Consider the following 70938-nt stretch of genomic DNA (forward strand, 5'->3'; position numbering starts at 1 on the left):
AGGAACAGAAGTAGAAGGTTCTTTGGATTTGCCAATCATGGAAGTCGAATCTGTCCTATCTCTGAGAACAGCCCAAACATCTTCTTCCTCAAAGTCTCCATCTCTCAAGGACCTCCACAGACCACTGCTCTGCCTGTATAAACCATATCTACCATTTTCCATTGATGATTTGCCTATAACACCCAAAAATCAAAACCAAAAAAACATCTCAAGGTGGCTTCTTTACAAATGGGTCTTCTCCATTTTCTACAAATTGTTTTACATAAAAAAAATTATAAATTGAAAGAGAAAAATAGAGAGATTCAAAGATTAATTTAATGGATAACCTGCATAGAAATAATTGAATAAAGCAATTCAAATATAGGGGAAACTAGTTGAGGAAAACTAGAATCTACCTCTGAATGGATGAAGAGCCACCAAAATCAGAACTTGCCTCAGATTCTGCAAGGATATCTGCAACATGGGAAAGGAAAGTAAGTTCAAGGAAAACAGTTTAAGTGGGTGTATTATTATTCCTAGTTCTCTCTATTTTTCTCTTTCTTGGTTGTTTCTTCTATATGCAAATTCTTAGTGACTTACCTCAATATGTTTGAAATGGTCTCAATAATATTAGATTTTATGGAAAACCAAAGACCCACAGGAATACAAGGGTAGTATGCAAAGCCTTAAAAGAGACAGAGAATAAGACAGGCTGACATTTTGTCTTTTTAGAGATCTCCCAAGTTGAGCCTTCATCTATTGAGTATTTCACTTATTACGGTCTCTTGGTAAGCCTAACTTTTCGAAAGAAGGAAAGGGCAGTGAACAAGATCCTCTGTGTTTTTTTTACTGACTTCCCTTATAAATCTTACCAAGAGAATCTATTGGGATCTTCATGCAGAAAAATCCAACTTTCAATCAGAATTCAGAACAGACCAAAAGAAAAAATAAGAAGAAAATCAAATGCTGAAAGAAAAAGGAAAGAAAGATGTGAACAACTCAGGTCAAGTGAGTAGAGTTGATGCCTTTCTCTAAGTACATTTGAGAATAGAACTATCAACTATAAACTATGGGAGATTCATCTGTATCCCATTTTATAATCACTTGCAAATAGTAAACGTGTCTTAATAAAATAATGACATTAAAATCATTTGACAGTTTCTTCCAAGATTTGGTTTGCAAATTTTCCCCTCTTCTATATATTTTAAGCCTACTTGTGACTGCCATTTGCATGTGCAATTAGGAAATAAAGTACTTAAAAATTATGTGTTAAAAGTTAATTTTCCCATTGAAAGAGAGTAGAAGGGATTAAGTTCTTTTTTTCTTTTTGTGTGTGTGTGAGAGAGAGAGAGTACTAAGTATTTTTAACACTCAAGGGGAGAGGAAAAAAGATTTTAAAGAAATTTACAGTGATATATATAAAAAATGACCGAACTCTTGAATGGCCTCTTTTTTTGGGCTAAGTTTACAACTAGACCAACATTATATCTATATATTAATGTGAAATGTCTACTTAGGATAATCTTAAGGTCATGTAATTTATTAAAGAAAACCGCTACTAGATTAAATCGGGACAAAGCAGAATGATGACATACCCACCTTAATATTCACAGCACATACATTGGTTACTGTCAGGTCAAATTTGCAACACAAAAGGATAATGATAAAAATAAGAGAGAAAAGAAGAATGCATTGCACTCACTTGAAAATGATACTTTTGAATATTTGCATGTAAAGCATACAATAAAAATATAATACTCCCATCTCTCCCATGAAAACAATGTAGACGAGTTAATGGTAATGTGATATAATAGCATTTGGCCCTATTACGGGGATTAGAGATTCAGAATTCAAATTCCCTCGATATAGTAAAAAATAAAAATGGAGATTTTAAAAAAAATATATAGAAAAAATATAGAAAAGTTAAACTTCTGGTGTGAAAATTTTGTGGATTTTAGGTCATTTCAATCATGACAAAATTACAAGGAAGAAGAAAAATAAGTTCTTTGGGCGAAGACAAATTTGCTTATTGAAAGGGAATTCTACTTTGGAAGTTCCTGTTGTCCAGCACATGTGTCCCACATGCAACAATTGGGAAGCCGTCATTCAACGTATTCGACCATCAAATTGCAAATGCTAAGACAAAACAAAAACACCAAATCAACTTTAGCATGACAAACCAATCAGATTTTTGTTCAAGCTGTCAAAGTATCTCTTAATTATAATTTTTCATTGACAAGATAGGCAAGATTCAGTCTATTGAGGCTGAAATAGAGCCATTTCAGGCATGGCTTTTGGCTTAGAGAGGCGGCTGTTGAAGCATGCAGTGGGGTCATTGTGCTGTGGTACTGTTTAGCCGACACTTATGAATGATGCACACGTTTGCTTATGCGCACCACATGCTATAACTCATTTATATTCATTAGTACCTATAGTAGGGTCTGAAACTCTGAAAAACAATTTTTTTTTCAGAATGTAATCTTTCACCTTTTGACTCATGAGCATTGTACAAGTGATGTGAAGCAGAAAGATACTCAAAACAAAATAGCAAATATTAAGCACGGTAGGACGCCACCTATATAAAAGAAAAAAAGACAAGCAGATTTGTAGACTAAGTTCATATGAATCATATACCATTATGATTGAGATGTTAGTATGTGAGTAAAAATGGGGAGTGAGTGTGAACAACTGTAGTACATGGCATATTGAAAGTAAGCCCCTTTGCTTCACTTATAGTACATGGAATATTGAATTTGAATTTTAGATTGTCAAATTTAGTCATTTTATAATGAATGAGTAATGAACACTGATAAGATGGGCTAGATTCATGTCGATGACGCTGAATCCTTTAGTTGTGTAGTGCTTTAGAGAGGCGGCCGATCCATAAAGTATATTATTATATATGGCTGATACCGTGAAGCACAGTTACCACTATGCGCAACTCTTGCCAAAGCTCATTTCTATTCGTTCATAGTGTTAGTGGGTCTAGAGAACAGCTTGTTTCTAATGTAACTGTGAACTTCTGAATCACCATTGAACTACAGAAATATGAAATCCAATCATACCGAGATAAGACATAAAATAGAATTCTATGACACAAATGGGATCTGTGCTAAGCGCTGAGCCAAATTTTTTTTTTTCCAGAAACATATCAAATCACTTAGTATATAACAAGCCAATGAGTAAATATAATATGGGAGGTCGGTGAGATAAACTCTAACCAAAAAAAAAGTATAAAATTCAATTACGTAACATTCACTAATTGGCTTGTTACACGACTGATTTTGAATGGCTCCCAACCTCTCACAAGGGATAAATTCTCCTTTATGCTGAGTGCTGCCTCTTACACAGAAATAAAGCCAGTTGGCTTTATTGTTTTAAGGGGAAGTGTAGAATTCTTTGTTGAGTGACCACAATATTATATTGAATCTTCTGGGACTACATTTTTTTTGTTACCATTCCTAAAAGTGACCATTTTTAGGATTGAGGTTTCCCCTGACATCCAAAGAAGCCCAGTTTTCCTTTGAGTTCCTCACATCAGCTCAAATTATAAACCAATCCCCACGAGAGAAAATTTACAAAAGGAAATTCACAAGCAAAGCATATTACTTTACAATCATGGAAATGGAAGCTTTGAAACCTCCATTGAAGGACAACCAACATCCAAAAATTCATCAACGATTTTTATCACAAGATCCATATCTCTAAAAGAAAACATTAAACATAGACAGGAATGATACTCCACAGTGCTTATTAATGGACCCAGTGAATTATTATAAACAAACCCAAAAAAATGCTAACTTGATATTCAGATACTGAATAATCATGCAAAAATGATTTATCTTTGCGGAAGATAGATAGCCTAATTTACCAAAAGATCGTCCTAAGCCGGTCTTCTGAAACGGGTCATTTACGCAGCCCCCCACCCCCTCCTCTTCTTGGCTATACAGAGGTAGTGATCCACAATTTAGCTTCCAATACTCCAGATGCATAGGAAAGGAATGCCTATCAAGAATCACCTCAACAAAAATTCAAATTACAAACTTCAATTGAGAATTCCCTTTTGGGATTGTATATATTAAGGAAAACAAAAATACTTTGCATTCTATTGAGAGAATTGAAGAGATATTATTGTGTTGTACTCTTGTGCTGTTTGGAATATTCAGATGATGTGTTGTTCCTCTCAGCTGTCTCAATTGGAATATTCTCCTTCCTATTGTAATCGCCTCTCCCATATATAAGTAACGAATTGTCTGAGGAGTCGTATTTAAAATTTTCCAGCTCCTCCTTTTCTGTATAAACTATAAATATCATCATTCCTTCTCGTTCTTTAACAAATTCCACCAACATGCATCCTTGGTGTGATGATCATCTCACAAGTATAAATGCTTGTAGGGTGTTGGAGAGGCAAAAACCAGGGTTCAAGTCTCTGTAAGGAATTAACCCGAATTCCCAACTTGTGAGAATAATAATAAAAAAAAAAAAAAACACATGCCAAAGAAAAACAATCACACGCACAAAACAATATTTACGTAGTTCGACAATTTACTTACGTTCACGGAGTTGCAGGGATTTCACTATTATCAGGAAAAAAAGAAATACAAAATCCGGCTACAGTTTTTCCTCACTCTCGAAAACACAGCAACCACACCAAACCCTAATCACTAAATTGTGTTTTCTACACAAAATGGGCCAAAAAAATTTTCCTGAGGGCCAAGCCTCTGCTCCATGGACTAACCCTTAGAAAATCTCATTAAAAACCACGCAACATTATTCAGGTCGTCAAACCGAATCAAACAAAACTAGACTCCACAAAGCCCGATAGTCTCCATGAGGGAGACTTACACATATATACATTTAAATTAGATTACAGTAGAAATTCTATCTTGTATCAATAAAAAAAAAATTCCAATAACAAACTCATAACAGCTATAGACAATGCATTAATCATTCACTTATAAGAAAAGGAGCGAAGTAATACAAAGCAGAGAAGGTAACAAAATGCTGGAACAACAATGTTAACATATTTGACTCAATTCCACATTCTAGTTGTGGAAGCAGATAAGAACTCAGTTTATCTTTACAAGAGAAATCATTTACTTAACTAATGATTTGGTGTAACTAGCACATCAAGTTACAATACTCTTAAAAAAAAGAATTATGGGATAAACAAAGTACACGATATGACAAATCAAGATCAATCAAGCTGTCTTAGTGCCTCAGCTCCTGCTACAATCTCCAATAACTCGCCAGTAATTTTTGCTTGTCTCTCCCGATTGTAAGCAATTGAAAGATTCTTCTTCAACTCCACTGCATTATCTGTGGCATTGCTCATGGCATTCATCCTTGCTGCGAGCTCACTTGCCAGTGATTCCTGCAATGCCCTCAAAATCTGACTATTCAAATAAAGAGGCATCATGGCATCAAGAATCTGAACTGGGTCCTGCTCAAATTGCATAAGCGGTGAAAACTCCTCCCTCTTTGCCTTCACACTATCCCTCTCCACAACCAATTTTCCCTCCTTAGTCGTCAACCTAAAGAACTCATCCTCCATGGCATCAACACAATTCCCATTCACATCACGAACTACTCCTTTCGGAGACAATGGAAGCAATGTATGAATCACAGGATTACTCTTAACCAGCGACACAAATTTAGAATACACAAGCTCAACCTTATCAACCTCCTCGCTAACAAATAGCGAAAACACATCATCAGCAATTGCTTGAGCTTCTTTCACTGTAGGAAAACTCCACCCTTCAATAAACCTATCAACCGGAACATTATCCCTCCGCTTAAAATACAAATTACCCTTTTTTCCAACACTAATCACAGTGTAATCCAATCCAAGACTCTTCAATTCAACAATCCGGGCCTCAGCCTTTTTGATAATTAAATTGTTGAATCCACCACAGAGACCTCGATCACCAGTGATAACCACAACGGCAACTTTCTTGACAGGCCTAACATTTGTCAAAGGAACATCTATATCCTCTGATTGAAGCTGCTCATTGATACTGTATAACATTTCTACAAGGGTCTCCGAGAAGGGTCGGCCATTGATGACCGCCTCTTGAGCTCGTCGAACCTTTGCAGCCGCCACGAGCTTCATAGCTTCAGTAATTTTCTGGGTATTTTTAATAGTAGTAATTCGCTCTCGAATTTCACGGATACCACAATAAATTTGGGTTGTTTGTGAAGACTGAGGTAAACTAAATGAGAGTGAGATATGGGGCAAAACGAGAAATGGGTTTTGGTGGAATTGAGAAGAAAGTGAAGAAATGCTAGAAATTGAAGGTTTTGCAGAGACCCACATAGTTATATTTGAGAAAGCAACAGTCTTTTGTGAGTTATATTAATAAAGATTTGATTTTGTGAGTCACTGCAAAACCTGCTATTGGGAGGGTTTTAGCAAAACGAAAGTGAATCCATGTTAGAAATTGAAGGTTTTGCAGAGACCCACATAGTTATATTGAAGAACTCAACAGCTTTTGATGGGCTATATTAATAAAAATTGGACTTTGTGGGTTACTGCAACAACCAGTTGTTGGTGCAAAAGAAAGTTGTGGGGGGAATAGTGAGGGTTTTAGCAACTTAGCTTGAAGTACTATGAGATAGATAGATTATTGAGCTTTGAAGTTTCAAAAGAGTGTGATTTGTTAGGAAAATTTGAAGGGGCTTACCAGAATGTAGACTGTGGAGGACTGGTCGCGTAATCTCCCCGGCAAAGCTGATCCACAGTCTGTGTCTGTACGTACCAGTCAATGAGAGGGGCTGTAAGAAGAGTTTGGTTGCGGAGAGGATCTAGGGAGAAGGGTAATTCTAGTGCCACACCCTATCCCACAACTATTTGCATATCTTTCACATGTGGCAAGCCACCTCATCACCTTGGCCCACCAACATTCCACAACACTCCTTTAGTTATTTCAAATATAACTACCACCGCAACTTTAGTCGTTTTCTTCTTCTTCCTCCAAAACCCATATGTGAAAAAGCTTTGAGCCCCCAAAATAAATTGTAGCGGCTGGAACTATGGTGGTGCGAAAATGGAAAACTCACTCGGAAAACACCATCTCATGCTAGAAAATAAAAACCCAGCCTTGAGAAACATTACCTCTCCGTCAAAAAACCAAAACCCACTGCTCCTTGAATCCGCGAAAAGCCTCGTTCGTCTCAGATTTGCAATTGCTGGAGTACTGGCACGGTGGCTCGTAAACGGAAATCCCACGCCAGAAAACACCATCCCAAATTGGAAAATGAAAACCCATCCTTGTAAAACATTAATCCATTGTTGAAAACAAAAACCCATTGCTTAATGAACTTACAAATTTTGTTTGTGTTTTGTACGGCACCGAGATCCCAGGCCCACACAGGCCCTGGGCCCAGTCCCATACAGGCCCTGGGCCCAATCCCACGCAGGCCCCGGGCCGAGGCCCATACCAGCCTTGGGCAAAGGTCCAGCAGAAAGGTCCGGTTGTCCTGCGCCCTTCTTGGAGCTTCCTTCATGTACGAACAAGCGTAGGGTATTGAATTCCGAGAGGTGATCGGACAAACGTTCCCGGTCAAATATACGAACTGTTCCCGGGAAATTGTGATATTCCCAGGGAACTGAGTTGCCGAACATAGTCGGTCAAGATGGAGCCAAGTTCCAAGATCGTAAATGCTGCACCGCCCTTTCACCTAAACATCCACTTCAATCAGATAATATTGGACCTCCAGTAGCACTAACGGTGGCTGTAATCATAATCTCCCCACTAACCTTAGCTATAAATAGAAGAAAGTTGGGAGAAGAAGTGGTTCAGAAAAATTGAGAGAAAACAGTCAAGGAGAGAGTATCAACTGAGTGTTACTTTGAGTCTCTCTGCCGAGAACGACCCATTGTAGGAAATCCTTAAGCCCACTACAAATAAATTGTGAGCCCAAGTGACCTAAGGTCCAGAAGTCTTGTACTTGGTTCTTACAATTGGCGCCCACCGTGGGGCTCTCCTACGAAGCTGTGGTTTGAGTGAGACTCAAGCAAGGGAGATGTCTGAGGAGCGTTCAGGGGGGCACGTTCCGAGCAATTCCGCAGGATCTTCTCGGGGATCGACGTGGAGGGAGAGAAGGCAGAAACGGCTGGAGGATAGGGAGCATCCAAGAGGAGAGGAAAGGTCCGGATTGGGAGAAGGATCGGCCCAGACACACCGGACAATTTCAAGCGTCTCAGCACATCGGCAATATGATGATAGAGACCGGGAGCTGGAGCGGTTACGCAGATTGGTAATGGACTTGGAGCTGGAAGCAAGGGGTCGACGCCACGAAAGGAACCACAACCCCCAACCCAGGAGAAACCGTGGCGAGGAGGGTTCCAGCCGATCTGTTACGCAACAATACCGAGACCAATCACGCTCTCAAGAGTCACATCGACACTCCCGGGAGACGCGTCGTAGACGGGACCGTTCCCGATCGCATGGATATGATAACCAAGGGTCAGAGTCGCCAGAGGAGCGGCGGCACCACAACGCCGCAATGGACGCCATGAGCAGAGCCTTGCGGATGGCAGCCCGGTCTCCATTCTCTGATGAGATTGAACGGGCACCCATGCCGAGCAGATTCACGCGTCCACCATTCAATTCCTATGAGGGGAGGACAGACCCCGTGGAGCATATCAGTCATTACATCCATATGATGTCTTTGCATGCGCACAACGATGCATTGATGTGTAAAGTATTCCCCTCTAGTCTCGGCTCTACCGCACTGAGATGGTTCAATGGGTTGCAGAAAGGTTCTATACACAGCTTCGCCGAGCTAATTCAGGAATTCGGCAGCAGGTTCGTAACATGCAGCCAAGTGCAACAGCCGGTCGACGCATTGCTTTCCATGAAAATGAGGGTCGGGGAAACCCTTCGGAGTTATACCAGCCGATACTGGGAACTCTACAACGAGATTGGTGGGGGAAACGAGAAAATTGCGGCTAGCACCTTCAGGATGGGGCTCCCCGAAGATTCTGAATTGCGGGAGTCGCTGACAAGAAGACCCCCGGAGGATATGAGGCAACTGATGAGACACATAGAGGAGTACAAACGCCTGGAGGATGACCGGCTGCAAAGCAGGGGGAAAGCTCCTTTTACGGGGAGATCTCGGCAAAGCATCTTGCCGCCAAAGCCAAAAAGGGACTTCAGAATGCAGGAACCAGAGGTGCAGATCGAAAGGGTTAATGTGTTGTTTAAAGAGCCCGTGCATAAAATCTTGGAACAGATAAGGAACGAGCCATTCTTCAGATGGCCGAACAAAATGGGGGGCGACCCATCTCGGAGGAACCAAAACCTATACTGCACCTATCACAGAGACAAGGGGCACACCACCGAGCAGTGTAGGGTATTGAAAGATCATCTCGGACAGTTAATGAAGGCAGGGCACCTGAAAGAGTTTGTAGCAGATTCCACTGACCGGGAGCCCGGGCAGGGCGCCCAACAGAAAAGGAACCCCCTTCCACCACCCCTGGGGGTAATCGACGTCATTCATGCCGCACCGAGAAGAGCAGCAGCGGCAAAAAGGGTAATGGCAGTGGCTTGCGCGGAGGGAGAATCATCCAAGAAGAAAAAGAAAGTTGGACGGCTGGACATCTCGTTCAGAGAAGATGATTTGGAAGGAACGATCCAACCTCACGACGACGCTTTGGTGGTGACAGCTCGGATAGGCGGATTCTTGGTGAAGAGGGTGATGATTGATCAAGGTAGCGGGGCTGACGTCATGTACCCGGACCTCTTCGAAGGGCTCGGGTTAAAGACCCAGGATTTGGCGAAGTATGACACGCCATTGGTCTCGTTTGACGGGAGAGTTGTGATTCCCGAGGGGCAAATCTCTCTCCCAGTGGACATGGAAGGCAAGGAAGTTATAGTTACATTCATAGTAGTCCGATCATTCGCACCTTACACCGCAATCCTGGGGAGGCCGTGGATTCACGCCATGGGGGCTGTTCCGTCCACCTTTCACGTGAAAGTAAAATTTCCTACTGAGTATGGAGTTGCAGAGGTAAGGGGGAATCAACAGGTGGTGAAGCAATGCCTCGTAGCCGCGGTCCGGTGGGAAAAGGAACAGCTCGGTCAAGCTGAGCACACCGAGAAAGAGACTGCATAGCAATTACAGAAACCCCGGGAAACTGGGGCGGACGTTGCCAAGGAGGTGCTGAAGGTAAGAATTCTCCCAGATAGTGACAAATATTTCCAGATAGGTACAAGCATGAATGACCGGGAAAGGGTAGAGATGTTGTTGTTCCTGTTGCAGAACATAGATGTCTTCGCATGGAACCCGTATGAAGTGCCCGGCGTAGACCCCGAGTTCATTGTTCACAAACTCAACGTGGACCCATCATTTCCCCCGAAGAAGCAGAAGCCGAGAAGAGCATCAAAGGAACACGTCGATGCAGTAAACCTGGAGGTCCAGCGACTGAAGGAAGCCGGGGTCATAAAAGAAATATTCTTCCCGAGATGGCTAGCAAACACTGTCGTAGTGAAGAAGAAGAGCGGTAAATGGAGAGTTTGTGTGGACTTCACAGATTTGAACAGAGCGTGTCCCAAGGACCCATTCCCGATGCCCAAGATTGATCAGCTAGTAGATGCCACGTACGGGCACCCGAGAATGAGCTTCCTGGACGCCTTCCAAGGCTACCACCAGATTGCCTTGGCGCCCGAGGACCGAGAAAAGACAGCATTTATATCCCCGAACGCAAACTATCACTACGAGGTCATGCCGTTTGGATTGAAGAATGCCGGGGCCACCTACCAGCGTATGATGACAAGGATGTTCCGAGAAAAAATTGGATGCACGGTTGAAGTTTATATCGACGACATGGTGGTAAAAAGCAGAAAAGAGTCGCTGCATACTGAAGACCTTCGGGGAGTATTCGAGATACTACGACGACACAAGCTGCGCCTGAATGTCGAAAAGTGCACTTTCGGAGTGGGGGCTGGCAAGTTCCTGGGTTATCTAACCTCCACTCGGGGAATAGAGGCTAACCCCGACCAAATAGAGGCCGTCAATCGCCTCAAACCACCGAGCAATCCTAAGGAGGTGCAAGTGCTCACTGGGATGTTGGCCGCCCTGAACCGATTCATCTCCAAGTTTGCCGATCGCTGCCGGCCATTCTATCAACTTCTGAAGAAGTGGAAGGGGTTTCAATGGGACGAGAGCTGCGATGAAGCTTTTCGAGAACTAAAGGAATATTTGGCAAAGGCGCCGAGGTTGACGGCCCCGGAGCCCGGGGAGGATCTGTTTATGTACCTTGCAGTCACCGATCATGCCGTAAGTGCTGTGTTACTAAGGGACCGGGGAGTGCAAATGCCGGTGTATTACGTGAGCAAAACCTTGGTCGATGTCGAGACAAGGTACCTGCCTCTTGAAAAGTTGGTTTTGGCCCTGGTGCACGCCACGAGGAAGTTACCACACTACTTCCAGGCACACACAGTGTTCGTCCTCACCGAGTATCCATTGCAATCACTGTTGAAGAGATCCGACTTCACAGGACGGATTGCTAAATGGGGGACTCGGTTGGGATCGTTTGACATAAGATACCGACCTAGAAGCTCGGTGAAGGGACAGGTTCTCGCTGATTTCATCGCGGAATTTACACCCAAAAATGAAGGCAAGGTAATCTGTAGTGCGGAGATTCGCCCGTGGAGGTTATTTGTGGACGGCGCATCAAATGCTATGGGGGCCGGGGCTGGTATTGTCATAATCACCCCTGAAGGTATGCGACTGGAACACTCCTTCAGATTGGGGTTCAAAGCCTCGAACAACGAAGCCGAATATGAAGCCCTACTGGCCGGGTTGAGGGCAGTATTGCATCTGGGCGCAAAGGACATGGAGATCTACTCGGACTCTCGGCTGGTTGTTTATCAGATCACTGGGGACTTCGAGGCTCGGGACCCCCGAATGAAAGCTTATCTAAGTACGGCAAAGCAAATTATCGGTCAGTTTGGAACGGTAAAGATATCCCAGGTAGCCCGGTCACAAAACAAGCATGCTGACTCTCTTGCCACGTTAGCCTCATCGGCTACCGAGGACACGCCGAGGCTTATCATGATAGAACTTATAAGGGAGCCAAGCATCTGTGTGAAGACTGCTCTCGACCAGGTCGGAGTAGAGGTTGCGCAGGTGGCGGTAGCCGGACCATGCTGGATGAACCCGATCATAGACTTTCTTTCCGAAGATAAAGTTCCAGAAGATGAGGCCGAGGCCAACAAGATTTGGCGAATGGCTCCCAGGTACTGGTTGTCTTCGGACCGAAAGTTGTACAGAAGGTCCTTCGCGGGCCCTTACCTCTTGTGCCTGCATCCTGAAAGAGTCAAGGAGCTTCTGACCGAGCTGCATGAAGGAGTGTGCGGCGGGCATGCTGGGGGACGATCTTTAGCACACAGAGCAATGACGCAGGGGTTTTGGTGGCCACAGATGCAGAAGGATGCCGCCGAATACGTTCGGAGTTGCGAACAATGTCAGAAGCACGCCCCAATGATCCATCAGCCGACAGGACATCTAAATCCTGTCAGCAGCCCGTGGCCATTTGCACAATGGGGGCTTGACATCCTCGGGCCATTCCCCCGAGCAACGGGGAATCGCCGATTTTTACTGGTGGCTGTAGATTACTTCACAAAGTGGGCTGAAGCTGAAGCCTTGGCCAATATCCGGGATACTGACGTGAAAAAATTTGTGTGGAAAAACATAGTTACAAGGTTTGGGGTGCCGAATTCGCTAGTGACAGACAATGGGCTACAGTTCGACAGCAACGCTTTTCGGACCTTTTGCAGCAAGCTCGGCATCAAGAACAAGTATTCAACCCCGGCATACCCCCAAAGCAACGACCAAGCTGAAGCAGTAAACAAGACTATTTTGAACGAGCTCAAGAGAAGGTTGGATGGAGCGAAAGGAAGATGGGCAGAAGAACTACCCAGTGTTTTATGGGCCTACCGCACGACCCCCAGGAGATCCACGGGGGAAACCCCGTTTTCTCTGGCATACGGAGCAGAAGCAGTGATACCAACCGAGGTGAGCTTATGCAGTGCACGGGTCGCCGGGTTTGACCCCGTACAGAACGCTGACCTGATGATGGAGCATTTGGATTGGCTAGAAGAATGCAGGGAGGCCGCGACCGTACGTCTTGCCGAGTATCAGCAGAAGCTGGCCCAAAGGTACAACCGAAATGTAAAGGCCAGGGAATTCAGTGCCAGGGAATTAGTGTTAAGAAGGGTAGTGGGGAACATGCGGGACATGGCAGCAGGGAAGCTTGCTCAGAGTTGGGAGGGACCATACAGAGTCACAGCCATCGCAGGTGCAGGGGCCTACTACTTGGAAGACCTGGACGAGAGATCGCTCCCCCGACTATGGAACGCCAACAACCTGAAGAAATTCTACGCATAATCGTCGATGTAAGCCAGAACTTGTATTCTATTAAGATTAAGAGCATGATGAACTTTTTTTTTTTTTTTTGTCTATGCTGTTTTTGACTCTGTAACCGCACACCAAGAGAATTGCCAATAAATCTCTAAGGACAGAAACCTGACCCTCGGCTCGATCAATATCGCCGAGCAGGTGAAAACCTTACAAATAAATCCTAAGGACAGAAACCTGACCCTCGGCTCGATCAATATCGCCGAGCAGGTGAAAACCTTACAAATAAATCTTAAGGACAGAAACCTGACCCTCGGCTCGATCAATATCGCCGAGCAGGTGAAAACCTTACAAATAAATCTTAAGGGCAGAAACCTGACCCTCGGCTCGATCAATATCGCCGAGCAGGTGAAAACCTTACAAATAAATCTTAAGGGCAGAAACCTAACCCTCGGCTCGACCAAAATCGCCGAGCAGGTGAGAACCTTACAAGTAAATCTATAAGGACAGAAACTTGATTCTCGGTTAAAATCAAATATCCGAACAAGTGGAAACTTTGCAAACAAATACTCAAAGGACGAAAACACAATTCTCGGTTAAACCAAAACCTGATAAAAACCTAACCCTTTTACAAATACTAAGTCCAATAGCGCTCTCAAATTACCCACAGCGCCGCACAACAGGTTTTCGGGGGTACCATTCTATTAAGCGGCCATAGCACTGGTATAATTCAAGCAAAACACAAACAGATATAAATTCATTCAACAAATTGAAACGGAAAAAGAAAACGAACTACTAATTAAACAAATAAAGGCAATCGTTTAGCCACCACACCCCGGTGACATGGGCAAATAAAACCGATAAGTTAAAGCAATTGTTCAATCACCACATCCCGGTGACATGGGCAAATAAAACCAATAAGTTAAAGCAATTGTTCAATCACCACATCCCGGTGACGTGGGCAAATAAAACCAATAAGTAAAAGCAATTGTTCAATCACCACATCCCGGTGACATAGGCAAATAAAAATAAAATAAAAATAAGCTAATAAGTATAAGTAAAATCAGCTGGGAGGTTGGGTCGGCGGTGGCACTTCCTGCTGGACGGTCAGGGGAAAAGGCTGGCCCTCACCGAGAAGCTCCTGCACAGTAGGTATGCTCGTGGCCTCCATTTCCTCGGGCTCGGCGTGAGAATCGATTTGCTCAACCAACTCCCTCATACTGGCCGTCTCCTCCTCGTCAAAAGCAGCCGGGGCGTCCTGGACGGCAGGTACAGGGTTCGGAAATGGAATCTGGCCGGGGTCTCTCAGCGGCGAATCTTCAGGAACTCCCATTGCCTGAAGAGCGGCAAACCACCCGGCCTCGAAACCCATATTCCGAGCCCGAGCCACCACCGACTCTGCGGAATTCTCGGCGTCGGCAAAACCTACGTCATACCACTTTTGTTCCGCGGCCGCCAAGCCTGCCCTGAGATCGGCTATCTCCTCGGCATTGGAAGTGTTAAGGCTGATGGCTTCGGCTAGTTTGACTTCCATCTCATTTTGCTTGGTTAGGAGCTCTGCATTCCTTTTTTCGGCCAATGCCCGGAACTTCTCCGCAGCAGCAGCCTTCTTCTCAGCAGCCTCAGCAATCTTCAGCTTTTCCTTAGCCGTTTTCACTGCTGACTCCCGCGCCCCCTTCTCGCGCTCGTTTTCCTCATCAAGCTCCCGTGCCCGGGCAGCCACAATGTAAGCCAGTTGAGCGGCCTAGCAAGCACGGAGGTTAGCAAAGAAACAAAAGGAAATCTATATGGAGTAGATAGACAAAAGAATTACCGCAATGGCGTGCCACTCTAACCGGCGCCCCACAGACTCCTCGGACCCATCCTCGAAAGCATGCACGTCCTCGGGAAGTTGGAGAGTTTCAGCCAAAGTTTGGGCAATACGGCCGCCCTCGCCCTTATCCCACATCCGAACAGAGGCGGTTGAGGGCAATGGCTTGCCGTCCAAAAGGAACTTTGGCTCCCACACTGGAGCCACTTGGGAGGAGGACGCGCCCCCCGTGCCAGCTTCGGTTGGCGGCTCGCGGATAACGATTCCACCTGTTGGTCGGGGAGGAGTCTAGACTGCGGCATCCCCCGGGCCCGTGGAAGGTTGCTCGGTTACTTTCTGCTTCTTACGGGCCCGTCCGGACTGCGGAGGGGGAGGAGGCTGAGACGCTTGACCCCGACCCTGAGTAGGCGGGGGCTGGTTGGGCGGCCGGGCACCAGGCACGAACCGGTCGAGGGTCATGACTCTCCTTGCCACCATTCTTGCACCGGGTTGGATCGCTTCAGCTAGCAAGGCAGCCGCTTCTATCACTTGCTGTTGAGGCTCGGCGGGTGGATTCTCGGGATGGGGCTGCTCTTGGGCTTGGTCCCCTTGCTGTATGGCTTCGTGAGCTCTCTCTCTAAGGCGCTGAGATACCCGTTCCGCGGAATCGTCTCGCAGGGGAACTAGTTCGTCCGCGGCAGTGAACCGCCGACCAAATTCCCTCGCTTCCCCGGTTGTAAGCTTCGGCGGCAAAAAATTCACGTACCGGACGTCTATGTATGATAGCAGGGGGCTGTCAACTATCAGCGCCTGCTTGAAGGGCTGCCAAGTAGAATAAACCGGCTCCACTCCGAGGATCAGGTGTGAGGCCCGGAGTTGCCCGTCCCAATGCACATAGATCTCGGAACGGAGGACGAAGTTTAAATCCCTGGTGTGGACGGCTCTGAGGTCCTGAACAAACACTTTGCCGTCTGCAAAAGAACAGGTGACGCATTAGCCTTTAACAATAAAATTTTTTTTTTACTCCAATAAGAAGAAAAGAAGAGGCGGTGGAAAACAATTATATGAAGGGGATGGTACGAACCCACTTCACGCCGTGTAAGGGGGCAAGGGATCTCCCCGGCAAACCAATTGCCGCGCACCCTGACGAACTCCCCGGCGGAGTTCCTGTTCGAATCGGGTAGGCACGATATCAGCCGTACCCGAGCATCTCTTGTCTTTAAGTAATAATTGGTGGATTTGCTCCCACAGAGGCTGTACATTTGGTTAATATCATGGTGGTCTAACTGTAAGTTAAAGGTGTGGTTCAACTTGCTGACACAACTAACTACCCGGTAAAAATTGGGGGGAAGCTGGTCGGGGCACAGCCCATAGTAAGTTAGTGTGCTTATCAAGAGGGGATCTACGGGGAACCTAACCCCACCTTCTAAAATGGACATCAAAGGAAAGAAGGCTGTACCCTGCCCTCGGTGGAGTTCCATATCACTCTCATGGCAGTAAGCCACGTCCACGTCATTGGGAATACTAAATTTACTCCTAAAGGTGGCCAAAGCAGCCGGGGATTCTAGAAGGTAAGAGTAACCCATCTATAAAGCCTAAAACTACAAAAGTGAACTCAAAGAAACAAAGCTGAAGGAACAGGAAGGGGAAGAAAGACTTACTTTGGGTTCTAAGGAGGAAAAGAACACTGAGCAAGCAAGCGCACAGAAATGTGGTCGGCAGAGAGTAAGCACTAAAGATCAAAGGCGAAGGAAAAATGGAATGGTGTTCAGAGAGGGACTATTTATAAAGCCAAAAAAAAGTGGGGGGAGAAGAAACGTTTATTCAAGCAATAAATGGGCACAATTTACGAGCGACCCAGCGACTGCCAAACGTAACCGATTTGCGCGCCGCTTCGGTCCACGAACTGTCAGGCAATAATGACGACTGCGTCTGGCGCCGCGAGACGGCGCGTCTTTTGAGAATATTAGTAAAAAGTAACAGTCATAAGTCCCAGACAAGAAGGTTCCCGAGGTCAAGAGGCCCAAACAGCTTCTTGATTCTTCTCGGTGACCGAGTATGAATCAAGGGGGGGCTATTGTACGGCACCGAGATCCCAGGCCCACACAGGCCCTGGGCCCAGTCCCATACAGGCCCTGGACCCAATCCCACGCAGGCCCCGGGCCGAGGCCCATACCAGCCTTGGGCAAAGGTCCAGCAGAAAGGTCCGGTTGTCCTGCGCCCTTCTTGGAGCTTCCTTCATGTACGAACAAGCGTAGGGTATTGAATTCCGAGAGGTGATCGGACAAACGTTCCCGGTCAAATATACGAACTGTTCCCGGGAAATTGTGATATTCCCAGGGAACTGAGTTGCCGAACATAGTCGGTCAAGATGGAGCCAAGTTCCAAGATCGTAAATGCTGCACCGCCCTTTCACCTAAACATCCACTTCAATCAGATAATATTGGACCTCCAGTAGCACTAACGGTGGCTGTAATCATAATCTCCCCACTAACCTTAGCTATAAATAGAAGAAAGTTGGGAGAAGAAGTGGTTCAGAAAAATTGAGAGAAAACAGTCAAGGAGAGAGTATCAACTGAGTGTTACTTTGAGTCTCTCTGCCGAGAACGACCCATTGTAGGAAATCCTTAAGCCCACTACAAATAAATTGTGAGCCCAAGTGACCTAAGGTCCAGAAGTCTTGTACTTGGTTCTTACATGTTTAAATTCCATCCAATGGACTTAAAAATCTTGTTTGTGTTTTAAATTCCATCCAAGTAAAGGAATAACTTCAATTAAGCTAATGTTTTAGCAACTTCTGGGCAGATTAGTGCTGCTCTTTTTTTGCTAAATGATTGATTTTGATTGTGTGCACACTTTGCGAATATCACGGGCTTTTCCTTTCTTTTTGTCAATGTTCTGGGTCAACCTAGATTTTCTGAGTTGAGCTTAAAAGAGCGTTTGTAACTCTCATTTTAAACTATTAAAACAAAACAGCTTATACAAATGCACCCTTAATTTAATTATAACTAGTATTTTTTTTTTAATTTACATATTATGAAAGAAATTCGGATCTGTTTGGATGTTCAAAAAAACAGAGGAAAAGAGAAAAACCCTCTGTTTCCTCATTCCTGTATGTTTTTGAAAGCCAGACAGGGCATAAAATACAAGCAAAATAAGAGAAGAGAAATGGGTTTTTGGGTTACCTGGTAATAGTGTTAGAAAAGCCATCAACAACGAGAGCAGAGAGAAGCTTCGGGGCTGTTTGGATAAGAAAATTTCATCACTCAATTTCCGTCACTCAATTTCCATCACTCAATTTTTTACACCCGTTTGGCATCATCACCCAATTTCCATCACTCAATATTTTTCACACTATTTGTGGGTCTATACCTGTCAACCGGTGCAACTTTTTCTTTTCTTTTTTGTTTTTGGTTTCAGTACCCAAACTCACTTAAGCTAAAAAAAATAAAAATAAAAATAAAAAAACTGAACTGAAGACCAAACTAGTGAAAGAAGAAAAAAGTAAAAAAGAACTGAAGACCGAACCAGTGAAAAAAAAAAAAAAAAAACCGAACAGCCAACCCAGGAGAAGGAAAAAAAAGTCAAAAGTGGTCAAAAGGTGTGGCTAGTACTATTTGTGGGTCCCCTATATGTGTTTAATTACAATATTGCCCTTGAGTTATGAGTTATGGAAACGGAAAACAGCCAAAATGTGTTTTCAGTTTCCATAACTCATAACTCAAAAATCAGAGAATTGAGTGATGGAAACAAAGTTATGGAAACAGAGTTATCGTTTGCCAAACAACCTTTTTGCTATGGGTCCCACCATTTTTGAGTTATGAGTTATGGAAACTGAGAATTGAGTTATGAAATTTGCCAATCCAAACAGCCCCTTAGCGTTGGAGAAAGAGTGAGCCATTTTAATTCAAAATTTCTTTTTTTTTTTTTTAAGACAAAAGAGATTAAATTCTACGCCGCCGCAGAGATATTTTTTTCCTTTTCTTCGGAGAGGAGAAATTTTCTATCGAAGGAAAGAAACCTTCCACAGCAGCGAAAAACTCTTTTCCTTTTGGGAATTGGCTCTCTCAAACTTGGATGGAATTTAAAACACAAACAAGATTTTTAAGTCCATTGGATGGAATTTAAACACAAACAAAATTTGTAAGTTCATTAAACAATGGGTTTTTGTTTTCAGCAATGGATTAATGTTTTACAAGGATGGGTTTTCATTTTCCGATTTGGGATGGTGTTTTCTAGCGTGGGATTTCCGTTTACGAGCCACCGTGCCAGTACTCCAGCAACTGCAAATCTGAGACGAACGCTGCTTTTCGCGAATTCAAGGAGCAGTGGGTTTTGGTTTTTCGGTGGAGAGGTAATGTTTCTCAAGGCTGGGTTTTTATTTTCTAGCATGGGATGGTGTTTTCCAGAGTGAGTTTTCCATTTTCGCACCACCGTAGTTCCAGCCGCTGCAATTTATTTTGGGGGCTCAAAGCTTTTTCACATATGGGTTTTGGGAGGAAGAAGAAGAAAAGGAGTAAAGTTGCGGTGGTAGTTAAATTTGACATAACTAAAGAAGTGTTGCGGTATGTTGGTGGGCCCAAGGTGATGAGGTGGTCTGCCACGTGTGAAAGTTGTGCAAATAGTTGTGGGATGGGGTGTGGCATCAGAATTTCCCCTAGGGAGAAAGGATCCGAAAAGTAGCATACTAACAAAATTTGCTAGGGTCAGACATAAACGGCCGAAATGGGAAATTAACCATGATTTTCAAACATTATAATTAGTAGGTCATGTTTTCAAACTATATTTTTTATTAGTATCTCGAGTCTAAGAGGCTCAATTTTGGACTATAAATCGAGTCTTTGAGGGTCGGTTTTCATGTTCTGATCAGGTTTGAGTTGGCACTTTTTCCACGTGGCGTCTACCTGTAAATCGAGTCTTACCAAAAAAAATTTAAGTCTTAAGTCTCTCATCTTGCCATTCCCACAAATACCCAAAACAAAACAAAAAAAAAAAAAAAAAAAAAAAAAAAAAAAAAAACATCCTAGAGAGACCTGGGTCTCGCGTGGCCTAGGTCATGCTGCTGCAATCGGGGTCGCGCGAACAAAGACCCAAACCAAGAAATAGAGACCCAAACCCAGAAATAGAGATCCAAACCCAAAAACGAAGACCCAAACATGTTTGGCACCAGATTAGAGCTGTTGGCATGGAACAATAGTAGTGGTGGTGATGTGAAGCTTGAAAATCCCTAGCCAAATGTCTCCATGGCATTGATTTGAGAAGAGAGTGGAAGATGGTAGAGGAAAAAATGGGTTTCGGCCATGAAAGAATTTGCAGTTAGTTGTTATGGATGACATCAACGAGGACATTCTATTATTATTTTTATTAGGAGTTCTACCCACGTTAACTTTAAGGACTTTTCTTACAACACTGAAAAATTGCTCTTATAAATCGAGTCTCTAAGACTCGATTTCCAGATGGTCGCCACGTGGAAAAAATGTCAAACATGATCAGATCATGGAAATCGAGTCTTTGAGACTCAATTTATAGACCCTAAATCGAGTTTCTTAGACTCGAGATACTAGTAAAAAATATAGTTTGAAAACGTGGACTACTAATTATAATGTTTGGCAAATGGTGCTAATTTCCTATTTTGGCTTATATAAACGGCAAACCGTTTTAATAACTCAACTTAGAAAGGGTAATTTTTTGGAATTTTGCTCAAACTACCTAATTTTACTTAAAAAGTAAAAAGGTTTACAAAAGAAAACATGACTTTGACTTTGATCGGTATACTTCTTTAGGTAATGTACTTCGTGACAAGCTTGTCAACACTTAAAAAAATAGTGTACCATGCCGCACTCTTAACGTGATGGTTACTTTACAAATATAAAATTCATGTGAGATGAGGGATAAGAACTCGAATTCAAGTCTTCAAATTTTATATGTACATAGCTTTACTCAAAACCAAATGCAATTATTTCTTATACTAATTAATGATTTAATTGGTGAGCTTTCCAAGTGTTGAGGCCCATTTTTGACAAATGGTACAATGGCAGAAGAAGCCCAATAATAAGAAAAATGAGAGAAAATGAGATTAATAAAAGGTAATAAACCTAATGGGCTAAAGTGATAGGAATGGCAGCCAACAAGTCCATAGGATCAATAAGAGGTAAAGACAATGTAAATGGGCTAAGAAGTCCAAGGAAAGAGGTAATAAACATAATGGGTCAACGTGGCAGGAATGGTAGTCAACAAGCCTATGAGATCCAAGGACGGAGCCAGGACTTGAAGTTAGGGGGGGCAAAAGTATAAACAAAAAAAAATAAAAAATTTGAAACTCTAAATAAATATTCATTTTATAAACCATCAACAAAGAAAAATACACAAAATTATTGTTTTTTAAGATATTACGATGCAATTATTTATGAAAATAAGACATTAAATTTTCCTCAACATTAGTAGTTGGTAATGTTGCACCACTATTATTAGCTTCTAAACCATTTGAAATTTTTTTTTTTAAAAAAAAAAAATCAAATATGGTAGTGGACTTTTTCATAATTTACAAATAAAATATAATTGGAAATTATCATGTTATTATATGGTCAATAATCTATAATCATTTCACACAATAAACAAATACCATGCACACAAGTAGTCAAAAAATAACCAACAAATTTTAAAGTGGAAAATAATCTCTTTAATTATTTACCTGAAAAAAAAAAATCTTTCAAATTTTTTAAAAGACACTAATAGACAACAACACTACCAAACAAAACTACAAATCTACACTAAAGTGCACAGAACTGTCCGAACATCACATGGGCATTGTGTTGTTTTACATAGTTCATAATTGTTAATCACTAGACTAGAGACAAGACACCACCTGACCACCATACCACCATTTATATATATATATATATATATATATATATATATATATATATATATATATATAACTTTGGCCTTATTAAAGATTGAAAGAGAAAGATCAAAGATGGAGTCAAGTTAGAGTCTACCTCTCTCTCTCTTTGACTCTTTTTTTTTTTTCTAGTCTCTTCTTCTATTTTCGGATGTGGTGGAGTCTCTCAGCTCTGCTTCTCTTTCAATTTTCTTCACAACACTGTCAACACATATGATTAAATCGAAGTTAATCAACCAACTAACCAAGCATTAGAGATTTAGATATGAGAGGGGGATAAAATGTTACTAGGTTTGGGGCCTTTGGGCGGTGCTAATTGCTACGGTGGACTAGTGGTGGCCGGTGGTGTCAGGCATGGTGCACTGTTCTGCCTTTGCTTCTACTACATTGCTGTTCTGCTGTAGTGTTGCTGCCCAAGTCCTCAATTTTGAGGTCTTCCCTCTTCTGCCGTAAGTTAGGTTTTAGGTTTTCTTTTCTTTTTTTTTTTTGGTAGTGGCTTAGAAATCCCTTGTTTTTTCCCTTTTATTATATGTGTGTCTTGCTTTAAGTTGGCTTAGAAATCCCCTTCTAGTTAGAATTCACTTTGAGGTTTTTTTAGCTTTTAAAAATATCAATAATATTGTTAAGGGGGAAAAGAGCAATTTTATTGAAACAAATTGCTAAAAAACATAGATTATATATATTTTAAAAAAATTTGGGCCCCCCCCCCCCCTCCCTAATGAGATCAATAAAAGGTAAAGACAATGTAAACGGGCCAAGAAAGCCAAAGGAAAGAGGGAATAAACCCAATGGGCCAACATGGAAGGAATGGCAGCCAACAAGCCCATGGGATTAATCAGAGATAAAGGCAATGCAAATGGGCTATGGAAGCCCAAGAATGGAAGTAGTAAACCCAATGGGCCAATGTGGCAAAAATGACAACCAACAGGCCCATAAGTATGGCAAGAAAAGGAATAGCAAAAAGTAGAAGTCCAATGGGCTAGATGGGCAAGAGCTTCTACCCAAGCAATGCCTAGCCCATGGGGAACAAAGGGAGGCTGCAATGCCCAGCCCACACATCTCCCGTGCTGTAGAGGATAGACATGAACCCAATCCCCATAGCAGAACAAGACAATGTAAGAATGATAGGAATGACATGGAAATAAATGAAGACAAACCAGAGGGTAGTGGAACGTATACAAAGGTCAAGGCACCGCCTACTTGTACCCAGCCAATACTTGAGAGATGAGCCATTTGTCAGGGGATTCAAAGGGTGTGGTTTAGCGATAGGGAGAAAGGAGATATATTTTGAGGTTCCTGCCGAGGCTTCTTTTGGGAGAAATGCCTTGCTGGGATGGCATTTCGCCCAAAAAATGTAAGCACAGCTAGGGCCATTTGATGCATGCCATAGGGGTAAGTGTAGTGAGAGCCTCTAGTCCTTATCCATTGAAAGTAAGGCCAAAATGGAGGAGAAGGGAGAAACAAAACAAAGAATTTTGTTTGGGAATAAAGAGTGATGCAGCAAGCACACTCTAAGCAGAGGTAGTGGTCAGGTAGCTAATGGGTTAGTGGGCAAGTTTGAGAGATGCCCATAAGATACCAAAAAGGGTTGGTGAAACCCTAGAGAGGGAGAAATCCCTTAAAATTGAGAGGTATAAAAAGGATGAAAGGTAGCCAAGAAAAAGGAGAGAGAAAGAAGAGGAAGAAGAGGAGGAGAAAAAAAGAAATAAGAGAGAGAAATTGAAGACCAAAAAACTAAAAAGAAAACTAAGTGGTAAAACAAAGAGAGAAGGAAGAGAGAACACATGGCAGAAATAAGGGCATACATCAGTAGACCATTTTTTCTCTCCCTCATGACATTCCCATTCTCTGAAACTTTGTGAAATTGAAATCCATGACCATTTAGGCCATTTCTCCAACACGGTTAACTTCAACGGCAACGGTTGTGACGAGGTTATCTATATTGGGGTTCGGTTCCCTTTTTGGATCCAGTCTTGCTAAGCAATCTTTAGCTTCTTTAACATCTCTATTGTTATTCTTTCTCTTTGTGTTACAATGTTTCATGTTAATAACCATCCTGCCGTGATATCTTTTACTTTTTTTTTGTTGTATTAGTTATTTTATCTATGGTATTAATTAGTCTCTATTAGTTACTCTAAAGTAACTCCTTTTTATTTTATTTGCTGTATTAGCTGTTCTGTTGTACTAGTTATCTTGTTGGTGGTATTAGTTATTTTCTGCTGGATTCGCTATTTTGCTATAATCCTTTCATTCAAAATATTTTATTATAAGAGTCATTCTACTGAAGTGACCTTTGTAGTGCAAGAAAGTTATACCATCTCAACCATATCTACTATATTCAGCCTACCATACCATCACTTGGTTGTCTCAACGTTGGGCATGCTTGGCTTGCGCACAAGCTGGCATGTGGTGTAACTCACAAAAGGCTAGTCCCGACTCCCTTACCCATCAACCCACAGGCCTTGGAGTGGCCAACGAGCCCAGACCCATCAACGCAGAAAGGCCCCCACACCAAGTATATATATTCAAAGAATATACACAATTATATTCAATGTAAACAATTTTTCAATAAATATACAAAATTTTGTACATTTAACATAAATAATTTATAAGTATGTACACAATTTTATATATTTTGCGTACACAAATTACTAAGTGGAAGATTTGTACCTTCAACATTCAAACCTTGAATTGAGTATGTTTATTTGTTTATTGGTGATCAGTGTAAAATAAGCTCAATTAAACAAAAAATGTTTACAGTTTCTTAAATGTGAAAAACGTTTTGTGGAATGTTGCACACTAAACAAATCACTGCCAATAAAATTCACACCACAAAAGCTCTCTTGATAGTAACTTCTCTCTTTGCCCTGATTCTTTCCTCGTATCGACAGTTGAACTACATTAGCTTTTTTCCAATTAACCCTTTTTAAAATTAGTCACTTTAAGTTAGTAAATTTTTGTATAGATTCAAAATTTGGATTTATTTCCCCACTTGAGGGTTGCTAATGACTTCAAAGTTAAAACAATAAAAAAGTAATTAAAAACATGTTTTTCTATTCGGGTTATGTTTTGTGTATTAAAGTTTTATCTACACTATATACAATATGATTCCCTTCTTTGCATTGGATTTTTATATGGTTCAAAAATACCCCTAAACCTTACGTTGAACAGGGAAAAACTTGAGGACAACCCGGTAAAATTATACCTCAAACTCCACTTGAAATGCCTACAAAATAGAACACTCTCCTACTAATCCATGTCTTCAAAACAAACTTATCCAAGTTTTCTCAAAAAAAAAAACCTCATCACACGCGTGAAGCTTATGTAATAAGATTAGTATTTATATAATGATTTGAAATTACAAAATATATTATTAATTTTTCTTAATAATTCAAATAACAGTAAATGTTTTCTGACAGATTTTTAAAGTTGCAACCAAAACACAAGGAACAAATCAATTTTCCAGAAATATAAATCATTTTCCAAGAAAAAATAAAATAAAGATGTTTGGCATTGAAGTAACCGGAGCTTAAGCCCAGAAAATTCAATTATTATTTTTTATTCTTTTGAAAAAAAAAAGGTTGAAACAAATAGTTAAGTTCTTGATAAATTAAGGATTTTATTTTTTAATAAAAAAATACATCCTCAAGCTTTAATGTGATTATTGAACAATTAATCTCGTCAACAACCTTGTAATTATGCTTCAATTAATACCTCCTAGTATTTTTAATAGAAAGGTCTAAGGTTCAAATTTTTATCTTCTATTATACTATTAAATTATCAACAACAAAAACTAATTAACCCCCTAAATTTGAAGTTTATGATGAATCTAATATTGTATTAATATCTTCTTGTTAAAATCTAATAGATTTAATCAAGTGATGCAAATGTTTTTTATTTTTTATATATAAAATTGCCGAGGTTATGCGTTATAATTGGCTTAAATAAAGATGATCTTTGTGGTTGTGTGAAATAAATTATACAAATAATAACTCTCCATGCTCACTAATTCAAGACAAATGGAAAAATTTTGCTCAAAATTTAGCTCCAAACATAATTGGACTTATCTTTTTCAAGTTATTATGTGACAAATTATAATACTATTCATATGTATTATTTAACAAATATTGTTTTTAATATAATTACTGAGGTTACGCATTATTGGCTTAAATAAAGATAATCTTTGTGGTTGTGTGAAAGAAATTATACAAATAACAACTCTCCATGCTCAAATGGAAAAATTTGCACAAAATTTAGCTCTAAACATATTTGAAGTTATCATTTCCAACCCATTACATTGCAAATTATAATATTATCTATATTTATTATTAAAACAAGTCAAACCCTCTAATAAATTTTTTTTTTTGACTAAAATTATATATGAATGGAAAAAGAATTTATTTGGAAACTACTTTTTCTAAAACAATTTTTTTTAAAAAAAATACTAAGTATTTTTAACAAATACACACGGAGGGTGGAAAAAAGATTTTTTAAAGAAACTTACAGTGATTTTCACATACTTTTTTACTTATATATATTTTCACACATATTTTTAAATAATAATTTTTAATTTTTAAGTGCATGCACTAAATATCTCTCGTACCTTTTTATCTCACGCACCTTTTCCAATGTTATTACTTATTTGAATAAGAAAAAAACTTTTTTGCCAAACCCAGTTTTTTTAAGACCAAAGAAAACAAAACAAAATAAAACCCAGGTTTTATGTTATCAAAAAAAAAAAAAAAAACAAGGTTTTCCCATAACCCAGTAAACGACTTTATTGTAGCATTCAGAGAGTTCCCACTTCACACGTCTTAGCGTCCATTTTCACCGTTTGTTTGCCATTCTTGGAAGACGAAGACAATGTCAACAGTGGGTTTCATTTGAATTTTTATTTTTATTTTTTTCAGTAAGAGATGTCGAAGCTATTTACTAGGATTGTTGGGTACATAAGAAATTGGTCTCTGATGGGGATGGACAAAGCGGGCAACCAATACTTCGTCAGAACAGAAGAGATTGATGGTATCAGTAAGTGGGTTTCAAGTCTCAATCTCAATCCTTTAGTCGCTTTTTCATTATTTTGGGATTTCGGTATTTGTTATTCACTATGTATGTGCACTTTTGTATCATGGGTTTTGCTCCAATTGCATTAATTACTTGTGGACTGGACTCTACTGTGCTGTATACTTGTATTTGTCAATTGGGTTGTCTTTGTTTTCCATAAATTGAATAAATTTCTTAAGGTGTGAACTTATTGTGATCCATCACTCTATCTTTGAAGTTGCCAACTTGGTGTTTGACAAAATGCAGGGAAATAGAAAATGTCGATATTTGTAGTTGTAAATTTTACTATAACCCCAGACCCAAGAAAGTCGATTCCGTTATGATAATGAATATTGTACAAGTGTTTTTGCTGAGATGATTTAGGTCTTTTTTTCTTTGTGTATGCAACGCAAATATTAAAATCTTACATTCTGGAGGTGAAATGAAGTCAAGGTTTTATATTGTGAGTGTGTGATACTCTGATTAGCTCAAAAGATACGTAGCTGTAGTGATAATTCAATTGTGTCTATTATTATACTGTTAAATTCACCTTGCTATGTGCAAATCTTATTCTGTTAATTTATTGATATGCTAGTGAAAGAGAAAAGATGGGTGGTATTCAAGGGAGAGAAGGACCCAACTTCCATTCCAGGTAATTGGTTTTAGGCAAGCTCTACTTCCTTTAAGTTCCAAATTCTTGGTTACTGTGTGCTTAGTTATTATCACTATCAGGTATTGTCTTTGTTTGATCAGTTAAACTAGAACAACTGCTCACAATTTATAATTGAATAGATAAAAATCTTATGTATGTTTTAATTGGAAACTAGGTGCAAGAAAGGCTTACATTTGTTTGTTTAATTAATGGTTGTTTACCCTTTGCTTGCTGTAGTTGAATGGGTATGTTGGCTGAATGGGCAGCGCAAAAGCGCTCCAACCGCTGAGGTAATTTAGAAACTACTCTTTGTCTTGAAGTTGACAAGACCAATGACACATCTGTAAGATTTCAGTTCCTAATGTAATGTGATGTTCAAATATATTGGTTACCTTTTTTATTTTTAAGGGGAAAAAACAAAAAAGGGGGAACATTTTCTTAAATAGCTTGCTCTGAAGAGTACACCTAGAGAGTGACTTTGTGTGTGTGTGCGTGTGTGTGTGTCTCTCTCTCCCACACACACACACACACGCACACACACAAATTATCTGGAAAAAGCAGCCTACTGATGACTGCTAATTTTGACTAGCTTGAATTTCCTGCTACTGACATGTTATCTTTTCAAAATTTTGCTTGCAAGTTGACTGAAATTATTCCCTGGAATGCATTCATTTATTTCTTTCCTTTTCTTTCTTTGGTGCCTCTTGAGAGATTAATGTTTAGATGAAATTGATGATCCTGGAAAAAGTAATTGAACTTACTCTCCCCTCAATAAATGTAATGTTAGATCCTATTGCCTTGGCCATAAAATCCAAAGAATGTGTTCATGGACCCTAGAAATTTGGCTTGGAGAAAAAGAAGAGTGCTTAGTAATTACCATAGAGTTCTATTCCCAATTTCTGGTCCATCTAAAAAGTTCCAGTGACAATAATTTGTGACATGGATGTCCTTGGTGTGTTAGATGTAGACACCTTTTCTAGTTGCTTAAAGAGACGTTTCTTTTTTAGTAATGCTACACTATATTTGACAATTCTGTTCATCCCCTCTTCAGGAAATGATGGAACTGGAAGCTAGGCGTGAACAAGTTAGACTGAATGTTGCTCGTATGGGTTACTTCTAATAGCAGTTGACTCTTCTGTTTTGTTGCTTCTGCTACTTTCTAGCAAACGATCTCCTTAATATTTTGTTGATCATTTATCTGATGGTTAATAAAAAAAGCCTTAATACTTTAATTTCCATATGACTGATGGTTAATAGAGTAAGCTTTTTGCCAAAATTGTCTTGGATTTGCAATTTTCCTGAAAGTGTCACTCAAATTTTAGAACAGGGCATGAAAATCTTGAAATTGGCTATCATGAAAAAATGCCTTCGAAATTCTGGTTAGTGGCAAAAAACTGAAATTCTAATGATAGTGTCAATTACAAAACTATGCTAGAAACCCTTTTTTTCCTTGTTACTCATTGATTGATTACAAGATTTTGAAAACTGAAAGCATCTACTTTTTCTTATTATTTTATGAACATATTGGGTAATTTTCTTGCTTTCTAGTGCTATAGATAAAAGATGGAACAAATTCATTAGCATAAATTTTTTATATTTAATTGAATATTGGTCCTATTTTTATATAGTATAAGAAATGATTGCTTCATAGATATTAAAACCACCAACATTAAATTATTTTGAATCTATGATAATGGTGCCATAAGCTTCAAATGTGGGAGAAATCTTAGAACTGGACTGTATTTTTAGTAGAAGTGTACAATACGTAGAAGGCGCTAATATAATGAAAACTCAACTATCCCCTGCGACCACCCCCTTTCTCTCTCCCCCTTTGTTTCGTTTAATGTGTTTCTGCTCTCTCCTAACATCATATCCTTTACAATGACTATATTATTGTGAAAGGTTTAGTGAAGAATTGCTATCAAGATCTTTTAAGTTGGACTGCTTTATTATCATTTTTTAGCATTATACAGAGACATTAACCCGCATTCTTTTTATTTCACAAAGTTCTCAAGAAAGAAGAGGAGGAAAAGAGAGCCAAAGCAGGGGCTACACGCAAAACCATCAGCACTGGTTAGCTATTTATAAAAATATTTTTTTGATAATTCTATTAAAATATTTATCAATAACTGATAATTATACCACATATATATAGGTCAAGTTGGAGGTCCAGACTTGAAAAGTTTCATTCGGCAATTTCCAACTGCATCAGAAGGTATTGTAATCTTCACAAAACAAAACTCTTGCATTAAGTGAAGACTTTCAGTAAACAGCATCAAGGATCTGCGTCATTGTGTTAAAATGACCCAGACCAACGCTTCAATGTAATATCAACTCATCAGCTTTGTTATTAAAACATTCTATAATGGTGATCTGGTCAAAGTCATAGACATATTCTGAAATATAGATAATTGTTGTCACGATGGACTCCCAAGTGAACTTGCATGCAATTTCGTACGCAATTCCACATGCATGTTTCCTAGTTCACCACTCAAAATAATGTTGTAATTGTGTCCTGATGCATGTATGTGGGCATTTTTAAAAAAATTGTTATTCAGAAATAGGACATGCTAGATAACACCTTCAGCCTATAGGTCTGGCCCATTGGTATGTTGTGCACTTTGTATTCTTTGCCAGATAGCGTGTCAAATCTTACAAGTCCATTTTACCTGTGTAATTAAGTCAGGAGATGAAACTAGTGTCATACAGAACCGCATTGTTGTGTTAAATTCCTTGTCAACTTTCTTATATGATACAATGGTGTGGTTTGTGATTTTTTTTAAAAAAAAAATGCAGTTATCACTTTGTCTTTTTCTAGCAAATGTGATCGCTATTGTTATCAATAAAAGTAGAATGTAAGTTTCAGAAGAAAAGATAACAGAGTAATGGACTCTTTTTCAGAGCTCAAAAATCAGTAATCTGATGGGACCAGATTATTAGGGAAGATACTTATCAAAAAAATTAAAAAAACCAGTTTATTAGGGAAGATAAGTAAGGTGGTTCCCCCAACCCATACTGCTGTAAAAAGTAGCCAAATATGAAGCATCAGCCAAAACCTTGAACCATACATACCAATGAACCAAACTGATTCAAAGAGTCAAACGTCCTTAAAAAACGTTGAATTGTATAAGTTGCAGTCATAAAGGACCCAGTGGTAGGATTTTGTTACTATGATCTGAATCATCTATGCAAGTTAAGCTTCTATCAGAGCTTGCGACTTCCATTTCTTAGTGTTATTGGTTCTCTAGAGCAGAAAACTGACTTTCGTATTTCTGAAGCTATAAAATCTCTTTCTCAAACTTTTTTTTTTAATTTTTTTTTTAAATTTATAATTATACTATTTTTATGATTTTTTTTCTTCTCAATTAAACTTATGGTTTGGTGCTTACAATGTTCCAATTATGTTGGTTGTTTTCAAAGGTGACAAAGTTGAGGAAGCATCTGATGCAATGGATGGCATGAGGTGCGTCTGCTCATATTTTTGTTTATACTATACTAGGATAAAATAACAAAAAGCTGCCCTGGTCAAGCATTATAGCAATTATGTAATGCAGCCAGTTGGCTTAGTTTGTATTTCCCATATGTCTCTCAACTCATTTTCTTCCTAATTTATGGTTGCATAAAGTGGTTTACCCCCTAATTTGCTTTTTAACACTAATTTTTCTCACTTGGTCTGCCTCAAAACTCATACTTCCTTTTTATTTTCTTACTTTATAATTTGTTCAGATAATGTTTCAAAGCAAATATAGAAGAAATAGAATCTTATTTTTGAATATTCTATGCTCAGCATATAACAATATAAGCTCTATTTGTGCAACCTATTACCTATATCTCATATCTTATGTTTCAATTACAGTAACTCTAAAGAGAGGGCAGCAGAGAAGGAAAAACCAGAACCACAGTAAGTTCACTAGTCTTAGTTCCTGATATGTGCATGCATGGTGCAGCCAAGACCTTAGAGACATGAATTAACGAGGAGACAAAAATCTTGTTGATGCTCTTGTTGTGTCCATCAAAAGCAATCACATGAAATTTAGAACTTAATGCTACATCTTTAACTACAATGATTTCACTAGCCATGTTACCTATCACCAAAAAAAAAAAAAAGGGAGGTTCACTGGCCATGTTTTTTATGCAACAAATTTCCAATGATAAATGTTTCTGCATTGTTGATTTGTTTCCAGGTCGTCAGAGCCAATAGGATCTGGGCAGTCGTTTAGACCAGGCACATGGCAACCACCAACATGAACGATGGCAATGGTTGAAAGGGACTCACCAACACCAATCCTCATGGTCTAAGCAATAATAACTTGTTTTTCATGCCAATTTCAATGACCTTGTTCAACTCACTTCACTACCATTTAACCCAGTATTGTTTCATGGAGATTCTATCATGGAGCACAGCATAATCACATTCTTTAATCTCATTGGTTAAATGAATCAGTTTTGTTCAGACTTTTGTTGATTAGAACTTATTTGTGTATGTGAAACTATATTCCAAAATTTTTCTCAATAATATACGGATAAGTTAATTCTTTTTCCAATGTGAAACTATGGTCGTAGGATTCTTTCTTCATTAGTGTTAGGGCCTATTTATTTAAGTTTATAAGCTGGTTTATAAATAAATCAGCTATCCAGGGGAGAAGTACTCTCATAGTTGGCGGGATTCATACGCTTGTGAGGTTCAGATGCCCGATGCATATTCCTCCGACACAAACAATTCCTCTCATAATCGAATTTTAAAAAAGAAAAAGGATTTCCAATTTTTTATTGTCTATTATGCAGAAACCAAGAATAAAATTTATTTTTTAATATTGATTGGTACTTATCAAAAAAAAAAAATATTGATATATATATATATATATATATATATATATATATATATATATATGGTCCTGTTAAGTTATGCTCTTGGAGTACACATTAATCATTCATTTTTGGAAACATTTAATGAAGAATTAAAAAAACTATTAAAAAAGTTATCAACTTTTTCATCTTTCTATAAAAAGTTTTATAAAATGGTTTACTAATTTATGCCTTAAAGATATATGTTAGTAAAACCCATATATATATATATATATATATATATATATATATATATATATATAAAACAAAAATTTACTACTGTATGCTCTAAAAGTTTTCATTAACTTTACTTTTTTTTTTCTTTTGGTCTTGAGTCATTAACTTTATAACAAAAATTTTCTCACAAAAAAATAACAAAAAGTTATTTTAACATGATCACAATCCACACACGTGTAACAAATTCTTTATATTTCTTAATTATTAAATTATATTATAGTTATATTATACACACACATTCACAAAAATATAATAATAATAACGCACACAATCAATACCAAATGCATACTCAAACACCTATAATATAAATTTATAATAAAGAAAAGATATTCACAAACATTCACTCTTTACTCTTAGAGTTGAAGATGTCAAGATAGTCAGATAAAGAAGAGATATGAGATGAGATTCATGAGAGAGAGAGAGAGAGAGAGAGAGAGAGAGATGTGATATGTGTTGTTGTTTGGTTTCAGGATGGACTGATATGTGTTGTTGTTTGGTTTTGGGATAGGCTAATATGCGATTAGGATATGCAAGATTTAATCTTTCAATCAACTGCACAAGAGAAAATTCACTTTTTAATAAGATCAATTAAAATCTGTTGCTAATAATTTCTAGTTCTATAATCAAAACAAATTCAAAAGAAAAGGAGCATATTTTAAGTTAACATTCAGCTAAAAATAAAAATAAAAATTAACTCTGAAACATTACCATGAACGATAATTTACTCGTACGTAGTTAACATAAGAACAGAAGGACATAGTACAATGAAAAGGCTAGGGCATTTAATTTCACGCCTGAATGATCTCTTTAGAATTCTCTAGCACCACCTAGGTTCAATCCGGCCACAATGTAACTTTTCCCTTGAGCTATAAAAATCAACATCCTTACCTTCAAAGGAATGAAACTTTTTTTTTGTCTCTAGTGAAAAGAAGACCATGCTTTGTCCACAGAATATAGGAAAGTAAATTTTATTTTCCATTCCAGGAGTTTTTGCCATTATAGAAAAGGATGATGAACAACTCAAATAAAGCATATGATTTCCCAAATTTTCTACTCTGATCCAGGTCATTTTAGATTCATTCAATTTGAAAACCTGTACCCATTTTCTCATATCACCCACAAATACCGAGAAGCAGGGGCGGAGCTATGTTGTCCCTTGGCCCCCCCCAAAATTTTGATTTCTTCTACTGTTAGGCTATGAGCTTGATAGCAAAAAATAAGTAAAAGGCTATGGCTCCCTGGAAAATAATGATCGGCCCCCCCAATTCTTTCTAGGATCTCTACTTATTAGTCCAATAGATAACTCAAAGTCCTCAAATAAAATACTAGTTAGCTCTCCCAATTGTCCAAATGATTTGTTGTCAATCCAAATATCCAATAGACAATAATCCTCACTCTCAAAATATTCCATAATTGCTTTCAGTTCCAACTTCTTCTTGTGTCTTAGTATTTCAGGTTTGTTTGTTTCTTCAACATCATATGGGCATTTAGATTTATGCTTTTTATATATATGATAATGGTCATTTAGTTTTATGAATATGCTTTGTTTATTAAGTTGTTCAATTTGTTGTATTGCTATATGATAATATATTATATCTCTTTCCATATCATCATTTTTTTTTTTAATTTGAAATTAGGAGCTGACTAATTCATTAAAAAATATGAAAATTTTCAATATTATGGATAATGATGGGTTGATGGTGCTTAAAATAATAGTATGCAATTTTTTGTATGTGTATGGTAAAATAGACTGCCTTTTGTACTTCCATTAATATTTAAGAGTATGATAATATATCAAAGTTGATAATTTTATATTTATAAATTTATGAATTATGATCTTGGCCCCCCCAAGTACGAATTCCTGGCTACGCCCCTGCCGAGAAGAGCTCACCATCACATTCTACTAGATAATTCTGGTCACAACCACTCATGCATGGTCGTTTAGGTTTAGTAAGAACTTCCCAAGTATTCTGACCATTATCACAAAACCATGCACCATTAGTTGATTTACAATCTCCTCTACGTGAGTGTACAAATATGGTAGGCTCCCCAAGCATCCCTGTTTCACTCAAGTCTTTCAAGAGGCTAGTCTGTGTGGTCAACAAAAAGCAGCATGCTACTCCCATGCAAGGTAGTTCAGAAAGGAGGTCGGGGTTGGATTTAGCAGATGGACGGGTCAATAAAACAGCACAGGGAAACTTGTGAGTCGTATGACAAGGAAAATTATCAAGTGAAGACTGGTTTCCAGTCCCCCCTAACCCAATGAGTTACCTTAGTTGGAACTGTCGTGGCTTTGAGAACCTATAAACAGAAGACAAGCTTGCTGCTATGGTGAGTAATAAAGATCCCAAAATGCTTCTTTGGATGGAAACAAAAGTTGAGAAAACTACATTGGAAAGAATTGGAAGAAAGATGCAGTTTGCTAACATTTTTGTAGTCCCTCGGGTAAACACAGGCGGTGGCTTGGCTTTACTTTGGAAAGAAAATTGTTCAGTGGATGTCCAGTCTTATTCTGAGAACCATATTGATGCTATTGTGGACCGTGGAGTTGATGATGCCTAGCGGTTTACGGGTTTCTATGGTGAGCCCGACACCGCTAGCCGGGAAAACTCTTGGTCTTTGCTACGGGCCTTAAGTCATCGTTACACTCTTCCTTGGATTTGTATGGGTGATTTTAATGAAATTTTGTTGGGTGAAGAAAGATGCAGTTTACTAACATTTTTGTAGTCCCTCGGGTAAACACAAGCAGTGGCTTGGCTTTACTTTGGAAAGCAGATTGTTTAGTGGATGTCCAGTTTTATTCTGAGAACCATATTGATGCAATTGTGGACCATGGAGTTGATGACGCCTAGCAGTTTACGGGTTTCTATGGTGACCCCGACATCGCCAGCTGGGAAAACTCATGGTCTTTGCTACAGGCCTTAAGTCGTCGTTACACTCTTCCTTGGATTTGTATAGGTGATTTTACCGAAATTTTGTTGGGCGAAGAGAAACTTGGTTGGCTTGACTGACCTGAAAGACAAATGCAATTATTTAGAGATGCATTGGATGATTGTAGGTTGAAGGACTTGGGCTTTAATGGTTACCCCTTTACATGGTGCAATAGGAGACATAGTGCTCACAATGTTTGGATCTGCTTGGATAGGGGTGTAGCCACAGTGGATTGGATGTTGAGATTTCCCACCTCCCGAATCCACCACCTGGATGCCTTACATTCCAACCACAAACCGATACACCTATGCACGGATTCAGAGTTCAAGCAATTCTACAGGAGGGGTAGGCCTTTTAGATTTGAGGTTATGTGTATTAAGGATGGTTCATGCGAAAGAGTGATTCAGGATTCATGGGACCTAGCAAGGTTGGCTTCTTTGGTATGGGGTTTCAACAAAAAAATCGGTTCAGTCCAAGACAGTTTGCAAGCCTGGAACAAAAACTCTTTTGGGCAAGTCTATACTTCTTTAGCCAAAAAATTGAGGGAGTTGAAGGCAATGGAAGAATCGGGTGGGTATGTTTCAAACCCTTCTCGTGTGCAAATGCTATGTACTGAGATTGAACGATTGAAAAGCAAGGAAGAATGCATGTGGAAACAGTGGTCTCGTACGGCTTGGTTGAAGGTAGGTGATAAAAATTCTAGATATTTTCACTATAGAGCAAACCAAAGAAATAAACACAACCAAATTTTGGAATTGGAAGATGGGACCAGAGTATGGGTGGAAGAGGAAGAGGCAATGGGCAAAGTGGTGGAATCTTATTTCCAAGACATGTTCACAACCTCAAATCCGAGTCATTTTGATGAAATTCTCATGGGCTTGCAACCAGTGATCACAGAGGACATAAGTGCTGCCTTAAGCCGTGAATACCAGGTAAATGAAGTACTTCTAGTTCTCAAATAAATGGCTCCCCTCATTGCTCTGGTGCCTGACGGTATGTCTCCCATTTTTTACAAAACTTATTGGCATATTGTTGGTAAGGATGTTGTTTCTATTGTCCTAAATGCATTAAACTTAGGTATGGTTCATGAATCTCTAAATTCTACCTTCATCTCCCTTATTCCAAAGGTAAAAAACCCGAAAAGAGTATCAGAGTTTAGATCAATTAGTAATGTTGTCTACAAATTAATTGCTAAAGTAGTGGTCAATCGTTTGAAAAAAACTTTATCCCATGTGATAGTTGATTCTCAAAGTGCTTTTCTCTCTGGTAGACTTATTACTAATAATGTACTTATGGCTTTTGAGACTTTGCATTACCTTAAAAGAAAAACCCAAGGCCAATTGAGTTTTATGGCTCTAAAACTTGATATGAGCAAGGCTTATGACCGGGTGGAATGGGTATTCTTGGTGAAGGTAGTGAAGCATTTGGGCTTCTCGGACAAGCTAGTTTCCTTTATCACATCTTGTATGAGTACAATTTCCTTTTCTATGCTCCTTAATGGTCAACCTGTGGGCCACATCAAGCCAAGCAGGGGGCTTAGACAAGGTGACCCTTTATCACCTTATTTGTTTCTTCTTTGTGCCATGGGTTTGCAGGGACTTATTAAAAAACCTAAAAATAATGGTGACATTAGAGAAGTATCTATTTGTAAATGGCCCACAGATTTCTCATTTATTTTTTGCAGATGACAGTGTACTCTTTTGTCGGGCTAAGGTGGAGGAATGCCAGAAAGTCCTTGATTTACTCTCAGTCTACGAAAGAGATTAAGGGGAAAAAATAAATAGAGATAAAACAAACATTTTCTTCAGTTCGAACACTCAACAACACATGCAAACCTGGATTCAACAACTTCTAGGAGTTTTAGCTATTCGCCAGTATGAAAAATATCTGGGATTGCCAGCATTGGTGGGGCGTGCCAAAAAGCAAAGCTTTGTCTATATTAAAGAAAGAGTGTGGCGAAAATTATAGGGATGAAAGGAGAAACTACTTTCACAAGCAGGTAGAGAGGTATTAATCAAAGCAGTCATTCAGGCTATTCCTACATATACTATGAGTTGCTTCAAACTCCCTAAAGGCTTGATAGAGGAATTGGAAACTCTCATTAGGAAATTTTGGTGGGGGTACAACGGGGAGAATAAAAAAGAGCATTGGGTGAAGTGGGGAAGGTTGTGTGAAGACAAGGAGAAGGGAGGGTTAGGTTTTAAAGACATTGAAAAATTCAATGACTCTTTGTTGGCAAAGCAAGTGTGGCACATGCTTAATAATCTAGATTTTCTATGTCATAGAGTTTTTAAATCACGTTTTTTTTCCAGATTGTTCAATCCTTGAAGCTAAAGATTCCACCATGGGGTCTTATGCATGGAAGAGCATTTTAGGTGCTAGAGATGTGATTCGGAAAGGGATGGTTTGGAGGATTGGGAATGGACATTCTGTTAGAATAAGGGAGGATAAGTGGTTGCCGGTCCAAGCCAACAAATTAGTCATCTTACCTCTTCCCACTGTAGCTCCAGGGACCAAAGTGAGCTCCCTCATCAATTCTGCCCTAGAAGTGTGGAACTCTAATATGGTAAACCAGCTTTTTCAACCCCATGAAGCTTCATCCATTTGTGGCATGCCCTTAAGCAATAAGCTACCTTTTGACCGAATCATATGGAGGCTCACTCCATCTGGCATGTATAAAATCTGGAACTTTCTTTCTAAAATAGAAGAGCTGAACTCTATTGATTCAGAAAATGAATGTAATACAAAAACTGATCCCAATACATTAAGGTTATTCTATATATATATATATATATATATATATATATATATATATACACGTCTCAGATAACCATGTCCCTAATTTTCAGTAAAATTAGTTTCTACCAATTCTAAACTATACAAAGGTATTATAGCATTTACAAGACAGACCAATGCCTACAAGCCACATGTATTATGATCTCCAAAACTATGTATAAACACTTCATGATAAGGCACAGCTTCAATGGTCTCTAGCACATCCTTGCAAGCCCACTGATGCTCTATTTTTGATGCCTCTGCTTTGCATTGATTGTAGTTGAAATTGTGTGCAAGTGGTGCTGCTCCACTCTTACATTGCTGTCCTGCATTAATTTCATCAGATGCATCCTCAAGCATTGAACAAAGGGCATTAGTTTTAACACCCCCCCTCAAGAGCAAGGCTCTTGCATTTTCTGGAAATTCAATGTTAGCAGCAAAAATGTTAATTAAACCCAATTTCTTGATCAATCTGACATAGTTATCTACACCTAAGGCTTTAGTAAAAACATCAGCTAGCTGATTTTTAGAACTCACATGAAAGGTCTTAATTGTTCCATCTAAAACTTTGTTCCTAACAATGTGGCAATCAGCCTCTATGTGCTTAGATCGTTCATGAAATACTGGATTTGCAGCTTTGTGTAGTGTTATCATAGTATAATAGAACAAGTTTATCATGTTGCACATACAAATCTTTCAACAAATATAACAACCATGTGACTTCACATGTTGTAGTTGCCATAGATCTATACTCAGCCTCAGCTGAAGATCTTGAAACCATGGATTGTTTCTTTGATCTCCATGATATTAATGAATCCCCAAGGAAGACACAATACCCTGTAAGTGATTTTTTGGTATATGGACACCCTGCCCAGTCAACATCACAATATGTTTTCAGCTGCAAGTTTGATTCACAAGGAAAAAAACCCCTTGGCCTGGAGTTCCTTTAATGTATTGTAATATCCTATTAGCTGCCTGCATATGAGGAACTCTAGGCTGTGCTAGAAATTGACTCAACCTATTTACAGCATAGGTAATGTTAGGCCTACTCAAGTCAAATACATCAACTTGCCTATAAGCCTCCTATATTGACTTAAGTCTTTTAGAAGCTCTCTATCACCCTTTGACAGCTTAAGTTGCTACTCCATGGGTGTTTTCAAAGGCTTACAACCCATCATTCCTGTTTCTTTTAAAATCTCAAGTGCAAACTTCCTTTGATTCAAGCTAATTCCCTTATCACTCCTTGCAATCTCAAGTCCCAAAAAATACTTGAGTGACCCTAAGTCCTTTATTCCAAACTTATCATCCAAAACTGACTTTAAATCTGCCACACAGTTTGGATTATTTCCTGTAATCACCATGTTATCCACATACAAAAGCAATGCAGTAAACAAAGAACCCTTGGCATACACAAATAATGAGTGATCAGCTTGGGATTGAACAAAACCAAGTTGCTGAATGGTTGAAGACAGCTTAGTGTACCATTGTCTAGAGGCTTGTTTTAACCCATAAAGTGACTTAACAAGCCTACAAACAATAGGTGCAATAGATGTAGACCCCCCCTTACTGTGAAAACTAGGAGGGAGTGACATATATACTTCTTCAAACAAATCACCATGCAAGAAAGCATTGTTTATGTCCAATTGATGAAGTGGCCAAGATTTAACTGCTGCCAAAGCAAGAACTACCCTGACAGAAACTGTTTTAGCTACAGGGGAAAAGGTTTCAATGAAATCTAGACCTTCCCTTTGAGTATAACCCTTTGCAACTAACCTTGCCTTATATCTATCTATAGTCCCATCTGATTTCAACTTAATTCTATATACCCATTTACAGCCAATAAGGATCTTACCTGGAGGCAAGGTAGTTAGATCCCAAGTATGATTTTGTTCAAGAGCTTGGATTTCCTTATCCATAGCTTCTCTCCAAAGTGGATCTTTGGCTGCTTGAAAGAAGCTTTGAGGCTTTTGAGGAGCTGAACTAATTGCCAGAACATAAGATTGATAGCTGGGAACAAGATGTGCATAGGTAAGACTACGACTAATATCATAAGGACCACCAGAAGTAGGAGAGCAAGCTAAAGCACAAGAATAATCTTGCAAGTAAGCTGGAGGTTTTGAAGTCCTAGTTGACTTTCTGATAGGTGCAGGTGGTACTTCTGGTGTTGATGTACATGTCTGATCTGGTAAGGCAGCTAAAGGAACTAAAGGAAGTTGAGAAGGAAAACAATCAGCAGTAGGTGCATTATCAAGTAAGGTATTAGAAGTTTCAACAAAATGATCAACAGAGTTAGGGGCAGAAGGTGAAACTGAAGTACTAGAACAATTAGAAAGTGAATCTAGTATGAAAGTAGGAGCAACAAAAGAATCAGTACCTGTGCTGGAAGTATCAGTACCTTGGAAGGCTAAATTTGAAAGAAAAGGATCAACAAGAGCAACATGTGTACCATTAAAAGGAAAAATATTCTCATGAAAAATTACATCCCTGGAAATGAAAACAGACTTGCTAGAAAGATCATAGACCTTATAACCTTTTACCCCAAAAGGATACCCTAAAAATACACACCTTTTGGCTCTAGGGTCAAATTTAGATCTGGCATGAGAAAGAGTAGATGCATAACATAAGCAACCAAACACTCTTAAGTGATTATAAGCTGGCTCATGACCAAAAAAGACTTCATAAGGTGTTTTGTGAGACAATGGTGAACTTGGGATTCTGTTGATCAAGTAGACAGTAGTTAAAACACTATGCCCCCATAGATATAAAGGTAACTTGGATTGAAACATGAGAGATCTTGCAACATTTAAGATGTGTTGATGCTTCCTCTCAACAATAGCATTTTGTTGAGGGGTTTCAACACAACTTAATTGATGCAATATACCCTTTTGTGCAAAGAAATCCTTCATAAAAAATTCAGTCCCATTGTCTATCCTCACAACTTTAATCTTTTTACCAAATTGTGTTTCAACTAGATTATAAAATTGCTCTAAAACAGTCTGTGTTTGTGACTTGTGCTTCAACAAATAGACCCAAGTAGACCTTGAACAATCATCTACAATGGTTAGAAAGTACTTGCAATTGTCAATGGTGGCTATTGAAAAAAGACCCCATAGGTCACAATGCACTAAATCAAAACAATTTTCAGAAATATGAACACTTTTATTGAAAGGTAATCGTTTTTGTTTTGCTAGAGGACAAATTTCACAATGAAAATTATTTACATAACCATGAAGAGGCACTTTATTTATCTTCATCAAAGCCAATTTGGCATTTGACAAATGCCCTAATCTGAGATGCCAAACATGTGGCTGAACAGAATTGACTGTAAACACTGCAAAAGCTGAAGTAGAAATGGATTTGCTTTCTTCCAGCAGGTAAAGACCGTTGTACTCTCTACCCAGACCAATTGTGCTCCAATGAGTAAGGTCCTGGATGAAGCAGAAAGTACCAAGAAAAATAAGGCAACATAGAACAGATTTGGCTAACTTGCTGACAGATATGAGATTAAAACTAAAGGCTGGAACACAAAGTACATCATATAGAATGAGAGCTTCTGAAATTCTGACAGTTCCTATATGGGTTACTAAGGCAATTTCACCATTAAGCAAATTCACATGTGTGTTTAGAGTAGAAGTTATAGAAGTAAAACAAGTAACAGAGTGCACCATATGGCAGTAGCACCTGTGTCTATGACCCAATCAGTGGATGAAAACATATCTTTATTGACAAGTTTTGCAGAGAAAACTGAATGCTTCAAGTTGGAATTAAAGGACAAACCTGAAGCCATACCTGCCATAGTCTTAAGATAAGAAGTGGATGTTGATGGATGTGAAATGGTGGCTGCCAAACCAGTACTAGCAGGAACACCAACTGAAGAAGCCACACCAGCAACTCCATTCATCAACTTTGGCACTCCATCACCACTGCTTACAGTAGCTGCTTTATGCTTATCACTAGAATTAGAATTAGTGTTGAAGAAAGCCAATAGTTGCTCACATTGAGCCTTTGTGATTGGACATTGAACTGATCCAAGTGAAGAATGCTCAACCATAGCTCCTTGATCACAAGAAACTTGATTAGCATTAGATTTTCCCTTTGGCTTATACCCGAGTGGATATCCATGAAGTTTATAGCACTTGTCAATGGTATGCCCAAGCATGTTGCAATGTGTGCATAAAGGCCTTTCCTTTTTGTTGTTTCCCTTAGTCCAATTTGCATTTCCAGAACTATTGCCTTTTGAATTGACATACATAGCAACAGAATTTGGTTTTGCTACAAATGATCCTCCATGTCCAATATTTCTATGAGACTCTTCTTGAAGAATTAGGGCATAAACTTTGCTAATTGAAGGAAGAGGCTCATACATCAGAATCTGAGTCCTTAAAGTATCAAAATTCTCATTCAAACCCATCAAAAAATGCATCACATAAGCTTTTTCATGAGTAGAACTTAGGGTTTTCATTGCTCCACAACTACACTCTGGTAAAGGCTCAAGATTCAACAATTGATCCTATAATCTCTTAAATTTTGTGAAATACTCAGTCACAGACAATTGATTTTGAGTGATGTGAGAAATCTCCCTTTGAAGATTGTAAATTTTGGGACCATTGCCTTGTGACAACAAGTTTTTCAATTCTAACCACATATCTCTAGCAGTTTCACAGTAGATTATACTACTAGATACATCAACATGCATTGAATTGATAAACCAAGAAAGTACCATTGTATTGCAGCTTTGCCAGTCTTCATAGAGAGGAGATTCTGGATCGGGCATAGGGATTCTACCATTGATGAACCCTATCTTCTTCTTAGCAGTGAGAGCTAAGATCATAGCCCTTGATCAGGAGTGATAATTTTGCATTCCAAGTAGTGGTTGTGTCACCAAAACACTTCCTGGATTCTCACTTGGACTGAGAAAGTATGGATTCTTAGGAATTGATTCGTTGTTGATTGGATCAGATTCGTTGTTGATTTGATCTGATTGGTTGCTTGAATCAGAGGACGCCATTGAAGAAGCTTTGAGGTTGTCTTCGTTGTGCTCTGATACCATATAAAATCTGGAACTTTCTTTCTAAAATAGAAGAGCTGAACTCTATTGATTCAGAAAATGAATGTAATACAAAAACTGATCCCAATACATTAAGGTTATTCTATATATATACACATCTCAAATAACTATGTCCCTAATTTTCAGCAAAATTAGTTTCTACCAATTCTAAACTATACAAAGGTATTATAGTATTTACAAGACAGACCAATGCCTATAAGCCACGTGTATTATGATCTCCAAAACTATGTATAAACACTTCATGATAAGGCACAACTTCAATGGTCTCTAGCACATCCTTGCAAGCCCACTGATGCTCTGTTTTTTATGCCTCTGCTTTGCATTGATTGTAGCTGAAATTGTGTGCAGGTGGTGCTGCTCCACTCTTACATTACTGTCCTGCATTAATTTCATCAGATGCATCCTCAAGCATTGAACAAAGGGCATTAGTTTTAACAGTATGTTTACAACCAAGAGTGCCTATAACCTTCTTGTTTCATGTAATATTACTAATAGTGCAGGTACCTTATCATCGGAGCTTTAAAGGCAGTTATGGAGACGATTGTGGTAGCTTAGAGTGCCAAACAAAATCAAGCACTTCACCTGGTGTGCGTGCAATGATTCTCTGCCAACAATGGCCAACCTTCATCATAGACACATCTCTACAACTGAAATCTGCAATGCGTGCCAAGCCCAACCCAAAGATACCTTACACGCTCTATGGTCATGCACGAAGCTGGACTCGGTTTGGAGTTCATTATCCTGGTTCCTTCACTCTGCCAATGCCCATCTGCCAAATTTCCAAGATCTCCTTGACAGATTCATGCAATTTAGGGATGACTATAGGTCCGAGATCTTCATCGTCATTGGCTGGATGCTATGGAACCGTCGCAATGCATTGCAACTCAACTTATTAGTCTAACCCCTCAATAGAATCTGCTCTCTGGCTGGAAGTTATTTGCAGGAGTTCCTTATGGCCTGTTTGGATGTTAAAAAATAGAGGGGGAGTAGAGTAGAGGGAAGGAGAGTAGTTCAATTACCTTGTTTGAGAGTTTTTTAAGGAAGGAGGGGGAGAGGTTTGGAGGGGTTTCAACTACTTCCAACCCCTCATTTTTAATTCCTCCAAATCTTGGAGGAAGAGTAGAGCACATAAACTATTAAATATGTAAATTACCTAATTTACCCCTATTATATTAAAAAAATTACAAGATATTTTAACGAAAAAAAAAAAAACACTGTAACCCTCTCAGTTCTCTCAAGCTCTCTCACAATTCTCTCAGTTCTCTCAGCCTTGTAACCCACGAATTTCTCTCAAGCTCTCTCAGCTTACGCTGGCTCTCTCTCTCTCTCACTCTCACGATTTCTGTTTTAATAATCAACATTAGTCTTTTTTTTTTTTATATTTGGATTATCGGTCTGTGACTGTAATGATCGAAGTCTTCGAATCACAATCACAAGCCTATTATTTATTGAATCAAAAACAAAGTTATTGGATGGTAAAGGAGCAATCATCGTGTAATGGTTAAGAATGATTTCTAGATATCCACTTAATTATGATGTTCATGCTCTTATAATTTCAGTAAAGTATCGATTTTCAGTGGAAAGAATGGATGATTGGTGTCCTATAGTTGTTAAATGCACTAGAACAGAGAGTTTGTTCTGTAATGCACTAGAACAGAGAGTTGAATCAAATAATTATGTTCTTAAAATTGTGATTTTATTGGGTAATTTCTTATTAATTGTGATTTTATGGGGTAATAACATGTTATTTGTGGGTGGGTTTCGGATCTGTGGGCTTTTTTTTTTTTTTTTTTTTTTTTTTTTTTTTTTTAAATTTTAAAGTTTCAAAGTATTGCTCATAACGTGTTTGATAAAGTGCTTGAGTGTGTCTAGATTGTGAACTTGCATAAATTTGTATATTTTGACTATGGATCCGTGTTTCTTGTTTTTTGTGAATGGGTTTCTGATTTGGGTCATTTCTTGTTTTTTTTGTGATTGGGTTTCTGATTTGGCTCCCCCTAAGCCCCAACCAAAATGGTACTCTCTCAGCTTTTTGATGTTCAAGTTTGAACTGGAAAATGGATCTGATTTATGTTTTTAGCATTTGGGTTTTGAGAAAACTATTAGCTTTTAGCTTGAAATCATGTTTGCTTTCATTTTTCCCTGTTGTTTGGTTGCTGGGAAAATAGTAAAGGAGAATTTTTGTTTGTTTGTTTGTTGTTTATATGATGTTATTATGCTTACCCATATGCTGGTTTAGCTTGAATCTGAGAAAATCTAAGTTACTGTGTGTGCTGTGCACCCACTTCAACATGCCGCCAGTCGCCTCATCTAGAGTCCATGGTTGTCCGTCGACTCCATGCTTCTACACTTAACTGTATCACTGGTATATCTCTCTCACTATGTGTGTTTAATCTGTGATCGGCAGTGTACTGCTACTGCTGAGGAGTGAAGAGTTAAGAGCGAAGACTAAAGCTAGACTTTTTAGTTCACAGCTTTTGTTTTCTATGTGTTGTGTTATACAGCTGTATTGTACTATTGTTGACCTTTAGAAATATATCTTGCTAACTTTCATTTGTGGTTGTCTGCCTATGTCATTAAAAAAAAAAAATAGTAAATAACTTGTGGTTGTCAATTTCTTAACATTTTGTGTTCAGTATTACAATGGTCATAGCTCATTGTAATACTGCCCTTTTTTCAGTGGTTTGAAAACTTTGTCTGCTTACATTCATTTTTATGCTTTTCACTTCTTAGTTGTCTGGCATGATACAATGTCATATGAGGCCTTTGATTCAAAAATTGGCTGTACTGCCAATGCTCACAATCTCTTGAGCTTGCCTTCATTATTGCTGAGTGCCTAAGAAGGAGGAGGATCACATCACAGCAAGCTCTTGCCCTCTAGGCTTCTACAGTGAGGCTTTAAGAGCCCACCAATGTGCTCTTTTTCTTACGTTAATAGAAGTTATATTAGCATTAGCACTATCGGATTTTCAGTTATTTATGTTGTGTATTGTGTGTATACTAAAAGGAAGAGTTATGGTTTGAGACACTATGAAAACACACTGGAATAAATGGATAACAATTTATTTATTCCATAAGAATATAAGATATGATTGCATTTTATTCTTGGTTGTGTGGTCCGGCCAGATAGTACAGTCAAAAGTTATTTCAAAGCTTATTATTTCAGATTTTTCTTATTTGAGATACCATTCAATTGATTCTAAAAATAAAGAATAGATTTTTTTTATTAACCAAAACTCTTACGCTTCAATGTCATTGTAAGCCCTTGTCGTAGTATTCAACCTGGTGGGATGGTTGTGATTATTGAAATAGTCAAAATTCAATATTTTGTTGATTTTTTCAGTAAATAAACAAACCAAACATTTTTTTTCTTATTTTAATTATTATCAAGGATGGTTTTTTTTTAGTATAATAAAAAAGTAGAAAAAATATTTAATCATAGACTAATGTTGATTATTTAATTCATATAAAAAAATTATCAAAAAAAAAAAATTCTAACAAATTAATCATAGACCAATGTTGCAAGTCCATTTTCAAATAGGGGTAAATTTGTCTATTTTAATCATTTCCTCTACTCTCCATCCTAATTTTTAAAACATCCAAATAAGGGGAAGGGCTAATTACTCCCTTCTCCCTTACTAATTTTAAAAACATCCAAACAAGGTGGAGGGGAATCATTCCCCTCTACTCTCCTCCCCACTACTCTCCTCCCCTCTACTCCCCTCTACTCTCCTCCCTCTCTAAACTTCCAAACAGGCCATTAATTCCCTAGACCCGACACCAACTACCACTGTTACTTCTCTGTCTCAGCAATGGTGCCCACTTGACGCTCAAAAGTTTAAAGCCAATTTCAATGCCGCGATATTCAAATCTTGCAATCGAGCAGGCCTAGGAATCATCATTCGGGATTGGTGTGGGGAGGCTATCGGTGCATTATCCATGCCAGTTCCCTTAGCTCAGATAGTGGTTGAGTTGGAAGCCTTTGCTTGTCGACGAGCTATGAAGTTTGCAATGGAACTAGGTCTTTAGGAAGTCACCTTCAAAGGCAATTCAGCTCAGGTGATCCATGCCATCTCACAAGACAACTCTGAGCACTCGGCTTATGGCCACATTATTAAGGATATTCGCTCCCAAGCTGCTACTCTTCAATCTTTAAACTTTATCTTTAATATTAGACACTGAAATAATGTTGTAGATGCATTAGCAAAAAATGTTAAAGAACTATTGGGAGCCACAGGTCTGGTTAGAAAACCTTCCTGCGGACATTGTCCCCTCTTGTAATTTTTGACATTCACTAATGTTTGTTTGATTTGAATAAAAGCCCAGGCTACTGATAGTTTGGTTTCTCAAAAAAAAAAAAACTTAAGCCTATAAGTTTGGGTCAACTATATTATATTAATTGATGACGTTGAAAATTATCACCAATAGGTCACACCGTACTCGCGACTCAAAGCGAACCTGCACAACAAGAGCGATCGAAAGAAAACCTTTAGAGAGCACCGGTGTGGTGCCGGCCAAACACTCTCCGAAGGTCAAGTTAGAATTCTTCTCTTCACTCTAGAGCGCTAGAGAGGGTCAATTAAAACGTACCTTGATTTGCGAAGGTGTTAGTCCTTTTATAGTGGTAGAGAGTTGGCTTTTCTTCTTGATCTCCAAATCTTTTCCATGTGGGACTCTAATACAAATTCTCCTGAGCGTGGTGAGCAAGGATTTCCATTTTCGGATCTTAGGGATTTTCTAGGCGATAGAGATTTCGGATCATGGGCCCTTACTATGTTTGTCAGCGATGGGCCTTCACAGCGCATGGGATCATCTTTACACAGGCCCAACAGTTCCAGTCCGTCAGGCCCATTAAGGTAGGCCCATCAGGCTCTATATTTTATCATCTTCAGTTGCCCCTTTCACCCCAATGGCCCGTCAGCTTTTAGGACAAAGGATCAATGGGGTGACGATCCTAACGTAAGGGTATGACGGGTATTTTTTATGACGGAACGAAACCCATGAGACAAAAAGAAGGTTTTAAGTTTATGGTCACAACTGGTTGACGGATTAATGCAAGAAAGGATGACGGTTCCAGATGGATCAACCCGTCAGAAGAAGATTCGTAAAGTTGACGGTTCCATGAAGGGTACAATCTGTTGATGCGTGCTGACAGGTTGTCAACATTTATTGAGCATGCCACGTGTCAATCTCTGAATGGCCATTGTATAGGATCGAAGCGTCGCTTCGTCTTCCGTGCATCTCCTATATATATAAGGCGCCTCACTCTTCCATTTTTACTATTTTCAACCAGAAATCGTTTGTCAGAGTGAAGCCGTCAACCTTGTCAGAGCACTCCGTCAAGGGCGAGTATCTACCGATTACACCAACCGTCACCTATCCTCTGCTAAGTGTGGTAAGTACTTACTTTAATACCATAGTCAAGTTACATTTCCATCCTTGCATTGTTGTTAGGCTTACTATACCCGTCAATACTTTCAAACCCGTCAGTCTTAGGTTTCATCGTCAATTGTAGGAAATGTCTAGTGCGTCAAGTAACCAGTCGGTGGTTCGTGACGGGACGGAATACGAGGATGTATACCCGTCCGGTCATAAAGACCAAGAGAGTCCCGGCGAAGATAGGAGTCCGTCTGCCTCCTCTTCATCCTCAACAAATGAGGATATGGAGATAGTTGAAATAGAAGGTTCTGATGACGACGGGAATCAAGCACTGGAGTCTGTTGTAGGTGCTGATGGACTAAGGCAGTTCATCATGTTACCAGAGTGGACAGTGCATAGGTTCACATCCGTCATCAGGGAGAGACATTTCAGTACTTTTAGAACCAACTTCCAAATCCCGGACTACATTTCCATCCGTCTACCCTATGTGTCGGAGAAGTGTTATTATGACGGGGTAGAGGGTGTCGGAGTATACGAGTAGGCGTTAAAGGCAGGACTTCGGTTCCCCCTCTCTACGCTTCATAGGGAACTTTTGCACTATCTGGGGTTGTCCGTCACCCAGATATCTCCTAACGCCTGGAGGGTCTTCATAGCCATGGAGATTTTTTATGGTGCAATGTCGAATGGAGAAAGGAGACTGACGGTCCGTGAATTTCTTCACTGTTACCGTCCAGACGAGATTTCTGGATCAAGGGGGATGTATAGTTTTGCTAGTCGAAGCCCCTTGTTGAAGGTGATCTTTGAGACCCCGGACTCAAATAGAGATTGGAAGAGTCGTTACTTCTTCCTGGAGGGTGACAGATGGATGAACCGTCCAGGGGAGACGGAGTACATGCCCGTTGACACAACCTGGGCAGTAATAAATCAATCGTGTATGCACCCGTCTTAATTTTGTAATGCTTTTCATATTCGTCCATTTTTATGTATATATCTTGATCGTCTTTCTCTGCAGGTAGACGGCGCCCGCAAGTTAGCCTTGAGGAATTTAGTTTCCTTGAAAAGATTTGCAGAAAAACTAAGCCGGAGGAAAGGACCTGGGCTAAGTTGGTGAATCCGAAGACCATACATTGGTACTGTGACGGTCCTGAGCCCACCCAAGAGGCTATTAGATACGACGAGCGAGTTCATAGACGTAAGCCCGTCGACTTTACTTTGCCATTCATTTAACTTTACTTAGTTTAATTTCATCTGTCATTATTTGCAGAGATGGAAGACGCAAAAAGGAGAGCTTTAATTAAATCTCAAGCCGTCAAGAAGAAGGAATCCGGCGAGGTGGTACCTAAGGGGTCGGCTTCAGCCCTGAAGAGGAAACCGACATCAAAATCTGACCGTCCGTTTAAGCAACCCAAGATCTCTCTTGAACCTGTGGTTGGCTTGATGGCTGAGGGTGCCAAGATCGTCACCCCAGCTAAGCATGGGACGGGAAAAGGTTTCATGACGGCCCCAGACTCTAAACAAGAGAGACCTCCTCCCCTCCTCCGTGACGACTCCAAGTATGCGTTGGAGAAGCTGTCGTCCATTATTACGGCGGAAGATTATGAGGATCTGGGAAACCACTCGACGGAGGCTATGGGAGAGACGGGCCTCTTTGCTGTTGCTCAGGTGAGTTGTGTCCGTCAAATATGTTTGTTTCTCTTTTTTGTTGTTTAGTACATTACGTGACGGGCTCTCTTTTTGTTTGTAGTCCTTGGTCATGATGAAGGGATTACTGGACCGGTGTCTCAATCGTGAGACTACTTTGGACCGGGTGCGAGCAAAGGCGGAACAGACGGAGGAAGAGCTTGGTCAACTCCATAAATGGAGGTCCAATATGGAGAAGAAGCTGAAGCTTTCTGAGAAGGCAAGGAAAGAGCTGGAGCAGAAGTCGGACGAGGCGTTGATGGTTATAGAGAAGAAGGAGAAGGAGATCAAGGAACTGAAGGAGGAGATCCGTCATGCTAAAGAGGTAGCCGTCAAGGAGTACCGCGACTCAAACTCCTTGTTGAGCGAGCTGGCAGACTCTTTCCTGCAAGGCTTTGATGACTCGCTCCGTCAGGTCAAGAAGGCCTACCCCGAACTGGATGTGTCAATGATCAAAGTTGACGACCAAGGCCAGACTTCTGCTCTTCCCGTCGCTTCCGAAAATACAGAGGACCTCTTTGGAGACAGTACAGCTCAGGACGACGGAGAGTCAACCTTGCCGAAGGATGTTCCGGATGCCGACCCGAGGAAAGTTGATTGAAATTCTGTAATTCTTATATTTTGAGGACAGTTTGTTCCTGTTTGGAGTGGTAGGCTAAAATGTGTAATTTAAACATTTATTTCTGTTTTATGTCAGCCTTCATATCGAACAATGTTTTTTCCTTTGATTACGTTTATGCATATTTTCGTTGTTGATTGAGCATTTGCATCCGTGAGGATTTTCCTTTTCCGTCTACTTTTAAAGAAGTTTATTATGAGGATCCGTCCACTTTGTGGTAGTGGTCTTACTTCTAATTGGATCCGTCTATTAGATGGACTTATGGATATACTATCTGTCTGCTTTGTGGTGTTTTACATTTAGCATGACCGTTTATTTCATGGTTGGCTTTTCTAACCGTTTTGATGATCCGTCCGCTTTGTGGACAGCCCTTTCATTGTCGTGGTTATCCGTCCACTTTGTGGAATTGTTTATCACTTTTAAATGTACCGTCCTTTTAATGGACTTGTAAAAAATTTTAACGTAGTCGGTGGTTTGTCCACTTCGCGGACACGTTCTTTTACTGTTATGGCGATCCGTCCATCTTGTGGACTATGTGGTTATCCTTTTGGGACGATCCGTCGGACTTCATTTTGTATCCGTCCATCTTGTGGATTTCAAGTAATCATCCCTGTAGGATGATATCATCCCTGTAGGACGGTCCGTCCATTTTGTGGACTTTATTTTGTGTCCGTCCATCTTGTGGACTTTAAGTTATCATCCCTGTAGGATGTTATCATCCCTTTAGGATGATCCGTCCATCTTGTGGACTTCATTTTGTATACGTCCGTCTTGTGGACTTTTATCATCCCTGTAGGATGTTATCATCCCTTTAGGATGATCCGTCCATCTTGTGGACTTTATTTTGTATCCGTCCATCTTGTGGACTTTAAGTTATCATCCCTGTAGGATGTTATCACCCCTTTAGGATCATCCGTCCATCTTGTGGACTTTATTTTGTCTTCGTCCATCTTGTGGACTTAAAGTGATCGTCCTTGTAGGATGATCCGTCCACCTTGTGGACTTCATGTTGTATCCGTCCATCTTGTGGACTTTATTTAGTTTTCGTTAACTTTGTGGACAATTGTAATGACATCCATGTAGAAGATCAAAATTGTATCTGATTATAGAAATGCGTAAAGGAAAAGTGCCTGCCCCCTTGGGCTTAAAAAAGGCACGACAAGATTGTAGCAAAAGAAAAACAGTTAAAAGAAAAACTTATAAAAAGCTTAAAAAGCCAAAAAGAAAATTGGTTGCCGTTCGCCGTGTTACTATCACTGGTAGTATTTTCTCAAATGCTCGGCATTCCATGGATGCGGTAGCTTCTCTCCATCTGTTGTCTCCAGGTGGTATGTTCCTCTCCTTTTCCAAGACGTAACTCTATAAGGTCCTTCCCAGTTGGGGCCGAGTTTTCCCTGTGTAGGGTCTCTAGTTGCACCCATGACCCTCCTGAGTACGAGGTCTCCTACTTGGAAGTTTCTGTGTCGGACCCGGGAGTTGTAATGTCTGGCCATGCGATCCTGGTATCTAGCGATCCTTTGCTCCGCCGCCGACCTAACCTCATCTATCAGGTCCAGCTGTAGCCTCATAGATTCGTCATTCCTGCTCTCGTCATGGTTGTGAACCTTGTAACTTGTGAGCCCAACTTCTGCTGGGATGACGTCCTCGCTCCCGTATGTCAGTCGGAATGGCGTCTCTCCTGTTGGGGTCCTCGCCGTTGTCCTATATGCCCACAGTATGCTCGGCAATTCTTCGGGCCATATGCTCTTTGCCCCTTCGAGTCGAGTCTTGATAATCTTTAACAGGGATCGGTTCGTGACTTCAACCTGGCCATTAGCCTGAGGATGGGTGGGTGATGAGTAGTGGTTTTTTATTCCTAGCTGTGTGCAGAAATCCTGAAAGTGGTCGTTGTCGAACTGCCTCCTGTTATCGGAGACAAGAACTCTAGGAATACCAAACCTGCATACGATGCACCGCCAGACAAAACTTCTAATGTTCTTTTCTGTAATGGTGGCCAAGGCTTCCGCTTCTACCCATTTTGTGAAGTAGTCAATACCCACTACCAAGAACTTTAACTGCCTTACCACCGTTGGGAAAGGTCCCATGATATCTAGTCCCCACTGAGCGAACGGCCATGGAGCCGTTATAGGGGTTAGCTCCTCAGCTGGCTGTCCGATAAAATTGCTGAACCTCTGGCATTTGTCGCAGCTTTTAACGTAAGACTCGGCATCCTTCTGCATGGTTGGCCAGTAATACCCAGCTTGTACCAGTTTGTGCACCAACGACCACGATCCAGAATAGTTCCCGCATATCCCTTCGTGTACTTCCCTCATTACGTAGTCTGCCTCTTCAACCCCGAGGCATCTTAGATAAGGACGGGAGAAACCTCTCTTGTAAAGAATGTCTTTTATCAAGACGAACCTTGCCGCTTGGACTTTTAGCTTTCTCGCTGCCTCCTTCTCTTCTGGCAGTAACCCGTCTTTTAAGTATGAAGTTATCTGTGTAGTCCAGTTTCTTTCGGAGCGTATCTCCTGCATGTTGTCGGGGTCTATTAGTGGAAAAAGTTGAACAAAGGAAAGTACATTACCCGGTATCATCATATGTTCTGCTGAAGCGGCTTTGGCTAGCCGATCGGCGAGCTCATTTTCTCCCCTGGGGATTTGGACGACCATAGTTTTTAGCCCGTCGACTCTCGCCCTTACTTGATCAAGATATCTCTTCAACCTTTCCCCCTTGCATTCATAATCTCCGTTTACTTGATTGGTCACGACTTGAGAGTCGCAGTAAACGACCACACTTTCAGCTCCGGCGGCTTTGGCTAGGTCGAGTCTTGCCGCCACTGCTTCGTATTCTGCTTCATTGTTGGTAATGGGGAAGTCGAGACGGACCATACATTCAATCTTGTCTCCTTCAGGTGACAGCAATACTATGCCGGCCCCTCCAGCTCGCCGATTGGATGATCCGTCGGTGTAGATGCTCCACTGGGGGGATTCTTCTGCCCCCTTGTCCTCGTCGCGCGTAAACTCTGCTATGAAGTCGGCTACAGCTTGTCCTTTAATGGCCACACGTGGACGGTACTTGATATCAAACTCACTCAATTCTATTGCCCACAGCGTCAGTCGACCTGCGGCTTCAGGATTACTCAGTGCCCTTCGCAAGGGCTTGTCGGTCATTACGTTCACGGTATGGGCTTGAAAGTAGGGTTTGAGCTTGCGAGCCGCCGTGACCAATGCAAAAGCGAGTTTCTCTATAGGTTGGTATCTTTCTTCGGCACCGCGGAGCGCCCGGCTGGCCTAGTATACAGGCTTCTGTGCATTATCCTCTTCTCTAATTAAGGCCGCGCTGACTGCGACAGAGGAGACAGCCAAGTAGAGGAAAAGTTCTTCACCAGGTTGCGAGGGACTCAATAGGGGTGGTGAAGATAGGTATGCCTTTAATTCCTCGAATGCTCGCTGGCACTCGTCCGTCCACTCGAAGGACTTCTTTAATGTGCGAAAGAAGGGCAAGCACTTGTCCGTGGCTCCCGACACGAATCTATTTAATGCCGCTATCTTGCCGTTAAGGCTTTGTATCTCCTTCACATTTTGCGGGGGGGCCATCTCTACTATGGCTCGGATTTTGTCCGGGTTAGCCTCAATCCCCCTCTGAGATACCATGAATCCTAGGAATTTGCCTGCCGTTACGTCGAATGCGCACTTTCCCGGATTGAGTTTCATGTTGTAGGATCGAAGCGTACCGAATGTTTCCTTAAGATCTTCCAGGTGGTCTTCCTCCTTCCGGCTCTTCACCAGCATGTCGTCGACATAGACTTGGACATTCCTCCCGATTTACTGCGCGAACATCTTGTTCATTAGCCTTTGGTATGTTGCCGCCGCATTCTTCAGGCCGAATGGCATTACTTTGTAACAGAAGAGTCCTTGACTGGTTACGAACGAAGTCTTTTCCTGATCGGCCTCGTGCATGCGGATCTGGTTATAACCCGAGAAAGCGTCCATGAAGCTTAGTAATTGGTGTTGAGCCGTCGAGTCTACTAGGACGTCGACCCTTGGAAGGGGATAGCTATCTTTGGGGCACGCTTTGTTAAGATCGGTGAAATCCACGCACATCCGCCACTTGCCGCTCGCTTTCTTCACCATTACCACATTCGCCAGCCAATCGGGATAGTAGACTTCCCTGATGAAGCTTGCCTCTTGGAGTTTGCGGACCTCTTCCGCTATTGCTTGGTCTCGTTCCGGTGCGAACACTCTCTTCTTTTGTCGGACGGGTGGAAATGAGGGCAATACATTCAATTTATGTACCATGACCAAGGGATCGATTCCTGGCATATCGTCATGGCTCCAGGCGAACACATCCTTATTGCTCCTCAAGAAAGCTACGAGCTCTTGACGGATTGCGGATTTGGCAAGCGTTCCGATCTTGGTTGTTCTGTCCGGATTGGAACTGTCGAGAGTTATCTCCTCTAGCTTCTCTGTGGGTTCTGCCATCGTTCGGTGCTCTTCTATGTTCAAGGCCTGGATTTGGTCTTCCATTTCCATCATAGCTACATAGCATTCTCGTGTGGCAACTTGACTCCCGCGTAGCTCTCCTACCCCATACTCCGTTGGGAACTTGATCATTAGGTGGTAAGTTGATGTTACCGCCTTCCACGAGTTGAGTGTAGGTCGTCCAAGAATAGCATTGTAGGCGGACGACCAGTCGACCACCAAGAATGTCACGTCCCTGGTGATTTGTCGGGGGTAATCTCCTACTGTCACCGATAACGTGACCGCGCCCAAAGGGAATACCCTACTCCCTCCGAAACCAACGAGCGGGGCGTTTGTCGGTATTAGCTGTTCCCTGTCAATCCTCATTTGCTGGAACGCCGGATAGTACAAGATATCGGCCGAGCTGCCGTTGTCGACCAACACTCGGTGCATGTTGTAGTTGCCTGCCCGCATGCTGACGACGAGGGCATCGTCGTGTGGATGGTGTAGGTGCCGTGCATCCTCTTCCGAGAACCCGATAATGGGTCCTTCCCTTCTTGCTATCTTTGGCACTGTACCCGCCAACTGGACATTCTGTACCATCCGAAGGTATGTTTTGCGAGCCTTTTTTGACGATCCGGCCGCAGCCGTTCCTCCGATTATCATCCTTATGTCCCCTAATGGGGGTCTTGGTCGCTCGTTTTCTCGGCGGGGGTGTTGTTCTTGCGGGGGTTGATCCGTTCTCTCCTTGCTGACGAACTTCTTCAGCTTCCCTTGTCGGATAAGGGCTTCGATTTGTTGCTTCAAGTCGAAGCAATCGGCCGTGTCGTGACCATGGTCACGGTGGAAGCGGCAATATTTGTCTCTGGACCTTTTGTTGGGATCACTCTTCAGCTTTCCTGGAAACGTCAAGGACCCTTCGTCCTTAATCTGCATTAGGACTTGGTCTATCGGAGCGGTTAACGGGGTGAAATTTGTGAACCTTCCGCCCGTGGGTTTTGGACGTCTGTCCTCCCTTCGGTCTCCCATCCTTCCTTTCTTCCGCCCCTGGTCCTGTCGGGGATCCTCTTGTCTGTCTCTTTTCTTGGGTCTATCTTCTCGAGCTAATAGCGCGTCTTCAGCGTTCATATATTTGGTGGCCCTGTAAAGCACCTCCGACATGGTCTTTGGGTCGTTTTTGTATAGGGAGAACAAAAACTTACCCCCTTTCAGCCCATTCGTGAATGCTGCTACCAGTATCTTGTCGTCGGCTTCGTCGATCGAGAGCGCTTCTTTATTGAAGCGTGATATGTAGGCCCGTAACGTCTCCTCCTCTCGCTGCTTGATATTCATTAAACAAGCCGTGGATTTTCTATACCGATGTCCTCCGATGAAGTGCGTAGTAAATTGAGCACTTAGTTCCTTGAAGGTGCTGATGGAGTTGGGTGCTAGCCGGCTGAACCAAATCCTTGCTGCGCCCTTTAGGGTTGTAGGAAAGGCCCTGCGCATAATCGCGTCTGCCACCCCCTGAAGGTGCATCAGGGTCTTGAAGGTCTCTAGGTGATCTAGAGGGTCCTTGACTCCGTCATAACTATCCATATTTGGCATGCGGAACTTACTCGGCAGGGGGAAGGAGTTGACGGTTGTCGTGAATGGCGAGTCAGTCCGGTTGACAAGGTCGTCAAGATCACTTGACACTCGCCCCTTGAGAGCGTTCATCATTACTTCCATCTGTTCCTTCATCGCCTGCATCTCCGCGATGATGGGTTGTGGAGCCGTATCCGTCAGGGAAGGGATGCTAGTGTCCCGTCGCACTTGTCTGCTCGGGGCGTTACTCTCCTGTGGTCCGTCCTGATTTCTCCTTTCAGCGCTGGTCCCTTCTTGATCCGCGCCTTGGTCATTGACCGCCGCATTCTTTTGGTTCAGTTGCTTTTCTAGGTCGCGGTTTTGTTTGGTGAGGCGCTCCACGGCTGTGGCGAGCGTCCTGACCTGTTTCTCAAGGGCAGTCGTAGGGGCTTCTTCTTCTTGAACGTCATTCGTGGTTGCCATTGAGCGAGTGAGTACCATGTGACTCTTTTGTCTAGGAAGCGATGAAGTGCTACGTGATTCCCACAGACGGCGCCAACTGATGACGTTGAAAATTATCACCAATAGGTCACACCGTACTCGCGACTCAAAGCGAACCTGCACAACAAGAGCGATCGAAAGAAAACCTTTAGAGAGCACCGGTGTGGTGCCGGCCAAACACTCTCCGAAGGTCAAGTTAGAATTCTTCTCTTCACTCTAGAGCGCTAGAGAGGGTCAATTAAAACGTACCTTGATTTACGAAGGTGTTAGTCCTTTTATAGTGGTAGAGAGTTGGCTTTTCTTCTTGATCTCCAAATCTTTTCCATGTGGGACTCTAATACAAATTCTCCTGAGCGTGGTGAGCAAGGATTTCCATTTTCGGATCTTAGGGCTTTTCTAGACGATAGAGATTTAGGATCATGGGCCCTTACTATGTCTGTCAGCGATGGGTCTTCACAGCGCATGGAATCATCTTTACATAGGCCCAACAGTTCCAGTCCGTCAGACCCATTAAGGTAGGCCCACCAGGCTCTATATTTTATCATCTTCATTAATAATTCACTTTTGTCATTATTATTCATTGTGAGACATTATTTATACATAGATATAGATATATATATATATATATATATATATATATATATATCCAACAAATTATTTTTTTATCAATTATGGGGATACACCCAATCCCACAATATATTGATGCACGCAACTCTGAATTGCAGATACTTTTTTCCCCTTCTGTTTACAAGAACTCACTACTTTTGATTGATCATTCGTGGTCAGAAAAGTTAACAAGTTATGAGTTTATATTTTATCGGTGAAATTTCTAAAGAAAATACTGGGGTAAAAAAGAAAAAAGAAAAAGAACTTCAAAATTTTCTAAACTTGTGCAACCCACGCGCCTGAGTGAATGATAGGACAAATAATTATTCCTCAAAATTAAAAAAAGAAAAGAAAAGAAAAGAAAAATCCTTCAAATTCCAGAAAACTCGCGGATTATAATACTGCAATATAGTTTATAAACGTCAAAGTCAAACCGAATCAAATGGGCCCCACCCTAATCCCGCACCGTCAATTCCTTCTATAATCCCATCATGCGGCCAAGATAAACCCCACACTAACACCTTTTATTGAAATATACAGAAATGCCACTGTGCCCATAAAGCCCCCTCCCTCCTCCTTTTCCTTCTATAACAGAACCCACTCACCTCACCACCATTGCAGACCTTCATTTCTCTCTCTCTCTCTCTCTCTCTCTCTCTCTCTCACTGTGACGGCGTTAGGGTTTCCCTAAGGCCTAGTAAACATGGCCACGTCATCGTCGGCCTTGCTCAGAGCTCCGCGGTTGCGATTCTCGTCGTCGTTGTTTTCAGCCTCGGCTTCTTCGTCTTCGCAAGCGTACGCGTCGTTTGCGAATCAGAAGCAGAGGTTCTTATCGACGAAGGCGTTTCGGTCGCTGAGGTGGTCGGCGACGACGCGGTGGAGCCACGGCGTGAATTGGCGGGGATGCGGATCTTCCGTTAGCCTCCGAGCCCAGGCCCGAACCGCCGCTCCGGTTCTCGACCGAAATTTCTCAACTTCCGGTACTCTCTTCTTTTTACTTGCTTCTGAATGTATATGTATATGCATGTATGTATGTGTATGTGTATGCATAAGTACGTGTTTGTTTACGTGGCGTTTTGGGATTTTAAGCTAAAGCAAACGAACATGCCTTTATTATATAAAAGTCATTATTCGTGAAAGTATTTCAATCGCTTTCTGGGTAAGTGCGAATAAATAATGTTCGGCCAAATTGTTAAATTGATTTTAGTTTTGTATGTATGTATGTATGATATAATGTATGTATGCATGTATGTATGTATGTGTGAGTATTTGTGGGTTATGAGGAAATAGTTAAGGTAGCGTTTGGTATGTGGTAAGTCTACTGGGGCTGGAGAATTGAGAAATTTGGCATTCTTAAAAAATTGCATGACACTTTGACAGTGTATTGTTCTTACAAAAAAAAAAAAAAATTGTTTGGTATTTTGCTAAAATTTTGTCTAATTAGAGAAAACATATTTTTTTTTGTTACGTACTAATTTATTATGAAAACATTACTCAATTAATAATTTAAAAAAAAAATAAGAACCATAACACAAATATAAATTATTATTCTCTTTCAAACATATTTGTCTAAATTTCCATTAAAAAAAAAAATACAACAAAATTAAAAACTCTCATTCTCAACAGCAATAGAAAGAAAATCCCAATACAAGTCCCAAATGCATCCACAGTCCAACACGCACGCTCACAAAAAAAAACAAAAAATCCCTCTTTTCCTCCAAATCATAACAATCAATTCTATTCATCCAAAACTTTTACGCTTGCCAAGAGCCAAGGCCTTGTATTCTCTGAGCCATGAAAAATTCTAAATATAGTTATTATACATGTAGAACTTAAAAAATCATATATATATATATATATATATATATATATATAATCAAGTGTTTTTGATTTGAGTTTCATGAAGAAATTAGGTATATTAATTGCCTTAGCACCTTTTTTCATCGTTTATGGCACTTGCCTTACTCTCACTCTAAAGGCGAGTGCCTCAGTGAAGGTGGCTCGCCTCAGAGGTGCCCTTAGTGGCGCCTCGCATTGGCCAGGTGCCTAGCTTACCTTTGCCTTCCTTGACCAGCATGAATAACACATTAAACAGAAAAATTTGCAAAAACTCAATCAAGGAAATCACAAATAAAGCATTCAATAGTGAATTCGTGATGAATGTACAAAAGCCAGCATTGGTGAAGAAAATTAAAGAATTTGATTGTGAAATTGTAATAACAAAGCAAATTAACTCTGGGAAAACCACCTCTCCACCTATAATCACAATCTCAAGTCCCACTAACGCAACTACCAGACAATCCCTAAGCCCCAATCGCCACCTCAGCCTTCCATGCCTTCCTAAACCACCTGACCGACTTACTCTGCACTAAAAATTGCAAAATGCACTTCCTTTTATTGAAATATGAGAAATGCATTTCTAAGAGAGATGCCAAACACTACATAAATAGTTAAGTAAGTGCTTGTTTTGTGTATGAGTATGTTTGGTACATGTGTGAGTATGTGTGGAACAGATTCCTGAGGCCAAAAATCCCAGTTTTAAACAAGAAAATTATTTTTAGAAGTTTGGAATGTAAGGCTAAAAAATGGGTTATTTTGGCATGTTTTAAATGAACGTGGACGTATTTTTTTTTTTTTTTTCAAAAGACTGAATTTTTAATCATTTGGTTAATTTGTTTGATGCCTGTAATTGAGGGTTTCTACTATGAATTTAGAATGTCTGGGTAGATTTTTTCAGTGAATCATTTTCTTTTCCATTCTATCTATTCAGCAACTGAACATGCTTTCAAGAAAATATTGACCAGTCTTCCCAAGCCTGGAGGTGGCGAGTTCGGGAAATTCTATAGTTTGCCGGCTCTGAATGATCCCAGAATTGGTATGTACATTAAATTTACTGAGATAAACTATACTGTTTTTCTTTTGTTTGTATTCTTCTATCTTAGCATTCTTTAATTTTATTCTAGATTCTATTAGTAAACCACCTTTTTTTTCCTGAACATCCTGTTTATTGTCCTATCTGGCATCAAGTATATTAATGGAGAGAAACAGGCTTATGCGATTTCCTGGATAAAAATATTATCCTTCTATGAATCATATTCACTCCATTTTTAAAGGGATTTATTATTTTGCCTCCTGCTAATATCAAATTCAGTATTTGTTTTACTTATAATAAAAAAAAAAAAAAATTCAGTATTTGTTTAAGTTGTTGTATTATTCTATAGTTTTTTGATAAAGTCATATTTGACCTTTTGGAGAATTGCAGACAGGCTGCCATACTCTATAAGGATTCTTTTGGAATCTGCCATACGTAATTGTGACAACTTCCAAGTTACCGTTGATGATGTTGAAAAGATTATTGATTGGGAGAATACATCTCCAAAGCAAGTTGAAATTCCCTTCAAGCCTGCTCGTGTTCTCTTGCAGGTTCATAGAATGGTTTTCATGATTGTGTTAGCTTGAAGTATTTACTTTAGTCCACTTTGTAAGGGTTGTGTTGTGTTTACCAGGACTTTACTGGAGTACCGGCAGTGGTTGACCTTGCTTGCATGCGGGATGCCATGACGAAGCTTGGTGCCGATCCTAACAAGATCAATCCATTGGTTTGTGAATCTCCATTTTTTCCATATAAATTTTATTGCATAGTTGGATACCAATTAGTTTTACCTACAAGGTTCTGAGTCCATCAATGTGTCAATTTTAGTCTTTATTCCAACATCAGATGGAATAAAATTCCTGTAATGGAAGTGTTTAGCTTTCAGATGAATGTAGCTGTTGTTCTTGATCAATGTTAATTCTCGTTTTTATTCTCAGTTCTAAATGATGATATTTAAAACTGCCTCAGATGTTGATGATTTTTTGGCTTGTGTCCTTGACGTTACATTACAATGAAAATTAATATGATTGTTGATGGTGGATGAAAATGCATTGTATAATCCTAGTACATTTAAATAAAATTTTTTTTTATGCATTACGGCTTGTCCATTCATATGACTCGTGGGGATTTCATTTTAACGTCATATATTTGCTTCCAGGTTCCAGTAGACCTTGTTGTTGATCATTCTGTTCAAGTTGATGTGGCTAGATCCGAAAATGCAGTACAGGCTAATATGGAACATGAGTTTCGGAGGAATAAGGAGAGATTTGCTTTTCTTAAGTGGGGATCATCTGCTTTCCATAACATGCTTGTCGTTCCTCCTGGTTCAGGAATTGTTCACCAGGTAAGGAATTTGACATTGTATATTCACATAAAAAATCCTACTTTTACTGCTTGGCAAGTGTTCAGTGTGGTGCTATTACTGATAGGCTCAAGGTGCTAGGTTGCAACTTTCATGAAATATGCACCCTATTCTTTGAGTGCAAAACATGTGGTGCACCACCATTGCTTGCCTTTGAGCCGTTGTAGATAGGCCTTGCTTGCTTTAAACGAGTCACTTTGTTAATTGAAATTGACATATTTGGAACTATGTTTTTCTGATCAATCGTAGGTTAATCTGGAATACCTTGGAAGGGTTGTTTTTAACACTGATGGCACTCTCTACCCTGATAGTGTGGTGGGTACTGATTCCCACACAACTATGATTGATGGGTTGGGAGTTGCAGGCTGGGGAGTTGGAGGAATAGAAGCTGAGGCAACAATGCTTGGGCAGGTAAAGTGCCCTGAGTTTGGAACGGAGTTTCTTTTTAACTTGAATCAAAAGTGTTGTTCAATCTAGTAAATCTATTTCATTGTTGGGACATTTGCATTGGTGAAAAAGATTAATCTGTTCACTATACTTGTAAAAAAAAAACCCCATTTAGGTTTATCTGTTAAAATACACAACCTTTTCCCATGGTCACAACTGTCTTTGAATTAGCACTCACCAACAGGCATTTGCTACCATTCTTTGGAAATGTGCATAAAGCATAATTGACTTTGTGTCTTCCTTCAACTTTTTATATTGCAAATTTGACAGCCAATGAGCATGGTGTTGCCTGGTGTTGTTGGATTCAAGTTGTCGGGAAAACTGCATAATGGTGTTACCGCGACTGACTTAGTTTTAACTGTGACCCAAATGTTGAGGAAGCATGGTGTTGTTGGCAAGTTTGTTGAGTTTTATGGTAAGCTAATAATTTTGGAGATGTGAAAGGTAGAAATTTCAGTTGTTAGTCTCCTTATCTGTAGGAATTAAAATTTCCAGTCAAAAGACCTCATTTTATTCTGTATATAGCTCTAACTCATTTTCATATGCATACAGGTGAGGGTATGGGTGAATTATCACTGGCTGATAGGGCCACTATTGCTAACATGTCTCCCGAATATGGGGCAACCATGGGCTTTTTCCCTGTAGATCATGTGACATTGCAATACCTTAAATTAACTGGAAGAAGTGATGAGACAGTGAGATCTTCCTCCTCCTCCACCTGATTTGAGTGATGTTGTGTTAAAGATATTGGTGCTAAGTGAAGTTATATCATGTGGTGTGACCATTATTTTGCTTATATAGGTGTCAATGATAGAAACATATTTGCGTGCAAACAAAATGTTTGTTGACTATAATGAGGTATGGTCTCCTATTTCTGGTCATCTTCATTAATAGATATTAAATTTAAGATGGAAGTCTTAGATCCGAGGTTAACAAGACAATTTTTGGTGATCCAGCCTCAACAAGAAAGAGTGTACACATCTTATCTGCAATTGGACTTGGCAGATGTTGAACCCTGTGTTTCAGGACCAAAGCGGTATGCCTTATTTCACCTTCCCTCCACCCCCTCTCTTTTATTTGCATCTTTTGAGTTCATTATTAATCCATGATTTATTATTTGTGAACAGGCCTCATGACCGGGTCTCATTGAAAGAGATGAAGGCTGACTGGCATGCATGTCTTGACAACCAAGTTGGATTTAAGGTGGGTTGCAATTAGACCTGATCATGTTCAAAACCTGGCTGGGCCTGGTTTATTGGTTATATGCATATGAGATTGAAAAATATGCCCAGCCTGGCCCAGTTCGTAAGCCAATTCTTATTTTTAAAGATGCATTTTGTAAGTGGGCTTGTCCCTGTTGTCTGTTGAGAGTGTTCTTGGGCTGGCAGGGCTTATGAGCACCTAGCCTTAGTCCAGCCCAAAATCTTATCAGCACTGTTTTTTAAGCTTGTCCTAGTTCGTAGGTCCTAAAATGTGAGCCCGTGTGCACCTGGCAGATGAGCTCTACTAAGCCACGCGGGCTGCCCATTGCATGATCAGGTCTAGTTTCAATAGCATGCAGTTTTCTGTTCCAAGATTTTTTCGCATTCTAATAGGAGCAATTTTTAGATAATTGGAATTGCAATTTAGTCATCAAACCTGAAATGAATAAATTATTAGACGTTGCTTATTTAAGGTTGTGAATGACATCTGGCTGGAAGTGGAACCAAAAATGCATTGCATAGATACCTAATTCCAAGTAGTGATGTGAGACTAATTCAGTTTTATTTGGGGGGAGTGGGATTGATTTGTTTCTTGTGCCTGTATATGTGATAATTTGGTTTCTTGCAGGGCTTTGCTGTACCAAAAGAGGAAAAGGATAAGGTTGTAAAATTTTCATTCCATGGACAACCTGCTGAACTTAAGCATGGTAGTGTGGTCATTGCAGCTATTACAAGTTGTACAAACACATCAAACCCTAGTGTCATGCTTGGCGCTGGTCTTGTTGCAAAGAAAGCCTGTGAACTAGGTTTGCAGGTCAGTTTGGCTTCTGAGATTCACTTTCTATTCCATATGTGGTAGGTATAATTATATTTTTCTAACATGTAATTATGACATTTATGAACTAGGTTAAACCATGGATTAAAACAAGTCTTGCTCCTGGTTCTGGAGTTGTTACTAAATATCTGCTCAAGAGGTATGCCATCAATGTCCAGTTCTTCTATTGATTGCCTGATTACCAAACTAAACTCAATTATTCTTTTGGGTGCCTGATATCTTCAATGAAGAAATACTTTTTCTGGTGTGTTTGTAGTGGTCTGCAAAAGTACTTAAATGAGCAAGGCTTTCATATTGTTGGCTATGGCTGTACAACATGTATTGGGAATTCTGGGGAACTTGATGAATCAGTCGCTTCTGCAATTTCAGATAATGGTATTTACCTTGAACCATGTTTTCTTTTCTTTTTTCAGTAAGAATATATGAAAATTTTATATTTGTTTTGTGTCAAGAATTTAGCTGTTAAACCATATGAATTGGAAGCTCTATGAGTATGTGTGTATAAATTCTGCAGAATTATCAATAAAATATCATTAGATATATTTCAGTTAAGATACTAGTTGTGTAGGAGGTCAGGCTCCCTTGAAGAAGTCCTCACTCTCTATTTCTTCTTCTCTCTAAATATTTATTTTTTCACTAAAAATATCTTGTACATATATCACTACTGCATAATAATGCCTGTTCTCGTAACCTGTGACCAATGTTCCTATTGGCCTTTTTTCTGGCTCTTACATGAATTTTGCTTCTCTTTTACTTTGTTCTATCTTAAGTGTCAATCTGGGATTTTGCGATTTTGATGTCTCCCTTAGAAGTTTTAATTTTTTCATTTGACTTTCAGGTCCTTGTACTTTTAGGTTTTCAATCTATTTCATATTTCTCTTCTCTATAATCCTCTTCATTTATACTTGCAGACGTTATTGCTGCTGCTGTTCTGTCTGGAAACAGAAACTTTGAAGGCCGTGTGCACGCATTAACGAGAGCTAACTATCTTGCTTCACCTCCTTTGGTTGTTGCCTATGCACTGGCTGGCACGGTATGTGCATAACTTTGTGGTAAAAGACTTTTTTTTTTCCTTGTCCATGTTTTGAAGCCCCCTTTGAATGCAATTGAGATATCTTGCACGTGATAGACAACTTGACTAGTAGGGCCTCTTCATGAATATGAAGTCCAGCTACACAGCTGAATAATTTGAACATAAGTGACTATATTGTCATTCTTCAAATTATGCATAAAAATGTTACTCAGATGAGTCATTGCCTCAGTACCATGCAGTGATTTGTAAACATATCTGATGCCATCTATACACTTATTTCAAGACTAGAGTTGGATGGTACTCCATCTTGCTTATGTCTCCATGTTCAAATTTGGGATAATATTATATACTAAGCTTAGCAATATTCAGACTTGTGGAAAAATGGGACATTTGTAATACTAAGAACCGTATTTTTCCAAACAATGGAAACAGAAAGGTATACATATAATTTGGAATCCCAACTCCTGGCAGATAAACTCTTTTCAAGATCGCATGCTTTTCTGATATTATTTCTAAACCAGTTTCTCTTCCAGCACATCCCCTTCTTCCCTCTCCCCCTTCTGTCTTTCCTCTCCAACACTCATAAAACACCGGCCAAATCCACACCCACCATACCTGAAAAGATTACTTTTTTCTTTTTTTTTTTCCTTGTATAGGTGCTAAATCTCAATCATTACAACCTTTTGATGATTTCAGGTTGACATTGACTTTGACAAAGAGCCAATTGGCACAGGGAAGGATGGGAAGAGTGTATACTTCAAAGACCTCTGGCCCAGTAATGAAGAAATTGCAGAGGTAGATGTCTTTAGTTTTGATATTTGTGATAGAAACTATTTGTGGTCAAATGAATAAAAGAATTGAGCCCCAATGAATGTTGAATGTTATTCGCTTTTAGGTAGTCCAAACTAGTGTGTTGCCTGATATGTTCAAGAGCACTTATGAGGCTATCACAAAGGGGAACCCCATGTGGAATCAGCTTTCGGTCCCCTCTTCAACTCTTTACTCTTGGGATCCAAATTCAACCTACATTCATGAGCCACCATATTTTAATGACATGACTATGGACCCTCCTGGTCCTCATGGAGTAAAAGATGCCTTTTGCTTGCTCAAATTTGGTGACAGTATAACCACTGATCATATATCTCCAGCAGGGAGTATCCACAAGGATAGCCCTGCTGCAAAGTATCTACTTGAGCGTGGGGTTGATTACAAGGACTTCAATTCCTATGGAAGTCGTCGCGGCAATGATGAAGTCATGGCAAGGGGTACTTTTGCCAATATTCGTCTTGTCAACAAGCTCTTGAACGGAGAAGTGGGTCCCAAGACAATTCACATCCCAACAGGAGAGAAGCTTTATGTGTTTGATGCAGCAATGGTAAGTCCCATGAAATCAATATTTTTTGCACTTCATTCTTTATTCTATCAAATTTACTATTCCTCCCCATCCACATTATACTTATATACTTGGGTTTCCTTTTTTGTGTCTATGTGAGTGGTCATTGGCTTCAGGGAAGTTTTTTTGTTCAAACTTTTTTGATTTTCTTGATTTTTGTACGTTGAAATCCTAGAAATGACCTACATCTTGTGCACTACCTGTGTACTAGATGGTTTTTTATTCAAATAAATTTTATTACTTATCAAAAAAAAAAAAAAAATACTGACCTCTGGTGAAAAAACTAAATTTACTATATCTATGCTAGCAGGATTTGTTTGTCTCTGGTGGTGAAGTTGCTTAGCAGATTTAGAGCTTGTGCCTCATTCATTTACTACTAGGAAAAAAAATTGTGTTATTTTGAATTAACATGAAATTACACTCAATGCATATTAAAACTCCAAAGTGAACGTTCAATTTTGGTCCTTTGGAAATCACATCACACGATCTAAGGAAAATTAGAATCTGAGATGTGATGTTCATTTATTCTGGATAAGCAAGAGTCACACATGAAATTTGCAAGTATGCAGTATGCTTATTTTCCCCTCTTTTGGGGATAGGTCTAGTACAGTGCACTTGCTATTAAAATAGATTGTTCTTTGGAGCCATCAGTGAATTCTTCACTGTTTGTCATTTCAATGTTTCCTCTCCATTTCTCTCTCTCTTGCCTGGTAGTTTAATGCACACTCTGCAGGATTCAATCCCGTTAATCTAATCCATATCCTTCCTAAGGGGGGCAGAGCCATTTAGGCTAAAGCCAATTGGCCTTTCCTCTCCATTTTATGTTGTTATGGTGAACATTAAGCATGCAGGCCTATGCAGAATATGTAGCTTGCTTTTTGCCGCTATATTATCTAACACTTATGTTCTATTTGCAGAAGTACAAGGCTGCTGGGCAGGACACAATTGTCTTAGCTGGAGCAGAGTATGGAAGTGGCAGTTCTCGAGATTGGGCTGCCAAGGGTCCAGCACTACTTGTGAGTGCAAATTTTATGTTTTGCTTGCTATCTGCCTATGGTGCATGTCGCTTTATTTGGTCTCTTATAAAGTCAATTTTCTTTTCTGTATTAGGGAGTGAAAGCTGTGATTGCAAAGAGCTTTGAGAGAATCCATCGCAGCAATCTGGTTGGAATGGGAATTATTCCACTTTCTTTCAAGCCTGGTGAGGATGTAGAAACACTAGGATTGACAGGTCATGAGCGCTATACAATAGACCTGCCAAGCAAAATCAGTGAGATAAGGCCTGGCCAAGATGTTACTGTGACAACTGACACTGGCAAATCTTTCATGTGCACAGTCCGCTTTGACACAGAGGTACTTGCTCCAAACTCAGTTTGTATTATTGATTAGTCTTATATACAGAAAGATGAATGGAGTTGTTGATGGAAGAATCATCTTTTTAGGGGGGTTATACTTGCTCACATCTGTTCAGTATTTGAATTTGATACAATTTGCTTTTGCAGGTGGAGTTGGCATATTTTGATCATGGCGGCATTCTTCCATATGTCATCCGAAACCTGAGCAAAGAGTAAACAATTGAGCTTTGGCATTCACTGTTTCACACCTTCTAAGCTTCTTCCCACGGGAATTTTTTTTTAGGGGCGATCACATTTAGAGATGTCATGAATCATGGCCACAGCCTCTGAGTTCACCAGTTAGTTTATGTCCCCTTTTCCATTTAGCTGGGATGGTGCTTGCAATAAAATTGTGAGGAAAGTTCATTGTTTTCTTCCCGTTTTTAAAGGTTCAGGGGAGTTTCACGTGCATTAAAGTTGTGTGATTGATTATGTGTTCTACTATATGAGTAATTATATATATATATTATATGCATAAATATTTTTTTGTGTGCATAAGTTGATTTTTATTTTTTGCCAATTTCATGAAAACAAGTCTCTAAGGTGTAGTTCAAACTCACATGGATTTGAATTTCTTATTAAGTTTTGAATCTTAAACTTCAGTGTCCTGCGAATTTTGCATATGTAGGCCATGATTCCCGTTGATTCATACTTGTGGGTATGGATGCCCTAATGCGCAGTTATAGTAATTAAAAAGTTTTAGTAGATTAAAAACTTTGATAAAGATCCAGCATATAATAATTAATAAAATTGGAACAACTCTATGTTTTAAATGCTTATAAGGTACAAGTTTAGATAGCTTATAATTTGTATTTGGTGCTCTTTATATAAATATGTTGTGGTGAACCGTGAACGATGCTCTGGAAATTTTATGTTTATACTATAATTCTTGGATAATAATCTACACAAATATCTAATTTTGTTAGTTGATCTTCTCCAAAAAAAAAAAAATATATATATATATATATATGGTATTAATTTGATATTTTGATTCCTTTATATATTGACACGTACGAATTTTAAAAATAATTTTATTTTTATTCTTATTGATTTTATTATTAGCTGTCTTCAATGCCAGTTTAATGTTTAGAAATTTGGATTTTTTATATTTTTTATTTTATTTTGAATTGATGCTCCTAGCATCCTACTTAACTAAGTTTTAGATATTTAAATAAATATATATATATATATATATTGAATTAAAGGCTTTTTCATGTGTGTGTAGTGGTGACTTATGTTTTCAATTTTATTTTTTTAATATTTATAAATTTGGGGCTACAAATGTCATTATAAAAATTATGGAATTCTGTAATTACTGTTTATCCTAAAAAGAAATTTTTACTGCAATTTTCTTCCTCAAAAGACACCCGCATGCTAATATATATGTATACATATATATATATATATATATATATATATATATATATATATATTTATCAAACCTCATATTCTTAAATATTAATCCACTATGGTGTGTTTTTGTGTTGGATTTCATTTCATCTATTTTGTGTGTGTATTTGTTTCTTAAAAAAATAGTGTAACTACTTACCAGCAGTATATTTAGTTGATTTTTTTTTTCTCTTATTCTTGGGTATTTTTCTCCTTCACTGCTATTTAAAAATTTAATTTCACGATTTTTACTTTTCCTCTTTCTGTTAAAGAAAAATAAAAAGGAGATAACCTTAAGAGTCAAGACCTGTGTGAGGATTAAGGACTAAGGGTTTCTTTGGACAGGCTGGCTGTTTTGAAAACTGTGTTTTTAAAAAATAGCTATTTTAAAATGTGAAAACAATTTTGAAAGCCATGATTAAACGTTTGGTAAAACTTGTAAAAATTGTGGTTCGAAAACGAAAATTTTTTTGTTGAGTGCAAATTACCAAAAATGACTTAATTTTGATGATAAGGATATACTGTCATTTTAAATGTAGTCCTCACTAAACATGTTAACACAATTACCCAATATCATCACTGCTCCTGTGTGGCTATGCCCCACTACAAAGCTTTTTATTATTATTTATTATACAATCCCCCCACTACAGAGT

At 39.7% G+C, this 70938-nt stretch overlaps 6 protein-coding genes across 10 annotated transcripts in view; 4 read left to right on the forward strand and 2 right to left on the reverse strand.

Moving 5' to 3' along the window:
• Positions 1 to 1048, reverse strand: part of LOC126694583 (uncharacterized) — a 1659-nt gene extending 611 nt beyond the window's left edge. The window contains exons 1-3 of one of the 4 annotated variants that reach the window (XM_050390937.1): positions 580 to 1048; positions 396 to 453; positions 1 to 246 (exon numbers count right to left, since the gene is read on the reverse strand). The exon at positions 1 to 246 is cut by the window's left edge and continues 611 nt beyond it. In XM_050390937.1, coding sequence (XP_050246894.1) covers positions 1 to 162 — 162 coding nt within the window. In that variant the 5' untranslated portion in view covers positions 163 to 246; positions 396 to 453; positions 580 to 1048. The other 3 variants (XM_050390936.1, XM_050390935.1, XM_050390938.1) reach the window with 3 other exon arrangements.
• A 3861-nt stretch (positions 1049 to 4909) lies between these two features.
• On the reverse strand, positions 4910 to 6806 carry LOC126694584 (ATP synthase gamma chain, chloroplastic-like). Its single transcript, XM_050390939.1, has one exon. It carries the CDS (start codon positions 6293 to 6295, stop codon positions 5177 to 5179), a length of 1119 nt encoding a protein of 372 aa, XP_050246896.1. The 5' UTR covers positions 6296 to 6806; the 3' UTR covers positions 4910 to 5176.
• A 19912-nt stretch (positions 6807 to 26718) lies between these two features.
• LOC126694585 (uncharacterized) lies at positions 26719 to 32273 on the forward strand. 2 transcript variants are annotated; one of them, XM_050390941.1, is made up of 9 exons: positions 26719 to 27066; positions 27673 to 27729; positions 27967 to 28019; positions 28781 to 28832; positions 29737 to 29802; positions 29885 to 29944; positions 31150 to 31192; positions 31586 to 31630; positions 31914 to 32273. In XM_050390941.1, the coding sequence occupies exons 1-9, from the start codon at positions 27054 to 27056 to the stop codon at positions 31975 to 31977; spliced, it is 453 nt and encodes a 150-aa protein (XP_050246898.1). In that variant the 5' UTR covers positions 26719 to 27053; the 3' UTR covers positions 31978 to 32273. The 2 variants fall into 2 exon arrangements, with proteins under 2 accessions (XP_050246898.1, XP_050246897.1); XM_050390940.1 differs by having other exon boundaries at positions 26722 to 27062.
• A 3561-nt stretch (positions 32274 to 35834) lies between these two features.
• LOC126695855 (uncharacterized) lies at positions 35835 to 36704 on the forward strand. The gene has a single exon (XM_050392655.1). It carries the CDS (start codon positions 35835 to 35837, stop codon positions 36702 to 36704), a length of 870 nt encoding a protein of 289 aa, XP_050248612.1.
• Positions 36705 to 49980: 13276 nt separating this feature from the next.
• Positions 49981 to 51429, forward strand: LOC126694588 (uncharacterized). Its single transcript, XM_050390943.1, has 3 exons — positions 49981 to 50156; positions 50229 to 50626; positions 50709 to 51429. Exons 2-3 carry the CDS (start codon positions 50231 to 50233, stop codon positions 51243 to 51245), a joined length of 933 nt encoding a protein of 310 aa, XP_050246900.1. The 5' UTR covers positions 49981 to 50156; positions 50229 to 50230; the 3' UTR covers positions 51246 to 51429.
• Positions 51430 to 58907: 7478 nt separating this feature from the next.
• On the forward strand, positions 58908 to 69269 carry LOC126694586 (aconitate hydratase, cytoplasmic-like). Its single transcript, XM_050390942.1, has 20 exons — positions 58908 to 59337; positions 61128 to 61232; positions 61620 to 61780; positions 61864 to 61956; positions 62389 to 62574; positions 62842 to 63003; positions 63310 to 63454; positions 63592 to 63734; positions 63841 to 63897; positions 63996 to 64075; positions 64167 to 64242; positions 64870 to 65055; positions 65148 to 65215; positions 65333 to 65451; positions 65988 to 66109; positions 66806 to 66904; positions 67005 to 67484; positions 68420 to 68518; positions 68613 to 68855; positions 69005 to 69269. The coding sequence occupies exons 1-20, from the start codon at positions 59061 to 59063 to the stop codon at positions 69071 to 69073; spliced, it is 2970 nt and encodes a 989-aa protein (XP_050246899.1). The 5' UTR covers positions 58908 to 59060; the 3' UTR covers positions 69074 to 69269.
• The last annotated feature ends 1669 nt before the right edge of the window (positions 69270 to 70938 follow it).

This window comes from Quercus robur, chromosome 8, assembly GCF_932294415.1.
Source record: "Quercus robur chromosome 8, dhQueRobu3.1, whole genome shotgun sequence".
NCBI lineage: Eukaryota > Viridiplantae > Streptophyta > Magnoliopsida > Fagales > Fagaceae > Quercus > Quercus robur.

What these genes read in the sequence shown, in the direction of transcription:
- LOC126695855 (XM_050392655.1), top strand. Translation starts at nt 35,835, where the DNA reads ATGCAATTATTTAGAGATGCATTGGATGATTGTAGGTTGAAGGACTTG.
- LOC126694584 (XM_050390939.1), bottom strand. Translation starts at nt 6,295, where the DNA reads ATGTGGGTCTCTGCAAAACCTTCAATTTCTAGCATTTCTTCACTTTCT.
- LOC126694588 (XM_050390943.1), top strand. Translation starts at nt 50,231, where the DNA reads ATGGAAGACGCAAAAAGGAGAGCTTTAATTAAATCTCAAGCCGTCAAG. An exon ending in GCCTCTTTGCTGTTGCTCAG is followed by an intron (nt 50,627 to 50,708) that starts GTGAGTTGTGTC and finishes TTTTGTTTGTAG; the next exon opens with TCCTTGGTCATGATGAAGGG.
- LOC126694586 (XM_050390942.1), top strand. Translation starts at nt 59,061, where the DNA reads ATGGCCACGTCATCGTCGGCCTTGCTCAGAGCTCCGCGGTTGCGATTC. An exon ending in TCTGAATGATCCCAGAATTG is followed by an intron (nt 61,233 to 61,619) that starts GTATGTACATTA and finishes GGAGAATTGCAG; the next exon opens with ACAGGCTGCCATACTCTATA. An exon ending in ATGTGTTTGATGCAGCAATG is followed by an intron (nt 67,485 to 68,419) that starts GTAAGTCCCATG and finishes TTCTATTTGCAG; the next exon opens with AAGTACAAGGCTGCTGGGCA.
- LOC126694585 (XM_050390940.1), top strand. Translation starts at nt 26,951, where the DNA reads ATGTCGAAGCTATTTACTAGGATTGTTGGGTACATAAGAAATTGGTCT. An exon ending in AAAGCGCTCCAACCGCTGAG is followed by an intron (nt 28,020 to 28,780) that starts GTAATTTAGAAA and finishes TCCCCTCTTCAG; the next exon opens with GAAATGATGGAACTGGAAGC. An exon ending in AGTTAGACTGAATGTTGCTC is followed by an intron (nt 28,833 to 29,736) that starts GTATGGGTTACT and finishes TATTTCACAAAG; the next exon opens with TTCTCAAGAAAGAAGAGGAG.